The sequence below is a fragment of the Rana temporaria genome, chromosome 2 (assembly GCF_905171775.1).
Source record: "Rana temporaria chromosome 2, aRanTem1.1, whole genome shotgun sequence".
Taxonomy (NCBI): Eukaryota; Metazoa; Chordata; class Amphibia; order Anura; family Ranidae; genus Rana; species Rana temporaria.
In genome coordinates, this window is record NC_053490.1 from 104,080,231 (window position 1) to 104,141,178 (window position 60,948).

Consider the following 60,948-nt stretch of genomic DNA (forward strand, 5'->3'; position numbering starts at 1 on the left):
TCTGGCAACGGAGAGGTCCAGCAGGCGGATGGTCGGACGGAGCCGGGTCGGGATTGGAGAGGTAGAGTAGTCAGACAAGCCGGGTTCAGAGATCAATCAGGATTTCAGGCAGGTAGGAGAACAACAGGTCTCAGGTAGGGATCCAAAGTCAGAACTGCAGATCAGGCAGCGAAGACACTGTGCTGCTGAGGTGTTTAAATAGGGCAGCCTGCTGTCAATCACTGAAATCAGTCTGCACCATTAACCCTTAAGTGGCAGATCCATGACAGTGTGTAAGGCAGTGACCTGGTCGTCAATCCACACCTTCTCAAAATTTTACATGGTGGATGTGAGTGCATCTTCGGATGCCTCCTTCGGCCGCAAGGTGTTACAGGCGGCAGTTTAAGGTTGGAGTTCCTCCATTGAGAAACTTCGGTTTTTGTTTGGGGTGTAGCTTGGTTTGCTGTGTTGTTTTCCCACCCCTCTAATTTTTTTTACACTGCTTGGGGACGTTCCTAAGGTCAAAGGCTGCTGTGTCCGTCCATGAAGGAAGAGAAAATAGGATTTTTGTACTCACCGTAAAATCCATTTCTCTAAGTTCATGGACGGACACAGCACCCACCCCTCCTTTTGTTTGTACTGCTTGTTACGAACTGGAGCTGCTGAGGCAGAGTTTGGGTTGTACTGAGGAAAGTGTTTTAACACTTAAAGTGTTGTTTTCTGCCTAATCTCTCCTGGACGGAAGGATATAATACCCTAAGGTCAAAGGCTGCTGTGTCCGTCCATGAACTCAGAGAAATGGATTTTACGGTGAGACAGTGTAAAAAAAAAAGTAAAAAAAGAAGTAAATTGATCCATCTCTCTGTGCTTGTGTGCAGAAGTGAACGTTGTGCACGCATATGTAAATGGTATTCGCACCACACATGAGGTATCGCCGCGAACGTTAGAGCATTTGAAACTTTGCCTATTTGGGATTTTTAAGTACCATACTTTTTTCGCCATTCCATGAGCGTGTGCAATTTTAAAGCGTGACATGTTAGGTATCTTTACTCGGCGTAACATAATCTTTCACATTTTACAAAGAAATTAGGTATATATTATGTTTTGTTTTTATTCATTAAACACTTTCGGCCTGCCCGCCGTCGGTACTTTGACGTTGAATACCGTTGTTATGTCAACAGAAAGCTGTTATTTAAAAAATGGCGGAAGGTCCGCTTTTAGATAAAAAGGGTCTCTGTGGCGGATTTGCTGTGGCGGATTATCGGTGGCAGGAGAGGTGCCCCTCCTGCCGCGTCTCGGTTATCTCCACCACTTACCGGGGCCATCGGTAGTGTCGGAGGTTATCCAATCCTCTCCCCTCAAAGGCATGAAGTCGAGTGAGGGAATGATGCCCCCCCCCCCCATTCGACTCCATACCATTGGATGACGGACGTGACGTCAAATGTCACGTCCGCCCAATGGCCTTAAAGTGGAAGATATTATTTTTTTCCTATTGCATTTAAGTGTACCGTATTTGCCGGCGTATAAGGCGACTGGGCGTATAAGATGACCCCCTAATTTGCCGACGTCCGTGATAGGCGGATCACTGAGCCTATCACGGAACAGCGCGAGGAGGAAAAAATGGACGCCCGCAGTCTGCATCCAGCATATAAGACGACCCCTGATTTTTGAGCCAAATTTTTAGGTATAAAAGGTTGTCTTATATGCCGGCAAATACGGTAAATATGAGATCTGAGGTCTTTTTGACCCCAGATCTCATATTTAAGAGGTCCTGTCATGCTTTTTTTCTATTACAATGGATGTTTACATTGCTTGTAATAGGCATAAAAGTGATCCAAACTTTTTTTAAAGGGACAGTGTAAAAATAAAAAGTAAAATAAATAAGAAAAATAAATAAAATAATTTAACCACTTAAGCCCCGGACCTTTAGGCAGCTAAATGCCCAGGCCAGGTTTTGCGATTCGGCACTGCGTCGCTTTAACAGACAATTGCGCGGTCGTGCGACATGGCTCCCAAACAAAATTGGCGTCCTTTTTCCCCACAAATAGAGCTTTCTTTTGGTGGTATTTGATCACCTCTGCGGTTTTTATTTTTTGCGCTATAAACAAAAATAGAGCGACAATTTTGAAAAAAATTCAATATTTTTTACTTTTTGCTATAATAAATATCCCCCAAAAACATATATAAAAAAAAATGTTTTCCTCAGTTTAGGCCGATACGTATTCTTCTACCTATTTTTGGTAAAAAAAATCGCAATAGGCCTTTATCGATTGGTTTGCGTAAAATTTATAGCGTTTACAAAATAGGGGATAGTTTCATTGCATTTTTATAAAATTTTTTTTTTTTACTACTAATGGCGGCGATCAGCGATTTTTTTCGTGACTGCGACATTATGGCGGACACTTCGGACAATTTTGACACATTTTTGGGACCATTGTCATTTTCACAGCAAAAAATGCATTTAAATTGCATTGTTTATTGTGAAAATGACAGTTGCAGTTTGGGAGTTAAACACAGGGGGCGCTGTAGGAGTTAGTGTTCACTTAGTGTGTGTTTAGAACTGTAGGGGGGTGTGGCTGTAGGACTGACGTCATCGATCGAGTTTCCCTATATAAGGGATCACTCGATCGATGCAGCGCCACAGTGAAGCACGGGGAAGCCGTGTTTACATACGGCTCTCCCCGTTCTTCAGCTCCGGGGAGCGAACGCGACGGAGCGGCTATAAACGAATAGCCGCGCCGTCGTCCCGGATCGCTCCCGAGGGAATCCGACTGCCGCATGTAGTGGGGGGGGGGTCCCGATCGGACCCCCGACCCGCGGAAAGGCAGGGACGTACATGTACGCCCATCTGCCTGTACGTGCCATTCTGTGGACGTACATATACATGCGGCGGTCGGGAAATGGTTAAAGCACCCGTCCCGCCCTGCTCGCACGCAGAAACGAACGCATACGGGCAGTATAGCCGTGCTGTCCCATTGATTTCAATGGACAGCAGCCGTGGAGAAGCGGTAAACACACTGCTCCAAAGATGCGGCTAGCAGGACTTTTTTTTACCATCCTGCTAGCGCAATGCTCCAGTGTTAAAGCCTTTGGGCTTTCACACTGGAGACAATAGAGCAGCTGTTTAAGGGCGGATTGCAGGCGCCTGCAATACACCCTCAGTGTGAAAGGGGTCTAACTCAAAACTGGTAACCTGTAGACATTTTTAAACTTTACCTGTGGAGATTTATAAGTGTCAAAGTTTGTCGCCATTCCACGAGCAGGCGCAATTTTGAAGCATGACACGTTGGGAATCAATTTACTCAGCGTAAAATTATTTTTCACAATATAGAAAAAAACTAGGCTATCTTTACAGTTTTTTTATCTTTTTTTTTACGGCTGGACGTAATTTACGTTCACGTCGAAAGCAATGATGTTTTGCGGCGGATTTTCGTGCATGCGCACTGGTATGTTTTCACGAATGGCGCATGCGCCGTTAAAAAAAAACGTAAAAAACGCGGGGTCAAGGCAAATTTGAATACAACACGCCCCCAACATCCCCATTTGAATTACGCGGCCTTACGCCGCAACACATACGTTACGCCGCCGTAAATAAGGTGCGCAATTTCTTTCTGAATACAGAACTTGCGCCCAAAGTTACAGCGGCGTAACGTATCGGAGATACGTTACGCCAGCAGAAAGATGCACGCATCTTTCTGAATCTGGCCCCAAGTGTTTTGGGATGTGATTAAACCTCACTCCTTGTGGCCAAACCAGCACCATCCCCCAACATTTATCTTAAAGTGGAGGTTCACCCTAAAACAATTATATACCATTCCAACCAGCATACTGCCGACATGTACAGTATGCTGGGTTTTTCGCTGTACATACCATTTTATACTTCTTTTTCTTTTCAGACTCCCGCGGGGAATAGGCGTTCCCAGAGCTTTTTTTTCAGAAAATAGGTGCAGGAACTCAACCACGACCCCGTTCAGATTTCACAAACAGTAGAAGGTTCTTAAAGGGGCATTAAATACCAGGATTGCATTACATACAGAGTGCAGAGTTCAGGGGGGTTACACACAGAGTGCAGAGCTGTCACTTGTAAACACAGAAACCAGACTTCTGTGTTTACAAGTGATTGTGGTGAGTAGGCACCAAAGGGTCTGAGCCAGAGGTGGTGGAACTGAGTTCCCCCAAGTTCCCCCTGAAAAAAAGCCCTGGGCGTTCCTATGAAGAGGCGTAGATGATTGACGTGCGGCTAAGGCGCGTCACGAAAATAGCCGGACTGGGACTCGGCTCTATACGGCGCCTGCGCACAGACTAGGAGCTGACTGCGCAGGCGCCGTATATAGCCGAGTCCCAGTTCGGATATTTTCGGAACGCGTGACGCGCCTTAGCCGCACGTCAATCATCTACGCCTCTTCATAGCAACGCCTATACCCCGCGGGAGCCTGAAAAGAAAAATAAGTATAAAACGGGATGTACAGCAAAAAAAAAAAAAAAACAGCATACTGTACATGTCGGCAATATGCTGGTTGGAATGGTATATAATTGTTTTAGGCGGTTAAAATGTATTGTTTCCAAAGAAAATTTTTGAAGAACCGCTGCACAAATACCGTGTGACAAAAAAATTGCAACGATCGCCATTTTATTCCCTAGGGTCTCTGCTAAAAAGTAAAATAAAAAGTATAATGTTTGGGGGTTATTTTCTAGCCGGGTTCACACCATGAATTGGATGTGGTATCACCGCATCCAATTCGCAATAGCAGGAGATTTAGACTGGCTCTCTATGGAACCGGTTCACATATCTCCGCAGCAAGTCCGATGCGTCTTTTGGCCCGTTTCAGGTCCGATTTCAGCCCAAAACTGTGAACCAGGACGCATCGGACTGTGAACCACCTGCAGTCCATATGTGAACCGAGCTTCAAACTTCTGAATGAAAAGTGCCAGAAAAAGCCTGCTCCTACTCTGACCCATCTGGTTTTGCCCCCTGACAGTGTTCAGTGATAAGAAGAGAATGCAAGAAAGGGACACAGCACGTGGAATGTTGTCCTCCACACCTGCAGCCTCTCCTCATTATATATAGCACAGGGGGCGGAGCCAAGCATCCTCCGCACCCAGACACTCCCCTCTCGGCTACACCGGACATACAGCCGCGTCATGTGACGTGGCGTGACGTCGCCTCCTCCTTCCTGGTCCTCCACGCGAACTTCTTCCGGGAGGAGGAGAAGGGAGATCGGTGGAGGAGGAAGCGGCGGCGGCTGGAGGATCGGTATGATCGGTGTAGTACGTGAACTGTTTGTATCTTCTTCCTGTAGAGAGTGATGCGATGAATGATAATATGAGGTGTGATCATGTCATGTGTGAAGGCTCCAGGATGTGGCTGCTTGAACTGTGTGAATGATTGAAGCCATGGTGGGCAGATTGCTACAGAGAGTCCCATTCACTGACATCACTTTCATAGGGGGGTGTGTACAAGGTTCTGCGTATAGCGCTCTCCATACGTCACTCTAACACGCCCTCCGCTGAGTCGCCTCTAAGTCGCTGCAACCCACAACGCTCTATGGGATCGTTCACACCAACCTGCACAATAAGGACTAAGGATGAGCTCCGGCATGTTCGCATAGAACACTTGCGGAGCCCGCCAGGAAGTCGGCACCGGCGCTGCGCTAATCACAGCCAGGCAGACATTTCCCGATCTCTACAGCCGAGCATCGGGAAATGTCTGCCTGGCTGTGATTAGCGCAGCGCGGGTGCCGACTTCCTGGCGGGCTCCGCACGTGTTCTACACGCCGGAGCTCATCCTTAATAAGCACTCTTTTACGGGTGTTTGGCATTTTTATTTTTTCCTTTTTAATTCTGCATATTGACCGCTTCAGCCCTGGACCATTTTGCTGGTCAAAGACCAGGTCACTTTTTTGCGATTCGGTACTGCGTCGTTTAACTGATGATTGCGCGGTCGTGCGATGTGGCTCCCAAACAAAATTGACATCCCCCCCCCCACCACAAATAGAGCTTTCTTTTGGTGGTATTTGATCACCTCTGTGTGGTTTTATTTTTTGCACTTTATTTCGTACACTTTTGACACATTTTTGGGACCAGTCATTTTTAAAGCGGTCAGTGCTATAAAAATGCACTGATTACTGTAAAAATGACACTGGCAGTGAAGGGGTTGACCACTAGGTGGCGCTGTAGGGGTTTGGACAGTACTAGGGAGTGATTCTTACTGTTGGGGGGCGTGGCTACACTGCTGACCATTCCTGATCAAGGGGAACAGCCATCAGTGACAGTGTCACTAGGCAGAAGAGGGGAATGCCTTGTTTACAAAGGCGCCCCCCCTCTTCTGCCTTTGCTGACTGCAATTGCGGGCCGCCCGGGAACATCAAGTTCCCGGGACCCGCGAGCACGCTCACGAGGTGCGCGCGCCCGCTAGGCGACAAATTTTAAAGGGATGTACAGGTACGCCAATGTGCCTGTTCGTGTGATTCTGCCGACGTACATCTGCGTGCGTCGGTCGACACACAGGCACGTGTTTAGAGGCAGAAAGAAACAACCCATCACTTGCGCATTCAGGAGAGGAGCAATTGGGCAGAAAAAACACCATACGCAAGTAACTGAGGCTGCGTTCACACGTGGGTGTTTTGAATCGCGGGCAGATTTGCTGCACTTCTGCTTGTGATTTGAAAATGCCCATGCGTGAATGACAAATCGCACATTTAAAAATGCGGTGTGGTTCTTGCCGCGATTGTCCCATGACCACACTGCAATTGCGGCAAACTGCATTGTGTGAAGTGTGCTGTCCAATAGAAGCATCTGAACCCTTTTTTTTTTGGGTGACAAGCTTCACGCAATGCGGTTTGCCACGGTTAAAGCGCAATTTATCTCACAAGAACCACGTCGCGTTTTTTAGGTGCCATTCAAATTTATCACATCTGAAATGTGCGTTGTGTGATTGGTCATTCACACCTGGGCGTCTTGAAATTGCGGGCAAATCTGTCCGCAATAAATGCCCAGGTGTGAATGCAGTCTGAACGCTAGGCGCCTTTAGGGCTTGAACATTTATTTTAGTGCCCAGAATAAATGTAATATTCTGGCCAATGAAATGAATGTCGAAATGCGTTTGCGGCGCATTTTTTACGTTGCTTTTCATGCTTCTCTGTTGATCCCCGCTGAGCCGGCGGATGACAGGGCGGTCCCCGCACACTGTGCAGGGACCGCCCTGTCTTTTCTCCGCTCCCCCCTATGGGGGGATCAGATGAACACGGACCGTATGTCCATGTTCACCCGATCCGCCAGACGGAGGAAAAAGTAGGTTTTTCCTCCGTCACACTTTGGCGGATAGGAGCAGGTCGGATGTCAGCGGGCATGTCACCGCTGACATCCGTGGCTCCATAGAGGAGCACGGAGCGCCCGTTCAGGTCCGCAAAAAAAACTGGCAGACGGACCTGTACGGGCGCTCAGTGTGAAAGAGCCCTTTGTGTCAACTTGTGTGCATGTTATGAGGCCAAAATCACCAGGGTATGTAAACTTTTGATCAGGGTCATTTGGGGAGTTTCTGTTGCCATTATGATTTAAAAAGAGTAAACAGTTGATTGATAATAAATGGCTTCAGCCAAACACTAACCATGAATGAAAGAAAAGTTTTTGTTATTTGTATTCTCTGAAAAATGGCCAAGAAACCATAAATTCTTGATAATCGGAAGTGAATCCAGCAGGCTTGTTGTACCCAAGCTGATTAATCAACTTATTACGTTCTGCCTGCCCATTACCACACATTACCCATTACCACACTGGGTACGATTTGGAATGATTTGAGATGCGATTTGACATGTCAAATCGCATCTCAAATCGGCGGCAATTGTCGGCAATGGCACTGTCCTAATCAGTGCGACGCCGCATCTGCGATTTCAAAAAGTAGTTCCTGTACTACTTTTTGCGATTTCGGGCCGCGATTTACATTAAATTGCGTCCGAAATCGCGGCAAAATCGTGGCCGCGAAATCGCGGTAAAATCGCGCATTTTACCGCGATTTTGAATTCGCAGCAGTGTGAACCTAGGCTGAATCTGAGATTTGAATTGAGTAAGGCCGGCCTCGGGCATTCCATACATAATAATAAAAATAATTTGTTTGACCAGTAGGTAGGGGGGGGGGGAGAATAAGCTGATATTTCTCTCATTCAATGTGAATAGGGGAATCCTCCCTGCTGAGCTTTTGTATTCTGCCAGTGGGGAGCCTTTCCATGCCAGTGTTGGCTATAGCCGGTGGCACCGATCATTCATGCAGGTTGCACACAGGTCGATTGACTTGTGTACAAACAGATAGCCCATACATGGATTGAATTTCGATCCATATATGGCTGGCTTTAGTGACTTTGTGTGCACCGTTGCAGTTAATCTTCAGCCCAGTGTTTACTGGTTACAGCACTACAGGGCAGGTAAGAGATGACGTCATTGTGAGAGCACGCCAAGGGCTGACCGCGAAGACTGTAGCTAACTACCGTATTACTATGTTTTATAGTAATAAGCCAAGCTAGAAGTTGTGTCCTCAGAGTCTGACTGTGTGTTGTGGTTTATCTGTCACTTCCTCATTCAACATCATAATCGTGTATAACTCCAGCAAGTTATTTATTACCTTTGGGTAAGGAAGTGAAGAAGGGTAAAAATCCCTGTACTCTTTCCTTGTTCCTTGTCTATATTTACTTTATTGGAGATTTACTAAAGACTGTTCATTTTGCAAGGGAATTTTTCCTTCGCTTCACGAATGTGGTGAAAATGCACTTTGCAGAGAAGAATCCCCAATTGCATACAAAAGGCATGCACATGATTAGATGATGCACATCAGCAGAGCTTCTCCACACTAAGGCCCCTTTCACACTGGGGCGTTATTCAAGCGATTTTTGAGCGTTATTCGAGCGAAGCCTCATCTGCAATCCCAATGTGCTGGTAAAGCACCGCTAAGACCCTAACGTTTTAGGGCGTTTTTGCAGTGCCTCAGTGTGAAAGGGTAAGGCGTTTTTACAGCGCTTTCAATTCATTTGGGGCGTTTTTGGAGCGTTTTTTTTTTTCAGCGCCCAAAAGCTGTTCCAAAGATGCTGCTTGCAGGACTCCGTGTGAAAGGGTCCATTGAGATGCATGGAGAGCGTTTTATTAGCGCTATTTTTAATGCTAAAACGCTGTAAAAACGATTCAGTGTGAAAGGGGTCTTAAGCAGGGTAAACCTACTACTTCTTTTTTTTTTTTCTTTGTGCAACCGAAAAAAAAATGACAGCTTCAGTCGGGAGCCGCTGTACTAACCCTGCAGGGTTAGTTCAGTGATCCTCCCTGCTGAGATGTTGTGTTCTGACGGGGGGGGGGGGTGCCCCCTCTCTTGGCCGAAACACTCCGATATCTGCACTCTCTGCCTTTGGCTGAGCGTGCCGATCGGGAGTCGGTCAGCTGCTGGTTTTCCAGTTTGCATGTCTGACAGACCGACATACACACGGGCCGAATGTCGCATTTTTTTTATTTATTTTTTACTGGCTGTCTCCCAACAATCTGCCCATGTGTGCGGGGCTTAAGCTAAAGGAAAGTTCCCTTGCAAAGTGACCAGGCTAATTGCCTTTACTAAATCAAACCCATTGACTATATAGTAAGAAGGGTTGATGGCAGCCCTGATGACCACAGTTCCAATTAAAAGCAACTTTTTAAAACAAAGGAAACACTTTTGGGTATAAAGTGCAGTATCTAGTCATGTCAAGATTGCCCACTCTCTCCCATCCTGCGGATATTTCTGTTGGCACGTCATTGGCCAATAGGAATGTGAGGCAGCATAGTGGCTAGCACTTCCGCCTAGCAGCACTGGGGTAGTCTGTTCAAATCATAAAGCGTGACACTACTTGCCTGGAGTTTGGTTGTTGTGCCTGTGTGGGTTTCCTCCAGGCACTCTGTTTTTTCCCACACACCAAAGATCTTCTGGTAGGTTAAATGGCTCCTGTCTAAATTTGCCCTAGAACAGTATCTCACAAAAGTGAGTGCACCCCTCACATTTTTGTAAATGTTTTATTATATATTTTCGTGTGTGGGGAGGGGGGTGGCTGATGGCTCTGATGGGGACACAAACGTGTAAGAGGTGGGAGGGGGGGATATGTTATGGCTCTGATTGGGACACAAACATATGGGGGGGGGGAAGATGGCTTTGATGGGGACACAAATACGTGGAGGAGAAGGCGATGGCTCTGATGGGGACATAAATTCAATATTCAAGCGGGGGTGGGCTGTGATACGACGCAAATGTGAAGGGAGACTGATAAGTGGGGGGCTCTAATGTGGACACCAATTTGTGGGGATACGCTGATGAGTGATGGGGAGGCTGATAGGGACACAGATGTAAAGCCTCATGCCCGCTGGAAGTTTAGTGCCGCTGCATGATGCTCCAGCATTTAGGTGCCAGCAAAGGATACACTTTTGTTGCCAGCGGTTTAAACATTGAAGGCTGTGTGTTGAGTTATTTTTAGGGCACAGCAAATGTACACTGTTATACAAGCTGTACACTCACTAATTTATATTGTAGCAAAGTGTCATTTCTTCAGTGTTGTCACATGAAAAGATATAATAAAATATTTACAAAAATGTGAGGGGTGTACTTACTTTTGTGAGATATTGTATGTATGAATGTGAGTTAGGAGCTTATATTGTAAGCTCCTTGAGGGCAGGGATTGATGTAAATGTACAATATAGATGTGTAAAGTGCTAAGTACTGTACCTGTTATAAATATTAAATGTGCACCACTGGAACATGGCAGAGCTTTGCCCGGCAGAGCTTTGCCCGTCAGAGCAGTCCAAAATGTAGGCATAACCGCAGGAACCTGGAGACTGATGTATGTGCACTTTCTTTGTTTTAAAGTAGAACTTTACCTAAAGAACAAAAATAAAATTGCGAACAGGCAGGACTTTTAAAGGGGAGTTCCACCCACAATTTCACTTTTTAAATATAAATACCCCTGTAATACACAAGCTTAATGTATTCTAGTAAAGTTAGTCTGTAAACTAAGGTCTGTTTTGTTAGGTTGTTACAGCATTTAGATCGTTTATAATCTAGAAATAGACCGTGGCCATCTTAAGTGTGGGCATCATGAAGCCAGACTGTATGACTTCCTGGATTTCAGCTTTGCATGTCTCGCACATGCTCAGTGCACAAGCAATGTAATAGGTTTCAGTCAGGTTTGCAAGGACTACTGGGAAACATGATGCCTATCCCAGAAACCCTTGCAAATAGCCTAGGCTAATGAGGAGGAGGAAGTAATGAAGGACTACAAAATAAAGGTATTTACAAGCAACAAATTAAATAAAAATTGTCCATTCTGAACACTATGAGATTAGAGCATGCAGCCCAGACAAACATAAAAAAATGGGTGGAACTCCACTTTAATACAGAAGAGACATGCTATGTCTCTTCTGTATTAAAGTTGTCTACCTGCCTGTCTGCACCGTGCACTGAACTCTGCGCGGCAGCTCAGTGTAAAGCCCCATACATACTATCAGTTTTTCTGCAGGTTTTTGTCTTCAAGTTTACCAAAACCATCTAATATGAGGTCAACCCCTAAGGCGTCGTACACACGACCGAACATGTCTGCTGAAACTGGTCCGCGGACCAGTTTCAGCAGACATGTTCGGCCGTCTGTACGGCCGACCGGACAATTTTCCGGCGGATCAGACAGGTTTCCAGCGGACGAATGTTTCTTAGCATGCTAAGAAACATGTCCGCTGGAAGCCTGTCCGTCGGACATGTTCGGTCGTCTGTACGACTTACCGGACATGTCCGCTCGGCTGAAAGCCCTCGCATGCGTCAAAGTGATTTGATGCATGCGTGGAAGCATTGACCTTCCAGGGTCGTGCACGTCGCCGCGTATCCTGTCCGCGCGGATTTCGGTTTGATGGTGTGTACAACCATCAAACAGAAATCTCAGAGCGGACATGTCCGATGAAAACGGTCCGTGGACCGTTTTCATCGGACATGTCCCCTCGTGTGTACGAGGCCTGAGGCCCCATACACACCATAGAATCTATCCGCAGATAAATCCCATCAAATGGGTTTCTGCGGATAGATCCTATGGTGTGTACACTCCGTCGGATATCTATCCGCAGATAAATCTCCCCTGGAATGGATTTCCAGCAGATAAATATTTGTCGACATGCACAGAATATCTATCTGCTGGAATCCATTCCAACGGATGGATCCGCTCGTCTGTACAGACTTACCGGATCCATCCGTCCAAAGGGATTCCCCGCACGCGCCGTAATGAATAGACGCATGCGTGGAATTCCTTATATGACAGTGTCGCGCCCGTCGCCGCGTCATAATAGCGGCGACGGCGCGACACGTCATCGGCAGAGGATTTCAGCGCGGATTTCAATGCGATGGTGTGTACACGCCATCGCATTGAAATCCTCTGAAATCTTAGAGAGGATTTATCCGCGGATACGGTCCGCTGAACCGTATCTGCGGATAAATTCTATCGTGTGTATGGGGCCTAAGAGTTTCAATTCGTATGCAATCAGGCAGGCCCTTGTACTACATGGTTTTGGTAAACCTGCAGGAAAACTGATCGTGTGTATAGGGCGTAAGAGTTTCAGCAATGCCAAGATGACTGAACTGCGCAGGAGTGACAGCATCTCGGCCTGGCCTATAGAAACAACCATGGATCAATGCCTGGAAGCTGCCGGGCTAACAATGTCAGCAGCCAGCGGATAGCGTCGGGAATCACAGCGCTGAAGAACCAGTGAGTATCGTTCTGTTTTTATATAGTGACAGTTGCTGTAAAAGCCTAGTCATTTCATCCTCATCAATATGATTTGCTGTCCAAAAACCAACTTTTTTTGTTTGTTTTTGTTTTGGATAGAGTTGGGGCCAATTCACACTATATGCGGTGACGTGGTAAAACGTCTGTGACCGCTGGGACACACAGGAAACAATTATTTCCTGTGTGTCCCATTCACACTGCTCTAGCGCTAAAAATACAGAAGTGCTGCATTTTAACACAGCGCAGCGGCCCAAATGGCCCTGTCATGTCGGGTGTTGTTCTGCCTGACATTGCAGTGAATGAAGCGTACACTACACGTTTTGTACACTTCAAATAAAGATTGTATTAGAAGGGGGGACACTGCCCCCTAGCCAGCAGACAACACAATGCGGCTGAAGCGCTGAATTGCTTCGGCTGCTCTGCAATTTAGCTGGGGGCCAGTGTGAATTGGCCCTTAACCACTTGCTTACTGGGCACATAAACCCCCTTCGTGCCCAGGCGAAATTTTAGCTTCCGGCACTGCGTCGCTTTAACTGACATTTGCGCGGTCGTGCGACGTGGCTCCCAAACAAAATTGACGTCCTTTTTTCCCCACAAATAGAGCTTTATTTTGGTGGTATTTGATCACCTCTGCGGTTTTTATTTTTTGCGCTATAAACAAAAAAAGAGCTACAATTTAAAAAAATATATATATTTTTTTTACTTTGTTGCTATAATAAATCTCCCATTTGAAAAAAAAAAAAAAAAAATAGCAATAAGCGACTGGTTTGCGCAAAAGTTATAGCGCCTACAAAATGGGGAACAGAATTATGATTTTTTTTCATTATTTTTTTTTTACTAGTAATGTCGGCGATCTGCGATTTTTATTGGGACTGCAATATTGCGGCGGACGTATCGGACACTTTCGACACAAATTTGGGACCATTCACATTTATACAGCGATCAGTGCTATAAAAATGCACTAATTCCTGTATAAATGTGACTGGCAGGGAAGGGGTTAACACTAGGGGGTGAGAAAGGGGTTAACTGTGTAGCCTGGGTGTGTTCTAACTGTGTGGGGGGAGGGGGGTGACTGGGGGAGGTGACCGATGCTGTGTCTCTATGTACAAGAGACACAGATCGGTCTCCTCTCCTCTAACAGCACGTGGAGCTCTGTGTTTACACACAGAGCTCCACGTCCCTGCTGTTACTGGCTGTGTTCCCGGTGATCGCGTGTACCCGGCGGACATCGCGGCCGCCAGGTACACGCATCGGGTCCCCAGCGATGCGGCGGCACAGTGGTTACCCGCCGCGCGCCCCCCAGTGGCGCGCGCGGGTAATGCATTTCAAATGACGTCCAAAGACGTCCACTTGGCACCTGAGAACCGCGCTGTTGACGTCTTTTGTCAATAGCGCGGGTCTCAAGTGGTTAACAAACATTTAGAACTTTTTTTATCTTCCTACTTTTGTTTTAATTGCTGTCTCTGCTGACCCTTGTAACATGGAAAGAACGTGATGGGAAATCCATAATATTACAGTAGTCACCAGAACAGGAGGTGTGAAGAAATGTTCTAATGGGGACATCAAGAGATTTCACTTCCTGTTGTGTCTCTGGGATAGGAATTTTCTCCCTTGGTGATCAGTGGTTTCAACCATTCCTTGCTCTATCTATAACAGAAAAGTGGCTTATGAGATAATAATAAAATGATTATTTTCTATTTATTCATTTAAAGTATTGACCCTGATTTTTATATATTTTTTTTTATTTCCAGCTTTCTTCTTTCAGAATGCCATTTCACTGAGACATGTTGGTGTTTGCTTACTTGGTTCTCCTGGGGCTCCTGGCTCTCTGGGTTGTGTTGGAGTTTTCTGCTTGCCATTCGAAGACATCTACTACAAGCAGCGCATTAGGAAACCCGGCCTTCAAAAAGTTTCAACATGGTTTTTTCAGAGCTTATTTTCCAGCTTTGGCAGCGGACTGGTTACAAGGTCCTTATTTATATAAATTATACCAGCATTACAATTTCCTGGAAGGACAGATTGCCATAATTTATGTGTGTGGATTTGGTGCTACTGTGTTGTCAGGTTTGGTGAGTGGCCCCCTGACAGGACGACTGGGGCGTAGGAAATCGGTCATACTTTTCTGCCTTTTGCTGTCGGCATGCTACTTATGCAAGTTGTCCCAGGATTACTTTGTGCTTCTGACTAGCCGAGTCCTTGGTGGATTTTCCAGTGGCTTGCTGTTTTCTTCCTTTGAATCCTGGTATGCTCATGAACACGCTGAACGTCATGACTTCCCTGCAGAGTGGCTCTCTCACACCTTCTCACAAGTGGCTACCTGGAATGGAGGAATCTCTATTTTAGCAGGAATTGCAGCAAATGTATGTGCAGAATGGCTTGGTCTGGGGCCGGCCTCTCCCTCTGTGCTTGCAGTGCCTCTATTAGGCCTGGCCATCGTTCTGGTGTTCCGAGAGTGGGATGAGAACCAGGGACAGAGTGTCGGCATTGCCAGAGGCTGTGGTGATGGGCTGAGATGCCTTTTGAGGGACCGCAGAGTTGTCCTCTTAGGTGCCATTCAGGCATTATTTGAGAGCGTGGTTTATATCTTCATTTTCCTGTGGACTCCAGTGCTGGATCCCCATAACACACCACTTGGAATCGCCTTCTCTGGCTTCATGGCAGCCAGCGCAACTGGATCATCACTTTATCGTCTGGCTACATCAAAGAAATATCACTTGCAGCCCATGCATATACTTTGTTTGTCTGTACTCATGGTTTTCTTCTCGCTTTTCATGCTTACCTTCTCCACAGGCCCAGGACAGGAGAGGCCAACGGAGTCCTTTCTTGCTTTCCTTCTCATTGAACTTGCTTGTGGCCTCTATTTCCCAGCTATGAGCTTTCTGAGGCGTCGATTAATCCCAGAAAAAGAACAGACTGGAGTGTTGAATTGGTTTAGAGTGCCTTTGAACCTGCTTGCTGGACTGGGGCTTCTTGTACTCCATGACAGTGACTACCAGAGCGGAACTAGAAACATGTTCAGCTTGTGTGCTGTCACAATGCTGCTTGCACTTCTCAGCGTGGTTGGCCTGTTTTCAATGGTAAGAAATGACCCTGACCTACGTATGCCAAGTTCAGAAACTGAGCCCAGTGGACCTGAAATGTGAATATGCTGTGAACGCCAGCAAAACCAAAGCCAAGAAGGGTCTAGAATTGTGGGTCAGTGCATGGAAGGACACGTAAACAGAGGGAAATGTCATTAGAATATTACTTTGCAAACAAAGCAGTGAATTTGTTCTGAACAGTTTTTATCATTCTAAATGGAAAATGTTGCTTTCTGTCATGTGCATTAATGATTACACCACAGGGGTATGGGGGAACATTTCTGGGCATCTGCAAACAGGAGATTGGGGATCAAATGGGTACTGCTTCTGAGACATAGACATTTGTTACATATTAAAAATCTGTGCTGAGAGCACTTCTTATAAAGTGTCAGATGCGGATGTATTATGTGTGCACATGCGTGTGTGTAAGAGTATATGTGTGTGTGTGTGTGTGTTGCCGCCATCATAATGTGTATGTTTTAATACCATTAAAATAGAGGAGAAAAAGTTAGGATCTGACGTAGAAATTAAAGTGGAGGTTCACCCAAAAACCTTCTTTTTTTTATTTATTTATTTTTTTAACATTAGATTGAGGCTCGTTTTGTCAAGGGGAATCGGGTGGGTTTTTTTTTACAATCGAAGCAGTACTTACTGTTTTAGAGATGCATCTTCTCCGCCGCTTCCGGGTATGGTCTTCGGGACTGGGCGTTCCTACTTGATTGACAGGCTTCCGACGGTCGCATACATCGCGTCACGGTTTTCCGAAAGTAGCCGAACGTCGGTGCGCAGGCGCCGTATAGAGCCGCACCGATGTTCGGCTTCTTTCGGCTACTCGTGACGCGATGTATGCGACCGTCGGAAGCCTGTCAGTCAAATAGGAACGCCCAGTCCTGAAGACCATACCCGGGATCAGGCGGAGAAGATCGCCCTCTAAAACGGTAAGTACGGCTTCGATTTTAAAAAAACGACCCGATTCCCCTTGACAAAATGAGCATCAATCTATTTTTTTCGGGTGAACTCCCGCTTTAAGCAGCCGTTATGATGGTGGCTTGTGTGATTTTTTTTTTTTTTTTTTTTTTTTTTTTTTTTGTTCCTGTGAGTGAGTTTTTTTTTTTTCTTTTCTTACTTGGGCAAATAAATCTGAAGGAAAAATGTTTTAATACGTTTTAGACAAAATTTGTTTTTATTTAATGAAGAATATAATTTTTTTAAAGCAGTAGTAAACTCTTATTCGCAATTGTACCTACAGGTAAGCTTATTGAAAAACGTACCTGTAGGTACAGTGAATATCCCCTAAGTGTGTTACATTGGGGGATACTCGCATTGACTCCAGCTGATGATGTCACTGTGCATGTGCAGTGATGTTCTGCATCGTGCTGCTATGCTGACTTTCGGGTGCATACGCAGGAATCAAATCATCAAATGGCAGAAGAGCATGGCCCTGGAAGGAAGACGGGAGTGCCGGCAGGGATGACGGCATACCACTGGAGGGCTCTGTTTTAAAGTGGAGTTTCCATCCCAAAAAAGTGTTTTTGTTATTGTGCTCATTAGACCTATGCTGTCCCATGAAATCTGCCTTTGAAAGCACCTAGGATTCTGACATCATCTCCCTCTAATGCTCCTGGGAAATGTGTGTCATCATTTCCCAGGATGCAGTGCGCTGTCCAATTATCACTCCCCATCCAAGACTTCCAGGAAGTAAGTGCTTGTAGGCTTCACAATGCCCACAAGCAAAATGACAACGGTGTAGACATCGTTTTATAAACTATCTTTTTTGAAAATCTATGCGGATCGGGGGCGGATTGTAAAATAGTAAGTGACCGGATTTATATTATAAAAACTCAGGATGAAAGGACATACATTTAAAAAATGCTAATTGTGGTTGGAACTCCTGCCAAGGCTGCCATAATGTATTAGTATGTGGTGCATACTAGGCCTGAAACAACTAATCGATTATGAAATTAATCGAGTACAATTTTCATAATCAATTAATCGCCCAGTAACATAATAGGGTTAAAATAAACAAAAATTTGCCCTTTATAGTACAAAAAAGCAAATCGCTACTGTAAATATTACTTTCACTGTCCCACAGTAAAAAAATTGACCCCCTTACAGTAGTGATTATTTGCTCTTTTTGTACTTATTTTTGTTTTTTCAACCCTATTATGTTACTAAACATCTCAGGCCGAGGTCACACCTCTGTTTTTTGGTGCTTTTTGCAGAAACACACTACAGTTCATTTACATGTTTTCCTATGGGACACGTTCACATCCATGATTTTTTTTCAGCTGCTGCATATTTGGAAAGGGCAAGGACTTTTTAACGCAAATTGGTGCTGTTTTGTTTTTTTTTGGTTCATTATACTTCAATGGAGAAGCTGCAGAAAAGTATGCAATGTGTTTTTGCTGCAATTTTTTTAAGGCTATTATCCAATTAATCAAAACAATAATCGGCCAACTAATCGATTATGAAAATAATCGTTAGTTGCAGCCTTAGTGCATACTAGCATATTATGGTATAATAGTGCAGAGGCCATTCAGAAAATGTGTATAGCACATTTCCCATGTTTTTTTTTTCTTTTAACATTCACTATATTAACAAAAGTCTTGGGATGCCTGCCTTTTTTTTTAACAGAAAGGTGGGATGCCTGCCTTTACACGCAAATGAACATGTGCGTAAAATGGCATCCCAGTCTTAGTCCATAGGGTTCAATATTGAGTTGGCCGACCCTTTGCAGCTATAACAGCTTCAACTTCTCTGGGAAGGTTGTCGACAAGGTTAATTCATCCCAAAGGTGTTCAATCCGGTTGACGTCTCTGTGCAGGCCAGTCAAGTTTCTCCACCCCAAACTCACTCATTGATGTCTTTATGGACCTTGATTTGTGCACTGGTCCAAATCATTTGACGGTAAGGGGATTATGTGGGTTTTGTGTTTTTTCAGGGGTTGGGCTTGGCCCCTTTGTTCCAGTAAAAGGAACTCTTAAGGTGTCGGCATACCAAGGCATTTTAGACAATTTCATGCTCCCAAATGTGTGGGAACAGTTTGGGGATGGTCCCTTCCTGTTCCAACATGACTGCGCACCAGTACACAAACAAGGTCCATAAAGACGAAGAGTGAGTTTGGGGTGGAGGAACTTGACTAGCCTGCACAGAATCCGGACCTCAACCTGATGGAACACCTTTGGGAATCTTAGCGGAGACTGCTATCCAGGCCTTCTCATCAGTGCCTGACCTCACAAATGACCTGGAAGAATGGTCAAACATTCTCATAGACACACTCCTAAACCTTGTGGACAGTCTTCCCAGAAGAGTTGAAGCTGTTATTGCTGCAAAGGGTGGGTCAACTCAATATTGAACCCTACGGGCTAAGACTGGGATGCCATTAAAGGTCATGTGCGTGTAAAGCAGGTGTCCCAATACTTTTGGTAATATAGTGTATATTTCACTTTTTTGCTTAACCCACAACCCGACATTCTGCCTAAAACTTCACCAGAAACTATCCACCACACTGTATTATTGTAAGGGCTTAGTAAACTAATGGGCATAGTTTACTGAAGAATTCACTTATAGCGGTGCCAGAGAGAAAAGCGAGGGAAAGAACCAATATACAGATATTGCCAAAGACTTGCTGGGACTCGAATCACTGTGGCAATGTTCAGCAATAGTGTTAAAAAACTGTTAAGGTTGAAGATTTTAGAAAGCATGAAGATGAAAGACCCACTTTAGGGCAGAGCTAGAAATTTCTGAGATTTTACCACCAGTCAGTGATTACAGAAGAAGCCTCAGAAATTTCTAGCTCTGCCCTAAAGTGGGTCTTTCATCTTCACGCTTTCTAAAATCTTCAACCTTAACAGTTTTTTTTTAACACTATTGCTGAACATTGCCACAGTGATTCGAGTCCCAGCAAGTTTTTGGCAATATCTGAAATGCCATATATTGTTTTGATTAGCAGCACGCTTTATTTTAGGATTTTTCTTTTACCAACCCAGATTCAGCAGTCTCTGGGAATATTGCTGCCTCCTTTTGCAAATAGGAAGCCCAATGATCAACATGTATAAACACATAAGTGGTCCATACGGTGAACTTGGTGTAAAGTTAAAGGATCGCTAAAGGAAAAAAAATGTTTTGCTGAAATGACTGTTTACAGGGTATAGCGACATAATAGTTACCGTATTTATCAGGGTATAGCGCGCTCCCGCGTATACCCCTAAAGTTGCCCCGAATCCTGTGGAAAAAAAGTTGTTTTGTACTTACAGTTTTGGTGTCTTGCGCGGCGGCCTCGTCGGGTCCGGCATCCGTCTACGGCTTCGGGTGTCCTCTTCGTCGGGTCCGGCGTCCTTCTGCAGGGTCCTCGCGTCCTCCCCGCGCCGACATATACAGAGCGCAGTACACTCGTGTATTGTCGACAATGCTCAGCTACTCTCGCCCTGACGTCCAGGACGTCAGCGCGGGAGGAGCCAAGACTGCCCGAAAGCGGATATCGGCGTATACCGCGCACCCACGATTTTGCCCTGATTTTCAGGGCAAAAAAGTGCGCAGTATACGCCAATAAATACGGTAACTGATTCCTTTTAAAAACGATTAAAAATAAATAAAAATCAATCATTTAATGTGCCTCTTAGATGCAAAAACGAAACTGAAACTAGTTTAGTCTTTGCATGTTATTTCAAGCCTCTGTGCTGGACAGTGCCATAGAGAGTCATGGCTAGGAAAACGAAACTAAACTCTCCCATGACTTTTTTCATACGGAGCCAGACAACCAGGAAGTGTCCAGAACAGAGTAGTATTGCAGCAACATCAGAGCAAAAACTAGCAATGAGGACATGAAACCAGGACTGCAGTAAGGTAAAGGAAGCTATTTAGCTAAAAAAAAAAGTTCCTTTAGTGACCCTTTAAGCCTAGTACCCACGGGCCAAGGCAGCATCTATAGAAACCGTCTGGCATTTGGGAGTTACTACTTTGCTGATCTCACTTTCATCTAAAATCTTATTGGTTGACTGCCCCTTTTGCATTGTTGCGCTATTTCCTGGGGAAAGTGACTAGTTGGTCACAATTGAGTGGTTGTAAAGATTTTTTTTTTTTTTTACCTGTGCGCTCTCCTGGGCGAATCTCGGTCTGTGATGAGCAGCCTACTTATAATGACTTATAACCTGTGAAAATACATTTCCAGCTCCCCTGTACCACTATCCCTTGCACATTAATATATGCAGACAGCTGCTGGTATGCTGCCTTTTACATATGAAAATAAAAAAAAACACAATTTAAAAAAATTTAAATAAATTATGTGTGTTAAAAAAAAAGATCCACCCACCACACAAAATCAAAAGAGTTTAAATGTTTAGGGGAGGTCAAAAGTGAGAGGTTTCTATTAAACGTTCAATAAACGGATGTGAGTTTTATAGCTCTGATTATTGTGATTTTTTACTCCAGAAACACTGCCTCTTCTTTTATTAAAGAGTGAAGTCTACCATTTACAAAACTTTCTAATATGTTTGTAACAAGAGCGGGGCCAGATCCTCCATGGAATGCACATACCACTCTATTGGCTGCCCATCAAGAACAGTAGTCTCACCACTAGGAAATGATTTAATAGTAGTAATAACTTTTTCCACTGTAATAGGATTACCCAGAATAACACGCTGATCATTCTCAAGACCTGAGAAAGTAGTCGTATCATATGCCTGCTAATGTATATACTTTACAACAGAAATCCACAAAAGCTGGAAGGGGACATATATAACCTAGAATTAGGCCAGGGAATAAATTAAAATAGCAATCTAATTTGGCTAAGAATTTGCTATTTTTTTTTTTTATATCCTGAAGGAAAATTAACCTCAGATGGCATTTTTCTGTGGTATAAATAAAAAGTTTAATGAGATTTCTGATGTACATTTTTAAATATACATCAGCAAAATAATAATGAAACCACAGAAATAGAGCAGACTGTTCTCCAGTAACAGGGAAACATGAGACAACAATTATGGTTTAAATCAGCCATTCTCAACCAGGATTTCATGGAAACCTTAGGGTTCTTTCAGCGGTTGGCATAGGCTAACTGATCTACCATCTGATGGGGCCAATGCCACTTGTCAGAGCCAGCAGCATGACACCAAGGGGGGGGGGGGGTCTTTTTACCTGTCTGTAAAGGTGGCTGTAATGGAAGTATGGGTGGAACAGAACACACGCGTAGATCAGTACTTAGTCCAGAGTAACAGGGCAACAATCCATGCTTAGTGAGTAGCAGGCTACATTCCCGTACAGCAAAGGTTAAGTCCAGGGCATGGGCCAGCAATTCAGAGCCTCAGCGGAGGAAGTCCAGGCAGAGGGCAGAGGTCCTTCACAATGCCACGCAGAACTACAAGTTCCAGGTATTTCCTAGTCTCCTTCACAGCAGACCTGCAGGCACAAGCTCCTCTGTCCATCACTGAAGAAAGCTCTCAACAGTCTGACACACTTCTTTGTTATCTGGATACTTTGAATTCAGCCAGAGATCTCACCTCGAATTCAGGCGGTGTCCATATCTATCCAGTTACAGTATACAAAAATATATGCGCTATCTACTGAATGCAGCCTAATGTCCTATCCCCTGTGGGGACTCAGGAACTTACAAACCAAGTTATGCAGAAAAAATATTCCAATATTTCTGACCTCCATTAGCGTGGCAATATTCCCATTGACCTCCAATAAAATGGTCCACTCTTTCAACTGACCTACAGTTTAACACTTAAAAAGAAAGTAAGCCCTCTCTTAAAAAAAAAAAAAAAAACCTGCAATTCAAAGACATTATCAGCTAGTATGCATAGCATACTAGCTCATAAATTACTTACCTGAGAACGAAGCCCCTGCAGCGGTCCTCGGACACCACCTCCGTTGCGGGCATGATACCTGGAGTGACTTCCGGGTATCGCTGCTCCGGCTATGTGACTGGCCGGAGCAGCGATGACGTCACTCCCGCGCGTGCACGTGGGAGCCGTTAGTAGCGGCACGCTATGCGCCGTAGACATCGATGATGTCTTTCTTGGGAATATCTCCTTAACCGTGTAGGTTAAGGAGATATTCCTTGGACCTACAGGTAAGCCTTAATCTAGGCTTACCTGTAGGTCAAAGTGGTCTGTAAGGGTTTACAACCACTTTAAGGACTGGAAGGATTTGCCCCCTTAATGACCAGGCCATTTTTTTGCGATACAGCACTGCGTTGTTTTAACTGACAAACAAAATTGATGTCTTCCCCCCCCCCACAAATAGAGCTTTGGTGGTGGTATTTTGTGCTATATACAAAAAAGACTGGCAATTAAAATATATATTGTTTACTTTTTGCTATAATATTCCCCCCCAAAAAATTAAATAAATTAATTTCTTCATCAGTTTAGGCCAATATGTATTCTACCACATATTTTTGTTAAACAAAAATTTCAATAAGCGTATATTGATTGGTTTGTACAAAAGTTATAGCATATACAAAATAGGGAATAGATGTATGGTATTTTTATTATTTAATTTTGTTTTACTAGTAATGGCAGTGATTTTTGGTGGGACTGCGACATTGCGGCGGACAATTCAGACACTTTTGACACTTATAGGACCAAGGAGGTCTTTCTAACATTGTGGGGGAGTGGACTGATGGGGAGTAGCGAGAGATCTCTGTTCCTAATCACTAGAAATAGACAATCTCTCTCTATTCCCTGACAGGGATCTGTTTGTTTACACTGGCAGATCCCCGTTCTGCCTCTCTGTGGAGCAATCGCAGGTGGCAGGCAGACATTGGGTCCGTCGGACCTGCTGATTGGATCCCCCGCTAGCGAATCTGTGGGCGAGCGCCCACAGATCACCATGTACGTGCCCGACGTACAAGGACGGCAATTCGCGCAGCTGAGCCAACCTGCCGCTGTACAACTGCAGTGGTTAAGGAACAGTCTTACTCTCACTGAACAAAAATGTAAGGATGCACCTCTTTCAATGAACATAAGTGTAAGGAGACACTTTTTCAATAACCAGCAATTAAGGGGCCCCTTCACTGAACACCAATATAAGGAGCCATTTTCCACTGATCACCAATGTAAGGGAGTCTGTCTATAACAATTAAAAAAAAGTCAAAAAGGGTTGGGATTTTAAAGGCAACAAATAATAAGCTCAAAAAATTTACAAAGAATATACAAATTTATTACAAAATATAAATATTCCAAAATTGACAGTACAAAATAAATGAAGAATATATATAATATAAGATTGAATAAGAAATGTGACATAGATACTGTCCGTCATGGAATACCATCACCAGAAGACTGATGGCAAATTTGGGCGGATAAACCGACGCGTTTCGAATGAAAACATTCTTCTTCAAGGTATTTAACAGTATCACATTTCTCCTTTAAAAACCTGTGCCAAGGAATGCAGGGGTATGTGTCTCCGGATGTCTCAAAGAATGCAGGTGCCTCCCCTTTGTATAAAGCGCTCAAAAGAACTCCTCGTCCCTACAACCCATAGGAGGACGGAATCGATAGATTCAAGGAATGGCGTTAAAAGTCCTCGCCAAATCACATGAAAGGGATAGAGAAAAAGCTCCCATACATCTGAAACCCTCGGGTTTATAATTGAAAAGAGCCCATTTAACCACAGGTGCATTCGCTGTAGCACCCAGGGATGCCTCCTCTGTCTCCAGGGAATGGAGAAGGAATGTCTGTCTATATTTATTTTTTGATCGTTTCTTTTTTTTTTAATCTTGTACATTTTAATTCAGATCATTTTATCATATACAGCAGGGAGGTGTTAAAAAATGATCCACCTTGGGTGTCAAATATTATAGGTATGACACAATCTTTATTTTTTTTATATACCTATTAAATTGGAGACCTGCCGTATATATCGAACTCCTGCACCAGGTTGGGCAGGGAGTCAGCTGGTTTCGACAGGGAGAACATCAGGTCCTCCGCATAGGCCGATACCTTGTATTGTACGCCTTTAACTTCTATCCCAGTGATGCCGGAGTTTAATCTAATGTGGCACAGGAAGGGTTCCAGAGACAGTGCAAACAGCAGGGATGATAGTGGGCATCCCTGCCTCATGCCATTAGTTATTCGGAAGGTTTCGAAGAGAACACCGTTTGCCCTGACCCTGGCCGTCGGTCCCGAATACGTCGCTGCTATCCAATTCATAATTTTGGTCCCCAACCCTATTTGATTCAGCGTCGCGAAAATAAATTCCCACTTAACCCTGTCGAACGCTTTCTCTGCGTCTGTACCCAAGAATATGCATAGTGACTTGGTGGCGTTCGCTATGTGTAGGAGATTTAAGACCTTGGTTGTGTTGTCTCTAGCTTCCCTAGTTGGTACAAAGCTTACCTGATCTAAGTGGATCGGGTGCGGTAGATGTCGTTGTAGTCTATTGGCGATGAGCTTAGTGAAAAGTTTGAGGTCTGTGTTCAGAAGGGAAATTGGGCGGTAGCTCCCACATTGCGCCGGGTCCTTTCCTTCCTTGTGTATGACTGATATCTGTGCTTTTAACGTGTCCCTGTGTAGTGTTTTCCCCGAACTGAGGTCATTGTATAGTTTCACCATGTGTTGGCCTAGGGAAGGGAGGAGGGTCTTATAGTAAGTGGCCGTGAGGCCGTCCGGACCTGGGGCCTTACCAGATTTGGTGGCTTTAGGAGCCATCTGCAGATCTGGCAGTGTGATGGGGTCTTCCAATAAATCCCTGGTTTCCGTTGACAGCGATGGCATGTGGGAATCGGCTATGTATTTAGCTGTCGCATTCTGGGTGTGGGGTGCCGTGTTTAGGTTATAGAGGGAGTTGTAATGAGCTCTAAACTCTTCCGTAATGTGTTGGGGCAGGGAAGCTCTCTGGGCACCGGCGGATGTAATGTGCGGGATGTAGGACATTAGCTTTTGTGATTGTAATGTTTGGGCTAGGAGTCTACCGCATTTGTCCCCGGATTCGTAAATTTTCTTTCTGCAAATCTGTAGCGCCGCTTTGGCTTTAAAGGTCAACAGGTCCGTTATTTTTGTGCGGATGCTGTCAAGCTCAGCTCCCAATCGTCTGGTGGGTGCTAGTTTGTGGTTTGTTTCTAGGCTTTGCAGTTCCTGCAGTAGTTGGTTCAGTTGGGTCGTCCGTTGCCGCTTTAGGCAGGCGCCGTGCTTAATAAGGATGCCCCTAATCACCGCCTTGTGCGCCTCCCACACCACCCCCGAGTCACTGCCGGGCGTGTTGTTGGAGTCAAAATAATGTCCGATCTTTCTCACCACGTCTGCCAGAACCTCGGGGTCCTGTAGGAGACCTTCGTTCAGTCTCCATGGCCGCCTCTGTGTCGCGTAAATGTCTGAAATGGCGTATCGCAAGCCGATCGGGGCGTGATCCGACCATGTTATTGACCCTATAGTAACGTCTCTGAGCGCATGCAGGTGTTCATGAGGGATCAGGAAGTAGTCAATACAAGTGTACACCTGGTGTGGCCTTGAGTGAAAAGTGTAATCCCTCTCCCCCGGATGGAGTAGGCGCCATGCATCAATCAGTTGAGCGGAGTGCAGGGCCGCACCAATGCGCTTGCGCGTGTCTCGTGGGGTGGATGAGGTACCGGAGAAGATATCCTCCGACAGTGCCAACAGTATGTTGAGATCACCGCCCACAATCAACTGTCCCTCCCTGTACTTTGTAAGTCGCTCCCTATGTGGCGTTTAATGAATACGTCTTGGTGGTCGTTCGGAGCGTAAAGATTCCCAAGGGTTACCTCCAACCCGACCCCTCAGGAACAGAAATCTTCCCTGCGTGTCTGTCTTTGTGTCTGTGCATGTCCACGGTACTCTTGCCGAAATGAGGATCGATACCCCCCTAGACTTGGCCTCTGCATACGTAGAGTAATAGACATGGGGGTAGAAACGATTCCTAAGCACCGGAAGGGAGCCGTCTCTAAAGTGTGTTTCCTGCAATAGGACGACATCCGCTCTCAAGCGGCGCATGTCATGAAGGAGCACCCGGCGTTTTTCGGCCGTGTTTAGGCTCCAGGGGAGATCTTCTGTAGTAGGTGAAAATAACACTGGTTTTCCCCCGATTTTTTTGAATCATGTTTTTATAAAATATAGTATTACAATATACTGTAATACATGTGTACTGGAGCACAGCTCAACCTTTCCATTACATATGCAGTTTCTGCTTCCTGCTTTGCTACAAAATGGTTGTGCTTTATTGGTGCTTCTTACAATGCAAGTCTATGAGCCCGCTGTGTCTTTGACTACAAAACACTTCTTATGGGTCTTTTTTTTTTGTCACACTGCTTTGGTAGCACCACTAGTTTGTGCATGTTAAAAAAAAACGCACAGGATTTCTTCCTTTCTTTTTACAAGCTGTTAAACTTAGCATGTTAAACATCTTTAATATAAGTGGAACTGAAACAATAATAATATATACCATAAACCCCATATACTGTACTTTCTCTTCCCGATACTTACACAATTAACCACTTGCTTACTGGGCACATATACCCCCTTCCTGCCCAGTGAAATTTCCGCTTCCGGCACTGCAGAAATCGGCGGTTACAGAGACAAGGACATGAATCTGTGTGTGTAAACACACAGATCCATGTCCTGTCAGCGAGAGAGGAGACCGATCTGTGTCCCTATGCATCGGTTTGTGTTTACACACACAGATCCACGGTCCTGCTCAGTTACTGAGCAATCGCGGGTGCCCAGCGGCCATCACGCATTGTGTTCCCAGTAACGCGATGGGTGCACGTGCGCGCCCCCTAGCGGCTTTAAAAGACGAGGACGTCATATGACGTCCTGTCAGAACAACTGAGCTACCTTGCCGCCATAAATTGACGGCAGCTGGTAGTATAGAGGTTAAGGACCGAGCCTCTTTCTGAGATTTGGTGTTTACAAGTGAAATCGGTTGTAAATCGCATAAACTTATTTTTTTTTTTTTCAAACCTGCAAGGCAAAAGGCATAATCAGCTAGTATGCACCGCATACTGGCTGATTATGAAATACTTACCTCGGAACAAGGTGAAGAACACTTACCTGGTCCACGCCGAGCGAGATGTCATCTTACTCCGGCGTGTCTTCCGGGTATCGCCGCTCCAGCTATGATTGGCTGGAGCGGCGATGACGTCACTCCCACGCGTGCGCGCGGGAGATTTAAATTCGGCAAGGTCCGGCGGCTGCCGGTCCTTTCGCCGTGGATCCCCCCTGCACATGCGCCGCTGCAATAAGCGGCGCATTGCGAGGGGAATATCTCCTAAACTGTACAGGTTTAGGAGATATTCTTTATACCTACAGGTAAGCCTTATTATAGACTTACCTGTAGGTAAAAGTGAAAAAAGTGGGTTTACAACCACTTTAATAAAAAAAAATTTTTTTGCTAAAACATTACTTAGAACCCCCAAACATTATATATTTTTTTCTAACACCCTAGAGAATAAAATGGCGATCATTGCAATACTTTTTGTCACACGATATTTGCGCAGCGGTCTTACAAGCGCACTTTTTTTTAAAACATAAGACAATAAAGTTACAGTAAACGGACAGTAAAGTTAGCCCATTTTTTTTTATATTGTGAAAGATAATGTTACACTGAGTAAATTGATACCCAACATGTCACGCTTCAAAGTTGCGCCTGCTCGTGGTATGGCGACAAACTTTTACCTGTAAAAAATCTCCATAGGTAATGTTTAAAAAAAAGTTTGCTCTCGCTCTAACGATCGCAGCAATACCTCACATGTGGTTTAAACTCCGTTTTTCTATGCGAGCGCTGCTCACGTATGCATTCGCTTCCGTGCGCGAGCTCGACGGGACGGGTCGCTTTAAAAAAACATTTTTTTTTCTCTTATTTATTTTAGTTTTATTTTGACACTTTAAAAAATAAAAAATAAATTGGGTAATTTTTTTTTTCCTATTACAAGGAATGTAAAGCATGACAGGTCCTCTTAAATATGAGATCTGGAGTCAAAAAGACTGGGCATGCTCCAGATCTTGCCTGAAGAAGCCAACTATTCAACTTGCCTGCCAAGACTCCAGGCTGTAGGTTTCCTCAGGCTCTGCCACTATTAGTTCTTCTCCTGTTTGTGTACCTCTATCACTCTTCCCCCGTCATGCCACATTCCTGCCATTTGTTTACCTTCTGACGTTCTTTAGTCACCCACACGTCCTGTAACATTTCTATCACTCCCTCTGTCTCCTACATTCCTCTGACACCACACCTGGCTGACAGTGTTCTCTTTTTCACTCTCTTTTGTCACCATCGCATTCAAATATTGTAGCTGCTAACTTTTTAATATAAGGACACTTACCTGTCCAAAGATCCTGTGATGTAGTCATCCCAAGCTGATTTGTCCATCGGCTTTGTGTGCAGTCATGTTGGAACAGGAAGCTGTTTCCACAAAGTTGGGCGCATAAATTTGTCCAAAATGTCTTGGTATGCTGACGCCTTAGGAGGTCCCTTCACTGGAACTAGGGGACCAAGCCCAATCCATGAAAAACAAACCCACACCATAATCCAGTGCACAAAGCAAGGTCCATAAAGACATGGATGAGCGAGTTTGAGGTGGAGAAACTTGACTGGCCTGCACAGATTCCTGACCTCAACCCTATAGAACACCTTTTGGATAAATTAGAGTGGAGACTGCGAGTCAGGCCTTCTCGTCCAACTTCAGTGCCTGACCTCACAAATGCACTTCTGGAAGAATGGTCAAATATTCCCATAGACACACTTTTAAGACCCCTTTAACACTGGGGCGGTTTTCAGGCACTTTAGCGCTGGAAATAGCCTCTGCTAAGCGCCTGAAAACCGTCTCCCATTCATTCCAGTGTGTCTTTTCACAATGGGGCGGTGCATTCAGAAAAGTCCTGCAAGCAGCATCTTTGAGGTGGGTTGGGAGCGCTGTATTTAGCTCTCCCAAAATGCCCTGCCCATTGGAATGAATGGTCAGCGATTTCAAAGCGCAGCAAAATGACAGTTTTTAACACATTTTTGGTGGGTTAAAAGCGCTACTAAAACAAGCGCTAATGGCCAGCGCTTTCAGTGTGAAAGCTTATAGCTGCAAACAGTGGGCTAACTCAATATTGAACCCTACGGACTAAGATTGGGATGCTATTAAAGTTAATGTGCATGTTTGGGGATGGCCCCTTCCTGTTCCAAAATGACTGCACCAGTGTACAAAGCAAGGTCCATAAAGACATGGATGAGTGAGTTTGGGGTGGAGTCCTGACCCCAACCCAATAGAACACTGCGAGCAAGGCCTTCTCGTCCAACATCAGTGCCTGACCTCAGAAATGCACTTCTGGAAGAATGGTCAAACATTCCCATAGACACACTCCTAAACCTTGTGGACAGCCTTCCCAATAGAGTTGAAACGTGTGTTTGTGTGTGTACTGAAAGTTAGTCTATGTACAGTAGGGATGGGCCGAACACCCCCCGGTTCGGTTTTCGCACCAGAACATGCGAACAGGCAAAACACGAACATGAAAAGTCAAAAGTGCTCATTTTAAGGCCGGGTTCACACCTATGCGAATTGGTTGCGACTTAAACCGCATCCAATTCGCATAACATTATAAAATACATTGATTTCAATGAGGCTGGTTCACATATGTGCGATGCATTCGCACTGCGCATTGCCGAAAAAACGTGTGCGTTTTCTAGGCATTGCGGTGCGGCTCAGGTGCGAATTCAGGCCTATTATCTTCTATGGGTACGCATCTGATTCGCACATGTGTTCATTTCTCTTCAGGATTTCTCTCATTCAGCTCAATACACAAAAAAATGGCGTGGGGTTCCCCCCCAAAAATCCATACCAGACCCTGGCAGGCCGCACACAACCTGGCAGGCCGCAAGAAAAGAGGGGGGCCACATGCCCTCAACACAGGGAGGATGTCCACAACCCTTGCCCGGTGGTTGTGGGGGTCTGCGGTCGGGGGGGCTCCACGTCCTGTCAGGGAGAGGAGACCGATGGTGTGTCCCTTGTACATAGGGACAACCATCGGTCACCTCCTCCAGTCAGTCCCCCCCCCCACAGTAAGAATCACCTAGCAGGGCACACATTAACCCCTTCCCTGCCAGTCACATTTATACAATAATCAGTGCATATTTATAGCACTGTTCGCTGTATAAATGTGAATGGTCCCAAAAATGTGTCAAAAGTGTCCGATGTGTCCGCCTTAATATTGCAGTCCTGACAAAAATCACAGATCGCCACCATTACTAGTAAAAAAAAAAAAAAAATCATAATTCTATCCTCTATTTTGTAGGCGCTATAACATTTGCGCAAACCAATCACTATACGCTTATTGCGACTTTTATTTTTACTAAAAATATGTAGAAGAATATGTATTGGCCTAAACTGAGAAAAAAATAAATATATATTTTTTTAATTGGATATTTATTATAGCAAAAAGTAAAAAATTGTGTTTTGTTTTCAAAATTGTCGCTCTATTTATGTTTATATCGCAAAAAATAAAAACCGCAGAGATGATCAAATACCACCAAAAGAAAGCTACATTTGTGGGAAAAAAAGGACGTCAATTTTGTTTGGGAGCCACGTCGCACGACCACGCAATTATCATTCAAAGCGTGACAGTGCTGAAAGCTGAAATTTTGCCTGGGCAGGAAGGGGGTATATGTGCCCAGTAAGCAAGTGGTTAATAAAAAAAAAATTCCAGCTCTGTAAATCCTTCTACGACCTGTCACGGGTGGCCCCGCCCTCGGTTATATAAATGTCAAATGGGCAGTGCGTCATTCGTCCGGGAGCCTCGGAGGAGGCTGTATCATTCGTAGTGGCGGGTCCAAGTCGTAGAAGGGTTTTTTGTCCCAAGCTGTGTGTGTCTTTTTTTTTTTTACCTTTTTTGTCACTTTTGTCACCGTTACCAATTCACATGGGGGGGCCAGCATCTGGGAGTTTCCTGATTTTGATAAGCCCCTCCGCCCGCAGAAACCCACAACCACCGGGCAAGGGTTGTGGGGATGAGGCCCTTGTCCCCATCAACATGGGGACGTCCTCCATGTTGAGGGCATGTGGCCTGCTACGGTTCAGGAGGGGGGGCGCTCTCTCGTCCCCCCCCTCTTTTCCTGCGGCCTGCCAGGTTGCATGCTCGGATAAGGGTCTGGTATGGATTTTTGGGGGGAACCCCTACGCCATTTTTTTTTTTAATTCATACCAAAGGGCCTGTTAATGGACTGGGGGGGGGGGACCCCTGCCATTTTTTTTCAATGACTTTGATCTGTATTGCCGGGACCCGACGATTCATGAATAGCCGTGAGTAATTTTAAATGACTTTTTTTCCTTTAGAAATTACACTTTGTGCAGGGACAGTTCTAAACACGGGAAACGTGCTACTTTACAGGCATACTATAGGTATGTTTCCCAGGTACGAAATTTAAAGGAATTTTTCACTTTTATAGTTTCACTTTAGGCATTATTAAAATCACTGCTCCCGAAAAAAACCAGCCGTTTTTAAAACGTATTTTTGCATTGATACATGTCCCCTGTGGCAGGACCCAGGTCCCCAAACACTTTTTATGACAATAACTTGCATATTAACCTTTAAAATGAGCACTTTTGAGTTCTCCCATAGATTTTTAAAGGGTGTTCCGCGGCTTTTGAATTTGCCACGAACACCCCAAATTGTTTGCTATTTGGTGAACACCCGAGTCGACTTGAATATCGGGCTCATCCCTAATGTACAGTATAGTATGCACTAAATACTTGGTCGGTGCTCCTTTTTCACAAATTACTACATCAATGTGGCATGGCATGGAGACGATCAGCCTGTGGCACTGCTGAGGTGTTATGGAAGCCCAGGTTACTTTGATAGCGGCCTTCAGCTTTTCTGCATTGTTAGGTCTGGTGTCTCTCATCTTCCTCTTGACAATACCCAATAGATTCTCTATGGGGTTTAGGTCAGACGAGTTTGCTGGCCAATCAAGCACAGTGATACCATGATCATTAAACCAGGTATTGGTACATTTGGCAGTGTGGACAGGTGCCAAGTCCTCCGGTAAAATGAAATTGGCATCTCCAAAAAAAATGGTCAGTTGGGGGAAGCATGAAGTGCTCTAGAATTTCCTGGTAGAGCGATGCGCTGACTTTGGACTTGATAAAACACAGGGGACCAACACCAGTAGATGACCTGGTTCAGCAAATCATCACAAACTGTGTACAAATTTCCATTTAATTTGGAAATTAAGGTCCCAGAGTTTGAAAGAAGAGTGGAGAAGCACAGAATGCAAGCTGCATGAGGTCCATTGTGAAGTCTCCACAGTCAGCGATGATACAGTATATAATAGTACATACCGAAGATTGAAAGTCATATGAAAATGCTTAGAGCTAAATTAGCACTTTACTATGAAATGCCACTATAACACTTCCATATGCAAAGAAAAACATTTTGTATTCGAGATGAAGAATGGTGATGTACCTGAAGTTGGGGGCTTATGACTGGTTGATACATGCAATCTCCACTTCCTAAACATAAGCGAGTTTAATTTGGGACCAGCTGTTTATATCACATCTGTTTTACAGATTGTAATCCCCCAGATCTGCCCCCCTTTAACCACTTCAATACCAGGCACTTTCGCCCCTTTCTGCCCAGGCCGATTTTCAGCTTTCAGTGTTGTCATACTTTGAATGACAATTACGCGGTCATGCCACACTGAACCCAAAAAACATTTTTAGCATTTTGTTCCCACAAATAGAGATTTCTTTTGGTGGTATTAAGGTGAAAAAACACAAAGGTGTGCAACCCCTTTAAAGTATATCTAAATTCAAAAACAAAATTGAATTTATTGCAGTTTACCAACCTTAAAGTGTTACTAAACCCTTAACAGTAAAATCACTCATTACAGCGGAACCTCAGATTGCGAGTAACGCAGGTAACAAGCATTTCACAATACGAGCATAGTATTTAAAACAAATCCTGATTCGGTTTGCGAGTGTTGTCTCGCAAAACAAGCAGGATTCAAGCCAAAGCGGTGTGCAATACCGCGTTTGGCCTGAGGTGGGGGGGGGGGGGGCGTCGGAGCAGAGCCGAACAGCACCGTTCAGAAAATCTCGAAATAGTTCGTTCCCGAGCCTTTCCGAGTTCAGCCGATGTGTCCTCAGGTGTTTCTGAGGCTCTCCGGTGCCCCCCCCCCCCGGCCACATGTGGTATTGCATGCCATTGCAGTCAATGCGGAACAAATTCTTTTCGTTTCCATTGACTTTAATGGGGGAAACTCGCTTTGATATGCGAGTACTTGATTACAAGCATTCTCCTGGAACGGATTATGCTCGTAATCCAAGGTTCCACTGTATATGCAGTAAAGCATGCTCGTTATACTCGATGTGAAACCTACGGTGTTAATTCTCTGCATTGTGTAAAAATGCGGTTTGATCCTGTCCATCTTTCACAGTTCCCAATACAACTGCTGATAGAACAGAGCTTTTGGGGGCACTCTGCGCATGCTCATTTTAGTGTGTATTGCTGGAACATTCTCCCCCCCCCCCTTCTTTCTTGGGAGGGTGCATGTGATCAGCACTGGCCAGACAGAGGGTCTTGCAGCCTCACAGGACAATCAGAGTAGAATGAAAACTCCTTGTACAAGCTTTAACCAGACACTCACAGAAGTCATAAGACTGCTATAATACAGCTGATGAGAAAGGATATTAGGCAGTCTATATCTACAAAAAAAAAAAATGCATTTAAATGTTCTGTGAGAGACCAGATAAATGTGGCCGCATCACTTTGATTTTACAGATTTTCTTCCCTTTATTTTCATCTGGTGATCTGGCCACAGCTGCTTTTTTTTTTCTGACGGGCTTAGTGATCAGCCTTACTCAACCTATTCACCCCAGATTAATCAAATTGTTTTCAGGTCTGGGGGTAATTGCGAAAATTCAGTTACATCAATGGAAAGTAGGAAGAATACCACCATTAAAAGATCACTGGTGTCTTGCTGCTGGCGTGGGCCCTGGAACTTTGCAGCCACAGTTTAAGATACACCTAAAAACCTTTGAAGGAACTCTGGATGAGAATGGCTGATCTGAGTTTAATATGACTTTCCTGATTACTTTTTCCAGGACAGGGTCTCCATTTATTGTGGCCAGGCAACTAGTATTGTCAGATGGCTATGACAAGCAAGGCGAAAAAAAAAAAAAAATGAACTTTGCAGGCATAAATAAAAACATTGAAATGTACAAACGTTATTATTATAGTAAAAAGGTATAGATCTATGTCAAACAGGTGAGATTTATTTGTGTAAATATATATTTATATTACACACACCTTTTGCTATAATAAAGTTTGTACATTTAAACATTTTAATTATGCCTACTACAAATTTAGGACGTGGCATAGTATACTTCTTGCCGATTGTCCACAGTACCACCCTGTGTTTACACCGCCTCTTTATTTACGAAGGCCCAGATTCTCGTAGGGCGGCGTAAATGTAAGCGGTCGAGCGCATCGTAGTTACGCTACGCCGCCGCAACTTAGAGAGGCAAGTGCTGTATTCACAAAGCACTTGCGTCCAAAGTTACGTCGGCGTAGCGTAAATGTGCCGGCGTAAGCGCGCCTAAATCAAATGAGGAACAGGGGGGCGTGTGTTATGTAAACTAAACTAATCATGACCCCACGTACATGACGCTATTTTCGAACGGCGCATGCTCAGTATCACGTCAAATTTTCTAATTAAATTACGCCCGCTCAACGTGAACGTAACTTACGTCCAGCCCCATTCACGGACGCCTTACGCAAACAACGTAAAATACGATGCTGTTCGTACGTTTCCGACGTCCATACCTAACATGACTTACCCCTGCTTTATGAGGAGTAACTTTACACCGGCGTATGTCTTACGTAAACTACGTATCTTGATACGCCGGGCGCACGTACGTTCGTGAATCGGCGTATCTAGCTAATTAGCATATTCGACGCGTAAATATACGGAAGTGCCACCTAACGGCCAGCGTAAATATGCACCCTAAGATACGACGGCGTAGGAGACTTACGCCGCTCATATCTAGGCAACTGTGAGGCGTATCTGATTCTATGAATCAGGCGCCGAGCCGCACTCAGAGTTACGACGGCGTAACTCCTTTGAGAATCCGGACCTAAGTATTTTCAAATGGCCGCCAAAAGGTAGCCTCCTCTCAATGCATGGAAAGAGTGTTGGTCAGTGAAGGATTAGGCCAACATCCCACTAGGCAAAAAACATAAAATCAACAAAACCCCACTATGGGACTTTTTGGGCCAATAACTATCCAAATACTTATAAAGTAACAGTAAAGTTTAAAATCTAAATAAACATTTTGTCTAATAAATGTTAGAACAATTTATGGCAGATATCGTAATGAAACAGAAAACAGTTGTATACGTGAACAGTGTTCTACAACATCTGTTGATATCAAAACATGGTCCAGCAATGACCAGTGAACAGAAGCACCTGACATGTTTCAGAATCATATTCTTTCTTCAGGGCTGTGAAACAGGTAGAACAAAGACGCTTATCGATTGTGTCATAACAGCCAAAGGGTTAAAAACATGTAGTAGTATCCATCGAGTTATCAGAGGGGCAGCACAGCACCATACCCATAAAGTGGGAGAGCATAGCAGGAATAGTTCGGTCACACAGCCAGCTCAACTCAAAAATCTCGGCGATATGTGGATGGTGTCATTATTTCTATATGCAAAATGGAAAGACGAAAACTGGACAGCCGCACTCCAAAATCACTTAAAAAAGAGATGTCTTATTTTTCAACTGTACATACAGTCACTGCAAACCAACAAGATACAGTATGGTATGGATTATTTCTATATGGGTGGCAGGGAGGTCACTGGACAGTCTCCAGGTAGGAGATTGCATCCACTCGGAATCTCACAACCGGAGACTGTCCAGTGACTTGAGCTGGCTGTGTGACCGAGCTATACCTGCCATGTTCTCCCACTTTATGGGCATGGTGCTGTCCCTCTGGTAACTAGATGGATACTACTACATGTTTTTAACCCTTTGGCTGTTATCGATTGTGCTACAAGTTTCATTGTTCTACCTGCTTCACACCCCTGAAGAAAGAATAGTTCTGAAACATGTCAGGTGCTTCTGGTTGACTGGCCATTGCTGGGCCATGTTTTGATGTCAACAGATGTTGTAGAACACTGTTCACATATACAACTTTCTTCTGTTTCATTACAATATCAGCCATAAAATGTTTTTAAATATTTTGTCTAATAAAATTTGGATTGAGATTTTAAGCTTTACCGTTACCAGTATTTGTATAGTCCCATAGTGAAGTTTTGTTTGCTCAGTGCAGGTTCCATTTAAAAGAAATCTTCAACAGAGAAATATGGACGTGACGACATTGCTAACTTGTTTGTGAAGGTGCATGCTCAAGGCCTGTCATCCTTATTCACTAATTGGCAAGTCAGCAGCCTGCAACAAGCATATGTAGATCAGATGCAAGGACAGCTGATATGCACATTCTTATTTGAGGTTAAAGGGGTTGTAAAGGTAAAAAAAAAAATCCCTAAATAGCTTCCTTGACCTTAAATAGCTTCCTTCACTTACCTCATCCTTCGATTTTGCTTTTAAATGTCCTTAGGCTAGGTTCACATCACGATTTTTACATCCGATAATCGGACCGTAAAATCGGATGGAATCGTATATGACAAAATCAGATGTAATCGGATCAGTCATCCGATTACATACGATTTAGATTGACCACAATATAAAAAAAAATTGGACACGCTTTTAACATGAAAATCGGACACGATTTTAATACGATTTCAAATCAGGACCAAAAATCGTGGTCAAACACGATTTTTGATGCGATTTTAAATCGTATCAAAACAGATGCGGATCAAATCGGATGCACTTGGGGACCTACATTAATGAATGGAAGTGAATGGATACGTTTTGCAATACAGATTTGTACGATTTTAAACCTAAAATCGTGAGAACAAGTAGGATGATAAAATCGTGGTGTGAATGCACCCTTATTTCTTCTGAGAAATCCTCACTTCCTGTTCTTCTGTCTGTAACGCCACACAGTAATGCAAGGTTTTCTCCCTGGTGTGGAGTGTCGTGCTCGCTCCCTCCCTTGAGGGGGCAAGCAGGAGAGTCAGGACACCCACTAACACACAGCTCCTTTCTCTATCTGCGACGTAGAGTGTCCTGACTCTCCTGCTCGCCCCCTTAAGGTCACTCCACACCAGGGAGAAAGCCTTGCATTACTGTGTGGAGTTACAGACAGAAGAACAGGAAGTGAGCATTTCTCAGAAGAAATAAGGACATTAAAAAACAAATTCGAAGGATGAGGTAAGTGAAGGAGGACTGCACCAAGGCAAAGGAAGCCATTTAGGGGAGAATTTTTTTTTTTTTACCTCTACAACCCCTTTAAGGACTCGCTGGGTAGTGAAGAATACAAATTCCAGGCCTTTTGAGTACAAGTCAGCAATAGCACAACTATTTTTATTTAGCACAGAGAACACAAATAAACAGGACACATTATTAAAAGAAAATTCACCATTTCAATAAATGTGAATGTATTTATATTTCCCAGACACAAATAAAAAAACAAAAAACAAAAATAAATTAATCCCTTGGCTGAGGATGCAGGAGAGTTGTCACGCAGTCTGAGAGTTGATATTCGGCTGGTATTTGCGGTAGTGACGGGTTTACTGCACTGGTAGGCAAGGCCAGGGATACCAAGACACGACCTTCACTGCAGGAAGATGGTGCAGCTTCTGCTGTGAGGGGAATTGTTAGGGCACTCTCTGGATACGGAGCTAAGCCTTGGAAGTCCCTGCCTGGGCTGCATTCAGCTGCTGGATTTTTATGCTCATCATTTCTATGACAGCTGCAAAGATATCAGAGTAAAAAAAGATCAATGAAGACACCGATGCATTTAAAAAAAAACAAAAAAACACAGAACATTGACAACACATCTGGATTTATGTTTGTGTGTCCCACACAGCAAGACTTTGAGGCTGGGTTCACACTATTGCAAATTGGATGTGGGTTTATCCGCAGCCCATATCCTCTTCTTGAGTCCCACGCTGGCACTCCTGGCTCCTCTCTCTCTCCTGACTGGCTCACTGGCTGTGACTGACAGCAGCGAAAGCCAATGGCTCCCACAGACAGTGAATCAGGAGTGCGAGTCACTGGAAAGACAAAGCTCTTGTGGACATCGCTGGATCAAGAGGGGGGTGAGTGGATAGATGGAGCCACTTTAAAGAATATAAGTTTCTGTTGGAAGATTTCCCCTCACCCCTGATACATTGTCAGCAGCACATTTTGGATTTGTCATCGTTTCCTATTCCAGTGACCACACTCATTTGTACAACCTGAACAGACAATCTTCCCAGTGGGACAAAAGACCGGAATAAAAAAAACTTAAATTTGTTTTATAAGGCAAGACTTTCTTTACCTTTATTCAAAAAAATAAACATTCTTACTAGTTGCTCCTTTCTAAATACTTAACTGACCCTTCACTCCATCTAGCGATGTGCCCAGCTACAGCAACACTGCTCCCCCTTCTCACAGGACACAGAGGCAACAGGAGCCATCAGCTCCTGCTGCTGCTGTCAATAAAAATCCTATGGGATGGGTTGCCTCCTGAGCCATGCTTTGTGTACATCTATGGATGCACACAGCCCGGCTCAGGTGCGCACCTGCATGAGTGCCACCATAGCACACAGCTTTCTATAGAGGCACTTAGAGAAAAGGAGGAGTGGAGAGCACTGGCGGGAGGCCCCAGAAGAGGAGGTAAGCGGCCGCTCTGTGCGATATCATTGTCTAACTAAGAGAGAGAGAAAAAAAAAAAAAGTTTTGAATGGACAGGCTTTGAAAGCATTTAGGGAAAATAAAATAACCGACAACATACAGCAAGGGTTTGCTCACAGCACATTCATTGCAATGCAGCCCCAACACATGGACAAGGCAAAAAGCCTTGTTTTGTATTTTCACACCAAAGTTCTGTGTTGGTGTGCACTGTAAATGGGCAGGAAGCGTTGTCTATTTTTATAACACGTTAGAAAAAAAGAAAGCAATGTTGCCAGCATATGTGCCGACACATGCGCTGTGGTGTGTACCTACACTAAAATGGGACAATACATTTAATTCCTTTCTCATGCAAGGATTAAACAGCAGAAAACTAGGTTACAACTCTATGTTCTAAATATCTCTGCCAATAGACAATATTGGGCCTTACCTTGTTTCATGCCGTGCTTTTCCTGTAGAGCTGGCTGAATCTTCTCGATTTGCTTTGTAAGGAAGTCGATCTTCCTTTTAAAGAAAGCTTTGGCATCTTCAGCAGTCTGAAGAGAGTTGTGAAATCACAGAGATGAAAAAAAATATTTAAACATACTGCAAAGTAACAACCACAAAGAAACTAAAAATAGAAAACTAATGTGTGAACCTTCTCTACGTGTTCAATCATAAGTCAGCTTTATTGGACAGCTGCAAGCCAGGGTGTTGCAAAATGTTTTCTTTAGCAATGATAAAATAACTGTCAGAAATTAAATATAGATAGTAAAATTTTGAGCAGGCGTCATTGGTGGAGAAATGGTTAGCCAATCTGTGGCAACATTTACAAGGTGCCATGGTTGACAAAGACTTCTACAAATAATCTAGGAATGTATTTGTGACTTAAAATGATCTCGAGATCGAGAGAGATTTTCTGATATGTACATGCAGATATATAATAAATCCTTTGTTATATATCTGATTGCTATAATAACCCTTTGCGCTATTGGAAAATTGACTGAACCCCGTGTGAAAAGGGGTGAGAGTGTTAGCATGGTGATGTTGGCCATAGAGCGGAAATGGTATGAGTGATTGCGTAGGCTAGAGCCAACGCAATCAAAGGAGAGGTTGAAAGGCGGTTAGAGTTCCCCCATATGTATTAATAGGCTATAGTTCCCCTGTACTATTAATGCATTATAAGGCTTGTTAGAGTTCCCCCTTAGTGATAAATGCGTGTATGTACCCTTTTACCCAGAGCTTTTAGGACAAGTTACATAGACAAACAACCTTGCCATTTTGTTATTATGTTCTAGATGAAGAATGAAAAACATTAAGATTAACTGCAGTAGAAATGAGATAAGCAGGGCACAAAGATGGGAATGCTGTATTCTATGCACGTAGTATAATTGTGACGAATATTACTTGTATAACCTAATAACTTACATATGATTGGCTGGGACTAGGGCGTCCCTTCTTGTATGATTTTCTTATGTACAAGTACGCAGGAAAAATAAACTCTAGTCTTGGACATACCATGAGTGCGTGTTTTTTTGACTGGCAATGCATTGCGGACTATCCATACATTCAAATTGTCCTTAAGACCCAGGTCTAGTTGAACCAGCACTATTACTATACCATTTTGGCATTTCACCGGCAGTTATAATGTTAGCTCATAGTTGAAAATAAACATACCTTTTCTACATAGTATCCAGTTCCCACATCTACTAGCACATTAGAGACATTGCTCAGTGTTCCAGGCACATACATCTGTTGAATGACGTAGGTAAGGAAAGTAATATATTCATACTTATTTCTACTAATATAACCCTCTGTGGCAGTGATAAAGCCTTAAATAATTGTCAATTCCCATTAATGCATTTTTTTTCCTGTTTTCTGGGTATTCCAAAATGACAGGGCCTTAAAGGGGTTGTAATGGTAAAAGGTTTTTCACCTTAATGCATTCTATGCATTAAGGTGAAAAACATCTGCGGATTAGAGGCCCCCCGAACCCCCCTTTACTTACCTGTCCCCTTGAAAGTCCCGCGCCGTGAACGTGCAGGCTTCTCGGCCATCTTCCTGGCTCATTCATTGGTTGATTGAAAGCAGTGCAGCCATTGGCTCATCCAATGACGTGGCATGCCGGGGGGCGGGGCCGAGCGATACAGTTGGCGGCTATGGCCGGCCGGCTGTATCACGGGAGCGTGCCCGCAAGAACTCAACACCATGCAAGCTCGCATGAAGGTGTTGAGTCCTTGTGAGGGGAGCCAAGACAGCCGTCCGAGGGACCCCAGAAGACCAGGTTTAGGGCCACTCTGTGCAACGAGCTGCACAGTCGAGATAAATATAACATGTTTGCTATTTAAAAATTGCCATTGCTGACCTCCCTAGAAAATAGCTAGAGGACTGGCTCCCATGCTAACCTGTTAGTTTTACTTTCACTCACTGACCTGGAATAATGCAGACCAGTAAAAGCAGAGACAAGTCTGGATCACAGACCTGAGACAAGCATGCAGAGGGATTCTAACCACTGAGAAAGAAGGGTCAGTCAAGCAGCTTGTCATTACAAAAAGTAAAAGTCTGCAATAGCAGTCTACAAGCTTCTTTCAAAACAGATGACTAAAATACTATAAATTCAGCCTACAATAAAAGATTAAATTATTCTTATATAAAATAGTTATCTCCTGCTTTATAAAAACTTACCTAGGACAGGGGCTGTCTAATTAATTTTAACAAAATTTGGGTATACACAACAGTACAGCCCTTTAATTTAAAACCAAAAAAACCTACGTTAGATTTACCGGTAACGGTATTTCTACGAGCCTTCCAGGACGGCACACCAGAGAGATGAGGGCTCCTCCCACAGGAAACACAATCAATTGACAAGTTTGTTATAAGTTCCCACCCACCCCCTTGCTCCTCAGTATTTAATAAAGTAATCTTGAACTGGTTCACAAGGGGCACCCCATCGGTACTTACCATTTAGCATATAGCTTACCTTTCTTCACATAGGGTGGGTAGTAGGCCTGCTGTCCTGGAAGGCTCGTAGAAATACCGGTAAATCTAACGTAGGTTTTCTCCTACGCCTTCCAGGACGGCACACCAGAGAGGATATCAAAGGACCTCAGGGTGGGACCACAGCTTGGAGGACCTTCCGACCGAAAGCCAGGTCTTGCTGTGACAACAATTCTACACGGTAGTGTTTCAGGAAGGTGTGATGACTTGACCAGGTAGCCGCACTACGGATCTGGTCCCAGGAGGCACCTGCTCTCTCAGCCCAGGATGTCGCCAGAGATCTGGTTGAATGAGCCTTGATATTAAGTGGAGCTGGTTCTCCTGCACACTGATAAGCCTCTGAAATAGCTTCTCTAATCCATTTTGAGACCGATGGCCTTGAGGCCTGCAATCCCTTCCTGACTCCACCATAGAGGATTAGGAGATGGTTAGATTTCCTAAAACTTTTGGTTCTCTCTAAATATATAAGAAGACATCTTCTTACGTCCAAACAGTGAAACTTAAATTCCTTCTCGTTCTTTGGTTCTGAACAAAAGGACGGCAATATCATCTCTTGCGTCCTGTTGAGTAAGGATGCTACTTTAGGTAGGTATAAGGGATCTGCCCTAAGAGTGACCCTGTCTGGTTGCACCCTACGAAAAGGCTCTTTCATGGACAGAGCTTGCAGATCTCCCACCCTCCTGGCTGTAGTAATAGCTAACAAAAAAGCTAATTTTAACGTAAGGAACCTAAGGGAAACTTTCTCTAAAGGTTCAAAAGGGGGCATAGATAATGACTCTAATACCCTAGTAAGGTCCCATGGTGGACAGAAGCTTTTAAGGACGGGGGACATTCTTTCCCTAGCTAGTAAGAACCTCTTAACTAGGTCGTCCTTCGCTAATCTTTTATCCAGGTACACGGAGAGGGCTGCTACCTGTACTCGCAGGGTGCTAACCTTAAGCCCGGCGTCTGCTCCATCCTGGAGAAAATCCAGGATAACCGGAACCGACTGGGAAGACTCTAGCCTTTTTCTACTCCAGGTCTGGAAAGTTTTCCATATTTTTAAGTAGATCTTTCTGGTGACCGGCTTTCTTTCATGAGGTTCTTTCTTACTGAGTAAATACTCTCCATGGAAAACTTCTTTTGTTCTAAAAATTAGTTTAGTTTTCTCAGGTTTACTATCAGGCGGAATTTTCCTGATGGTTTCTGAACCACAAACACGTGGGAATAAAACCCCCGGTATTGCTGTTCCACTGGCACTGGTATTATTACTAGTTGCTCTGCCAATTCCTGAATCCCTTCCAAGAGGGCCTCTCTCTTTAGGGTATCCTTGGGGAGCTGCGTGAGGGTGATCATAGGGGGGGGGGGGGAAGGTAACAAATTCCAGGCGGAACCCATCCCTTATAATCTTGTGTATGTAGGGACTGTCTGAAATACTTTCCCACTGTTGTACAAACTGGGACAGCCTCCCCCCTACTTTGACCTTGGCGTCACTTGGTCTGTTTAGCATCAGCCTTGGCAGGGGGAAAGAGCAAGTTATTCTTTTTGTTCCCTTTGCCATAAAACCAGCGCCTATTGGGTTCTCTTTTGTACTTCTGTTTGTTTTGCCCCTGGGGGCCTCGAAAAGTTTTCTTAAAACTATCTTTCTTAGGTTTCACAGGGAATTTCTTTCCCTTTTCTGAAGACCTAACTAGGACATCATCTAATCCTTGGCCAAACAGAAGTGAACCCTGGAAAGGGAGTCCACACAGTTTTCCCTTTGATGTGACATCCCCTTCCCAAGCCTTAACCCAGATAGCTCGCCTGGACGAGTTGATCAAGGCCGCTGTCTTGGCTGAAGCTTTAGCAGTTTCCAAAGCGGCATCTGCCAAGTATGCGACAGCTTTCCCTATCAAAGATAGAGACCCCAAGATTTCCTCTGACTCCGTAAACTGGGCGAGGTGTTCTGCCAGTTTCTCTACCCATAGGTCTGCATTCCTGGCTACACAGGTCGCAGCTAAGGCTGGGGCCATAGAAGCTGTGTTAGCCTCCCAGGCTTTCCTTAGGAGTGATTCGGCCCTACGATCCATTAGGTCTTTAATACTGCCAGTATCTTCAAATGAGAGGTCTGACTGTTTCGTGACTTGGGACAGGGCCGCATCCAGTTTTGGGAGTTTAAAGAAAACTTTCCCAACTGACTGGGGGAACGGGTACTTCCGTTTCCAGGTTTTCTGAGTGGTCAGTCTCTTTTCTGGATATTTCCACTCTTGTAGGATTATTTCTTTTAGAGATTGGTGAAGAGGGAAGACTCTATCCTGTGTTTCACTGAGCCCCCTATACACCTTATCCTGTGCAGAGGTCGTTCTTGGAACCTCTGGAATCTCTTCAGTGGCATAGATTGCCTGAAGGAGACTGTCCACATCCTCTGCTGAGAAGAGGAACCTTTTCAATTTTCCTTCCTCCTGAGACATGACTGAGTCTCTATCCTCCTCACCCTCTGAGCTGTGTCTAGTGACCTGGCTCATGACCTCACTTTCCTCTTCTTCCTGATCATGAGAAAAGATCTGGGAGGGTAGGAAAGGGGTACTGGGTCCTGCAAGAAGCCTTCCCTGAGAGATCAAACTCTCTCTAGGGACCGGTTCCTCTGTGCTAGGGCCTGTGGCTGCTTGTGTAGCCGTCTCCCTGAAAGCTCTAACCGTGGCCAACATTTCAGACTGCATTGACAAGAGAAAATCTTTCATCATGGCAGCCGCCTCCTTCCCAGCCAGCTGGTTAATACACTTGTGGCAGAAGGGTTTGGTGTAGGATTTTGGGAGCTTATCTTTACAGTTTACGCATTTTTTAGAGGAACTGCCACTAGCTGATGCTGAGGGTTGAGCAGAGGTCCCCTGGGTTTCACCGGGAGATTCTGTTAGAGAGGGAACATAACAAACAACTGTGTTATTCCTTCCCACTATGGGCAGCAGGCTGTACTGGGGAGAAAAGAGAGAGAGAACGAGGAAGGCAGCCGATACCAGCTGCATCCTGAAGTTCAGGAACTCTCACTCTCCTCTTTCCTCCCTTTCCAGGAGGGACAGTACTCACCGACCCCCGATCTGGATTTGGTTGCCGCAGCGCTAGTCTTCCCTTCCTCTTCCATCATGAGGAGGTTGACTGGGTCCTTGGCTTGCCGGTACCTGTTGTAGGGTTTATCCGCCGCCGACCCCACCGCTCCACGCTGCCCTCCACGCCGAAGCGTCACTTCCGGGTTGCCGTGTAGGGAACGCCCTGTGATACATTTGCCTATATGCTTCAGTCTAATGCTCTCCCTGCTTGCCATTGTGATTACCATCCGGTTATTGAAGTGCTAATGTCCCCTCACTATTTCTAAAGGTTAATTGATCTATTGTGTTGTGTGAAGGAGATCTGTGTTTATGTGGCTTGTGTTAATTATTCTGATTGCTTCATTGTGGTAATTATCTCTCTATATGCTGGGTCGAGTTGTCTAGTTAATGTATTTAGTACAACTAGTACTCAACTCCACTGATGTCATTATCTAAAGAAAATGTGTTTTCAGACTCGGCTCCGTCGTGTCTGCCTACTCATCTGTATGGAAGCCCCAGTGTGAGGGGGGGGGCGGAGATTTGTCATTGTAACAGTTTTGGAAATGACATATAAGCTGTGTGTTATAACATTAAACTCAGTCTTGGTTCCAGCATCCAGTCTTGACTCATGTGTGGGGGATCCTGTGATGTTCTTGTATGGAGAGGAGGGAATGCTTGACGGGGATATCATACCGATACCGTTACAATTGGATGGCAGCAGCGGGATCTTCCCTTCTACTCTCCCTTACACCAGGACTCCAAGCAGACACTGGGAACAGTGAATGGAAGGCTGCTACACCCTGCTTAAAAGAAATACACTGAAAGAACTACTGGAAGTTCGTGGAAGGATTGCTAGCAACAAAACCAAGCGGGTCATCATAGCAGAATTAATGGAGCGAGACCAGGAGAACGTGATTGCAGCAACGCCAGCAGTACAAGAGATGGAGACACCAGTGATTCAGGAAGAGGAATCGCCAGCCAACAAGCTAATGAGAGAGAAGCTAGCGTGGTTCGGCCCGAGCCCAACGCCGGATGTGGTGCTGAAAGTGATGGACCTGTTAGTAAACGCAGAACTACAGTTAAAACTGGCAGCAGTCCAACAAGCAGCCGCACATTCTCCGAACAGTGAGTACAGCACAGCAGACACAAGGAAGATTCCGTTTAGCGCTTTTAAAGCTTTTGATGAAAAGGACTGTGAAATTGATAACTACCTGGCGGATTTTGAGCGACAATGTAACCTGCACCGAATAGCTAGAAGAGAGTGGGTTGCAATATTGTCAGGCAAAGCTTCTGATGCTTTCCGGACCGTGCCAGATCAGGATATCCATAGCTACGCCCGGGTTAAAGAAGTGCTCCTGGCTCGTTATGCAGTAACCCCAGAGTCCCACCGACAGAAGTTCAGGGACTCACGCAAAACCACGAAAGACTCTTACGCGGAATGAGCATGCCAGTTGTCCCTGTCGGCCTCTAACTGGGTTAACAGCAGCCAGGCCACCACCGCAGAGGACATTTTGCAACTAATGCTCCTGGAGCAATTTTACAATCACATCCAGACGGACGTCAAAGATTGGGTGAGAGATCGCAGGCCCATGACTCTACCAGAGGCCGCGAAGTTGGCGGATGAATATGCGGATACTCGCAAGACAAACCAGGTCACACCACGGGTACAACCTCCACGACCAACGGCGCCCTCACACCCACCAGCCGCTAGATACCAACCGCCTAACAGACCGATGACATCTAGCCCTCGCTACCCACGCCAGGAGGACAACGAACAACGCTGCTTCCGGTGCAAACAGTTGGGTCACTTCAAGCAGAATTGCCCCATGAATGACAACACCAGGTCAAATTGGTCTCAACCTGGGTACCGCCCACCAGCAGCAGCCCATTGTGTAGACTCGGCTTGGGATCCCCAGGAGCTGGGTCAGGAAGAACCATTGGGCACCCCTTACGAAGCCCTCATGGTACAATCTGTTATTACGGACAACAGGGAACACCATTGTCAGCTGGTCATGGGCGACAGCCATGAGCCGGAGGGGCCTTGGAGGGAGCTGGGCAGAAAGAGGCACCGCCAGCTACCCTCCAAGAAGAAGAGGTCCTGGAAGTCATATAACCAGCGGACCTGGGAGGAGAAGAAGCGACTGGAGGAGATGGAATCGCAGCGGGCGCCCCAGATGCGGGCCGAGATGTTCGCCAAGGGCCCACCGGTGGCCCCTTACACCACCACCCAGTTCCTGATGATGAAGGACCACGTGGAGAGCCTGCAGGACATGAGCAAGCAGGATCTGATCCGTGAGTACATAGAGCTGGAGGAGTGCATAAGCCGCATGGAGGAGGAGAACAACCACCTGAGGTCACAGCGGGCTGACCCCCCCAGGCTCCATGAACTGGAGATGGAGCTGGAGAAGCTCAAAGAGGAGAACCGGCGGCTGCGGAGGGAGCAGGGGGTGGCTGACCTTATGGGGCTCTGAGTCCCCCCCCCCCCCCCCCCGGACTCTGAGCACCAGTGCTACAGCATTTCAACAAATATAACTTTTTCTTTTTATGAATCTCCTGTGACTGTCACTTCAGAGCCATAACCTGCCCCCTCCCATAGCGGGACACCTAGATGGCGGCGCACAGACCCATTCGCCGTCTTCACACTGACTTCTGGTGACTTTGCAGATCGCACAAAGACTTGGGGACTGACCGGCGTGTGATCTGACGACCCGGTGGCATACCTGAGTCTGAAGCAGTTGCCAAGGGAGGTCAGTCATGCCAAACGGAGTTAACCTCGGACTAAAAGCTCTGAACCCGTCAACCCTACTGGACCAGGGAAGGTCCAACCGGGTTTTCCGGAGCAGGGAGAAAAAGGGGGGCCATTGTGATACATTTGCCTATATGCTTCAGTCTAATGCTCTCCCTGCTTGCCATTGTGATTACCATCCGGTTATTGAAGTGCTAATGTCCCCTCACTATTTCTAAAGGTTAATTGATCTATGTTTATGTGGCTTGTGTTAATTATTCTGATTGCTTCATTGTGGTAATTATCTCTCTATATGCGGGGTCGAGTTGTCTAGTTAATGTATTTAGTACAACTAGTACTCAACTCCACTGATGTCATTATCTAAAGAAAATGTGTTTTCAGACTCGGCTCCGTCGTGTCTGCCTACTCATCTGTATGGAAGCCCCAGTGTGAGGGGGGGCGGAGATTTGTCATTGTAACAGTTTTGGAAATGACATATAAGCTGTGTGTTATAACATTAAACTCAGTCTTGGTTCCAGCATCCAGTCTTGACTCATGTGTGGGGGATCCTGTGATGTTCTTGTATGGAGAGGAGGGAATGCTTGACGGGGATATCATACCGATACCGTTACACGCCCACTCTCCGGTGACGCGCTTCCTGTACCTCAGAACGAGGCCTGGAGCGCAATGCTCCTTTGCAAACCCCCCCAGGAAGGAGAGATCAGCAGCGTGGCGGATTTTTTGCAGAGGGACGATGGCTTTTTCACCACAGCTCAGAGCGTCCATGCATGTCTTTGTGGCGACCTGTGAGCGACCGAAGCCAACAGGTTAGTTCAGCTCTCCCCGGCCTCCCTGAACCTGCCTCAACAGGGGTACCCTTCGACCTCACCGTCTCCAGGTAATATAAAACAACAAACGTGCCGCTGTGTTCGGGAGAAACACAATCAAAATACGGAGGAGCAAGGGGGTGGGTGGGAACTTATAACAAACTTGTCAATTGATTGTGTTTCCTGTGGGAGGAGCCCTCATCTCTCTGGTGTGCCGTCCTGGAAGGCGTAGGAGAAACAGAATTAGCCGTCATCTCCACAGAATATATGGGGGTTTCACTGGTGCCTGGCTACTGAACAGATTTAGGCATGCCAAAGTTTATGTAATTTTCCCCATCCATGGGTTGCAGGAAAGAAAAATCACTTAATCCCCCCCACAACACAGTTAGTGTTGATGAGGGAAATCCCTCCCATGCCCATGGAGCAAATATGTGTTCTTCCAAAAGCAAGCCATCCCTGCTGGGAGAGCACAATGCATATTGCTAGCGGCTTTAGCTGCTGGCAATGATCGAATGCTAGTTGTACCCAAGTTGATCGATGGATCGACTTGGGTACAATCAGCCTGCCCATAGATGGTTTGAATCTCAACCGCTACCTGCTGAACCAGCCAAGATTCAAACCATCTATATAGCCAGCCAGCTGTGTCTCAGTTGAACTTTTTGCCAAAAGTGACTATGCAAGACTCTTCAGGCGATCTACCCAACAGGCACACACCATTTATAACCCAACAGAGATTCTATACTGTATCCATTGAATCAAACAAAGTTCGAGCTGCATTTTATGATCGGTTATTTTATCTACCTGTCAGCTGAATGTGAAACACAATCACATAATAAAGATGGAAAGTTCTGGACATCTGCACCAGGTTTCAAGTGAAATGTTAAGTTAGGTTTATATATACAAAAGTTAACCTAACTGAAGTCTCCGTTTCTAACTGCCTTTCACACTAATCCGTTCCCTCCAAGCGGACCCGCCTGCTCAGTGGGGGATCTGTCCGCTGAGCAGGCAGATGACAGGTATGTGTTCACTCCACTATGCAGAGTGGACATGGACACAGCCCGCTGTTATCTACGGGGCAGTATGGAAACGGACCGCCTGTCAGTTTCCACCTGCCTGTCATCTGATCCGATCGACGGATGGGGAACGGATCCCCATTCAGCGTTCAAAAGAGCATGCATGGGGCCCAAGGCTCCATTCTCACCTGGGCGTTTTGGGATCGTAGGCAGAATTGCTGCGATTCTGCCAGTGACCTCAAAACACACTACAATTGCAAAACACAGGTTTAGGTGCCATTATTTTTCAATGGCACCTAAGATGTGGTGTGGTTTTGCTGTGATTGTTGCATTTATTATTCGGCAAATCACCTTGTGTGAAGCTTGTCACCCAAAAAGGAGCTTATTTTGGGCGACAAGCTTCATGCGATTTGCGGTTATAAATCGCATGACAACCTCAGCAAAACCACACCGAGTTTTAGATACCATTGAAAATAATGGCACCGTAACGTGCGTTTTGCGATTGTAGTGAGTTTTGGGATTGTGAGGAGAATTGCAGCGAATCTGCCACAATCCCAAAACGCCCAGGTGTGAATGGAGCCTAAAGATTCTGCACCTGAACCAGGTTTCAAGCGAAATGTTCAGTTATGTTTAAAGATACAAGGGTTAAGTTTAAGTCTAACTTTGTTCCCAACTTTCTTAGAATTAAAGGCAAAGAGTTTGCTTTCATTTTGGATAGAGTAAGGCCCCTTTCACACCGAGATAATCTCCTCCTGAATGAAGCCAAGAGGGACAGATGTCACAGTTTATGCAGAGCGGACACAGACAGACCCTGCTGAGCTCTACGGACAGTCAGATGTAAACAGACTGAGCTATATGTTTATATCCGGCTAACTCTGATCTGTTCCACCAAAACGGAAAAGGATGCAGTTTTTTTTGCAGGTGGGTGTAAAGGAAAATTTCACCTCTATTACGGTTTTGGGGACCACCCAAAATTTGTGATTTTCTTTTTACTTTTGGTAAGAACAGTAAACATGGCAAATAGAGACGGTGAACCTGCCCAATGGGGCCAACAGACGGCAATATAAACCTGACAGGGTTTATACAGGGGTTGATGGGTCCCACTCCAATGTCCATTTTAGGTTTGTGCTTTAATAAAATTGCGAACCAAAAAAAGGATACAGAGCTTGTCAGAGGAACAAGAATTTGTTTACCTGTAAAATAAAAGAACGAATATAGTTAGTACTGGCTGCATCATACTCCAGAATACCAAGAGAATTAGCAGCTAAATACAATAAACAGTCCAAGAATATAAAGCAATAACTACTGACCAAATTGCACATTAACAAAGGTCAGCGCACCATATTATAGTTGTTATAGGTATTGGACTGGAAAATTCACATTTTTACATTGGACCTTTTAATAAACAAACCTGAAACTATAGTAGCCACCTACCTTCATTACTTTTATGGAGAATATTCAGACATTCCTTGGCCTCTACAAACTTGGTCTGTACCACTTTTAACTGAGCAATCGATGAAGACAGGAACTCTACTTCCTAAAATTAAAAGTAAAAAGGAGGAAGAAAATTAACTGTAGGACCAATCTAGTGACTTGCAATTGTGTAGCACTGCAGGAAATGTACCATATATCTTCTGGATTGTACGCTACAAGGAGCAGGGCCCTCTGATCTCTCCTGTATTAAATTGTATTGTAACTGCACTGTCTGCCCCCGTGCTGTAAAGCGCTGTGCAAACTGTTGCCGCTATATAAATCCTGTATAATATTATAATATCTCAGCAGTGCTGTTAAATAATTTCTCTAGTTTGAACTAATAGGAATTGCTTTGCCTAGAGCATTGGGGTCCCTGGTTTAATTTAATGCCCATCAGGATCACCATTCATATTTCAGTGGAATTCCTCCTACAACCTAAAACATTAAAAGCATTTGGCAGGGGTCACGATCTTTTGCCAAACACACCTACTTTTCAATACCAGTGTGAAAGGGGCTTTTTTTTTTTAACATTAGATTGATGCTCAATTTGTCAAGGGGAATCGGGTAGTTTTTTTAAAATCGAAGCAGTACTTACCGTTTTAGAGAGCGATCTTCTCCGCCGCTTCCGGGTATGGTCTTCGGGACTGGACGTTCCTATTTGATTGACAGGCTTCCGACGGTCGCATACATCGCGTCACGAGTAGCCGAAAGAAGCCGAACGTCGGTGCGGCCCTATACGGCGCCTGCGCACCGACGTCCGGGCTACTTTCGGGAAATCGTGACGCAATGTATGCGACCGTCCGAAGCCTGTCAATCAAGTAGGAACGCCCAGTCCCGCAGCCCATACCCGGAAGCGGCGGAGAAGATCTCTCTCTAAAATGGTAAGTACAGCTTCGATTGTAAAAAAAACACCCGATTCCCCTTGACAAAATGAGCATCAATCTAATGTTAAAAAAAAAGGTTTTTGGGTGAACCTCCACTTTAATGTGCTGGTTATGGAGACACTGACTTTGCCCATTCAGGTAAAAGTAACAATGTCTTTGCATAAAGTTGTCAACGTTGCCAACGGGTCAGGGAAAAGGTTCTTTGGAAAAATATGGCCACGTGTTATTTAAAAACCCAGGACCCTGAATTTACTATATCTGGTCTCCCACAGTACAGGGAAATTCAATTATTTTAGTATATATAAACTGCTAAATTCCTTTTCTCATCACCAGTATATAGCAGTCTTGGCCTCTATGAGTGTCTTGGTAAAGCTTGTAGGAGGAGTTTTTTTATTCTACTCCGACTGTCCTATGAGGCTGCATGCCCCCTGACCCTCTGTCTGGACAGTGGTGATTGGTACAGGGTCAATCACATGCACTCTCCCAAGAAAAACACTGAACTGAGCATGTGCAGAGTGCCCCCAATGCTCTGTTCAGCAGATGGATTGGGCACTGTGAAAGAAAGGGAGGGGAGGGTAAATCAAAGAAGACAGGGTCAAACAGCCTTTTTACACAATGCACAGGATTACCCTGTTAGGTTCCACGGTGATTATAACAAGCATGCTTTACTGATTATACAGTACAGACTGATTTTACTGTTGTGGGTTTAGTAATACTTTAAAGCGGGGGTTCACCCGAAAAAATGTTTTTAACATTAGATTGGGCCTAATTACGGGAAGCAGAATTGGGTGTTTTGTTTAAAATCAATGCAGTACTTACCGTTTTAGAGATAGATGTTCTCCGTGGCTTCCGGGTATGGTCTTCGGGACTGGGCATCCTATTTGATTGACAGCCTTCCGACGGTCGCATACAGCGCGTCACGAGTTGCCGAACGTCGGTGCGGCTCTGTACGCGCCTGCGCACCGACGTTGGGCTACTTTCGGAAACTGGTGACGCGCTGTATGCGACGGTCGGAAGGCTGTCAATCAAATAGGAACGCCCAGTCCCGCAGCCCATACCCGGAAGCCGCGGAGAACTTCTATCTCTGAAACGGTAAGTACTGCATTGATTTTAAACAAAACACCCGATTCTGCTTCACGTAATTAGGCCCAATCTAATGTTAAAAATAGATTTTTTGGGTGAACCTCCACTTTAAACTTAAATGGGAATAGGCAAAGTAACAATGCTCCTTAAAAGCCCAATGTCACATTTTAAAACTATTATAAAAAAGTGTATTGCCCAAAAGGCTCAGAAAGGCAAAAAAAAAAAAAAAAAAAAAAAACTTACTAGAATACTCCACTCCTCTGCAGTGTTGTTGCCCATAGACTTACTGCTCTGAAATCCTCCACTAGACAGAATGCCACCCAGAGTCATACTGGGGTTTGATTTTTGTGTTTAAAAATAAAGTCCCCCACTGACAATATTCTTCTGGGTAAATGACACCCAGCAGCATTTTAAATTACTTACGGAACTAAAGGCTCTTGTATGACAGTCTGAACAAGTACACCATCCAGTTAAGGTGGGATGCAAAAGCCTCAATTTAAAAAAAAAAAAAAAACTTTTACTCCCACCCGCTGCACCAAATCTTCCTTCATTTGTGTCTCACATGTCTCCCAGACACTGCAGATCACAGTGGGAGGTTTTAGCAACATTAATTGTGCAGCTCTAGCACTCTAGGTACAGTGTATACACCGCTCCTAAAGCACCCCTGCCCATTGAAATCAATGGGCAGTGCCACCAAAGCACCGCTGTAGCGGCACTTTTACGACCACTAGTAGGGCCAAAAAGTGCTGCTAAAACAGTAAAGCACCGATAAAAATAGCAGCGCTTTACCGCCGACGCCCCAGTGTGAAAGTGTCCTTACATTCCCAGATTTTTTAACTTAAAAATCGATGGGTTTACTTGCGCTTTAGTCCTCGCTCACAGCATGGTGCAGAGACGTTAGTTGTTCACAAAAAAGGGCACAAAACACAAACACAGCAATTGTTCTCTATGTGTCCCGTTCACACCACAACACTGGTATCATGTACAGATGTGTTCTGCATGGGGAAAACACTGACATGACATCTATATTGGTGTGAATAGGGCACATAACGGACGCTGATGGAAACTGATGACGGTTTTTCCCGTCAGTTTCCATGCATATATGGTGTGGACAAACCCTTAAAGTTCAACTAAATCCACCAATTTCCCAAAACAGTTCCATTCAAGGAATGACGTAAATTATAACTGTTGCAGCTCCCAGTGTGCTTATGTCAGTCATCAAATGACTGGTGTCATAGCTGATCACATGCGCAGCACCATGGCAACTGCAGATCAAAGGCCAAGATGGCAGCTTTCTATGCTGCAAAAAAAATGAGGGTTTAGTTCCACATTAAACATGTAGAATGGAAGATGTACACTCGGTGTCATGCACTGCTGCAGCTGCTCCAGTGTTGATCCATTCCACAGCACGTGCAGTACACAGCAATGGATCAGATCCATGTCAGTAAAAGCTGGATTGTGGTCACTATGGATTACTGACAGAGACCTTACATGGTGCGGTGATCATCACACATGGGAAGAGGGGCGTGCATTGCTGGAACACACTCAGCCCCCTGCAGACAAGGAGGACATAATACAGGCTGGGACCTGTAGTGCCACGCCCCCTCCCCGTACTGTAGCCGGGCATGGGGTGGACGCCACTCACCTGGTCCAGCTGACTTTTCAGGCCCTCTAGCTGAGGCAGAGACAGCTCGGTGATGTTCACAGTCTGCGCCATCTTGGAGGAGGAGAACCCCTCCCTGCGGGTCACTAACGAATACTTCCCATCTCACACAGGGAATAGGAAGTGACATAGAGGCTGGGGGCGGGGCGAGTGAGAGTAGTACAGCGCCAATCATAACCCTCATGTGCCACTGCTATTCCTTTCTGCTTGTTGTGGGCGGGCGGGAGGCTGTGCATCGTCTATTGGCGATTGGGAATCGGTCTGTGTAATGGAGAGCAGTGTGGGGTGTAATGGTGTACTGGAGTGCAGTGTGGGGTGTAATGGCATGAAGTGTGGGGTGTAACGGAGTGCAGTTTGGGGTGTAATGGAGTGCAGTTTGTGGTGTAATGGAGTGCAGTGTGTAGGGTTGCCACCTGTCCGATATTAACCCGGACAGTTTGGGTTTTGAATCATGTGTCCAGGTTTCAGTCCACCCGAAACCCAGACACAATATTTAAACAGGAATGTATCTTAGAACAGTGCCTGATAGGAGGGTAAGGGGGCACAATGCACGCCATATTACCATTCTCTTTGGAGTGCCAAAATGTTTCCCAGGTCTTTTACAATCCTATACAGTATGCTAATAAAAAATGTGTTTGCTGTAAACCGCTTAAGTGTTCGGGTTTGGCTTAGAAAAAAAAGTGGCAACCTTAGCAGTGTGGGGTGTAATGGAGTTCAGCGTGGGGTGTAGAGGTGTAATGGAGTGCAGCGTGGGGTGTAGAGGTGTAATGGAGTGCAGTTTGGGGTGTAGAGGTGTAATGGAATGGGGTGTAATGGAGTGCAGTGTGAGGTGTAATGGAGTGCAGTGTGAGGTGTAATGGAGTGCAGTGTGGGGTGCAGAGGTGTGACGTTGTGCCGTTTGGGGTGTAGAGGTGTAATGGAGTGCAGCGTGGGGTGTAGAGGTGTAATGGAGTGCAGTTTGGGGTGTAGAGGTGTAATGGAATGGGGTGTAATGTAGTGCAGTGTGAGGTGTAATGGAGTGGGGTGCAGAGGTGTGACGGTGTGCCGTTTGGGGTGTAGAGGTGTAATGGAGTGCAGTTTGGGGTGTAGAGGTGTAATGGAATGGGGTGTAATGGAGTGCAGTGTGGGGTGTAATGGAGTGCAGTGTGGGGTGCAGAGGTGTGACGGTGTGCCGTTTGGGGTGTAGAGGTGTAATGGAGTGCAGTTTGGGGTGTAGAGGTGTAATGGAGTGCAGTGTGTGATTGAGTTCTGTGTTGGGTGTATTGGGGTGCAGTGTGGGGTGTAATGGAGTGCAGTGTGGGGTGCAGAGGTGTGACGGTGTGCAGTTTGGGGTGTAGAGGTGTAATGTAGTGCAGTGTGGGGTGTAGAGGTGTAATGGAGTGCAGTGTGTGATTGAGTTCTGTGTTGGGTGTATTGGGGTGCAGTGTGGGGTGTAATGGAGTGCAGTTTGGGGTGCAGAGGTGTGATGAAGTGCAGTAAAATCTGGTCTCACTAAATTTTTGGAGATTCTCTCAGACTGTAAAGCTCCGTTTTTTCCGACGGGAATTGTGCGATGACAGGCTGTTGTCGGAAAATCCAACCGTTTGTACGCTTCATCAGACAATTGTTGTTGGATTCTCCGCGGACAAATGTTGGATAACATGCTTTAAAATTTTCCGCTAACAAATGTGTGTTGTTGGATTATCCGATTGTGCACAAGTCCTTTCATCTTCTATTTTGCCGCCCGACCCCCCAAAAAAAAGCAGCAACATCTCCACCCCCATGGGAGGCTCCCGCCGCCGACTGATGATTCTCTCGCTTTGACAGCTGTTATATAGCTGAGGGCAGGGCCACCCGGTGATGTAAACAGTGACCCCGCCCCCCTGACCATCAGAGGGGGTTGGGGTCACCCTACGCCATTTTTTTTTTATTTGGCACATGGTTCCCCTTAATATCCATACCAGACTTGAAGGGCATGGTATGAATTTTGGAGGGACCCCCCACACAATTTTTTTTCATTTGAGTTCGGGGTTCCCCTTAATATTCATACCAGACCCAAAGGGCCTGGTAATGGGCGGGGAACCCATGCCGTTCTTTTCAATTACTTTTACCTATATTGCCCGGACCCGACAATTCATTATAGCCGCGAGTATTTTTAAATGACTTTTTTCCTTTAGAAATGTAATTTTGCTGCAGGGACTTTTCTAAACACAGGGAAAATGTGCCACTTTACAGGCACACTATAGACACCCCCCCCCCAGATCTACGAAATTTAAAGGAATATTTCATTTTTATTGTTTCACTTTGAGCATTATTAAAATCGCTGCTCCCGAAAACGCTGCTGTTTGCATGTATCTGAACATCCAGTGGTTAGGGATGAATGAGCCACTCTGGAAGTAGTTAGATTGCATCAAGAGTCATACATCTGTTTCCAACCACAGATATGTGAACAAGTTGCACCTCCTGTCATTGCATTGCACAGGCTAAGCAGCCTGGCAAGAATCCACCTCTAATCGCTGGAGTGAATGACCCCTAAAAAAAAGTTTATACACTTTGCCCGCTGTGGTCTGGTCACACGATCTCACCCCACAGCAGCTTCAGGGGAAAGGAAGGAGCACTGACAACGAATGTGACGTTGAAGCCTATGGGTGGCGCCACCGCTTGCAGGCAATACCAGCCATTGTCCGAGCATTCTCTCCTCTCCCCTGCAGCTGCTGCTGGCTGATGCAGGGAATCACACAATGGGACCAGAGCAGGCTAAAAATAGGTAAGTATTTATATATATATAACAGTGGCGTAGCTTGGGGGGCAGCTGTGGAAGGCGCACCTTGACACAACATTTAGGGGGGGCGCAGAGATTAGTCCTGCGCCCTCCCTAGTCCCACATTGTGACCATACGCATCCGATCATGGCATCGGGTGCCCTGCTCTGTACTGCTGCCACCCTCTCCACACTGGGTCAGACCTGCACACACTGCATCGCTTTCAGTTCCAATCCCAGTCCTGGCTCCTCTGCAGCTACCCGCTCCATCAGGCCCACATGTGTGATTGAGAACCAGCTACGTCTAACACAGGGAGGAGGAGGAGGAACACAGCTCACACTGGACACACCACCAATCCAATTCCACTCCGGTCCATGGAGAATATTTAGTGGTGTGCGGGGCATGTGATCGGAGCACTGCCACTGTCCCAAAGGGATTATTGGGCAGTATGTGGAAGCATGGATCCAGTAGTGTAGTAGAGCTGCGAGCACCGGACACCCCTAACACAGAGGTGAGTCCCCATTACCAACCCGCACAGCTTAACTCCCTGAGTGATGTGCCTTATCTGTGTATAGAGAGGAGGAGCCTGGACAGCTAGTGTATCACCTCAGTGCACCACCCCCCCACCAGATCCCTCTGTGTGCTCTCTCTTGCTCCCTCTCTCTCTCTCTTGCTTGCTCACACTCCTCTCTCGCACACTCGTTCTCACATTCATTCTCTCTCTCCCCCTTTTAGGCTCGATTCACATCTAGGCATGTTGCTTTTGAGCGTTGTTGCAGTGCTTTCTGTGTTTTTAATGCGATTTCCTTTTTTTACATTCACTGTAAGTGGGCCAGGAAGCCAGCTGCCGTGTCCTTAACAACCACTGAGCGCTGAATATAACAAGAAAAGAAAAAAAGATTTGCCAACAAAAAAATTGTGAAGAAAAGCGGCGTGGGGTCCCCCTTCGGGCCTAATATGGATTTGAAGGTCACACCCCCACGCCAAAATTTAAAAAAGAATGGTGTGGGTTCCACCCCCCAAAGTCCATACCAGACCCTTATGCAGGGGTCAAGTCCTGGGAAAAAAAAAAAAAATGATACGCTCATTGTTTTTTTTTTCGATCCACTGTATCTTAGTAATCCTTTATGTTACTGGCCGCTTCCTGTACTTCCTCGATGCCGCAATGTCTCCTGGGAGCTTTTGTCATTGTTCCCAGGAGACATTGGGGAGGTCTGCCACAAGTTATCGCGGGATTTAGAAAGAACTTGCTTAAAGACCTCCGCATTGTCTCCTGGGAACAATGACAAAAGCTCCCAGTAGACATTGCGGCATTGAGGAAGTGACGGAATACCCACACACTACCTGGTGAATCCATATACAGGAAGTGGCCAGTAACATTAAGGATTACTAAGATTCGCCTGCCCCTGACAGTGACTCGAGCTGGGCATCGCCGCTTAGTGAAGGATTGGCTCGGCTGCTCTAGTCCTGCAAAGGGAACTGCGTTCCTGCTGTGAAAAAAGTGCAGATACTCCGTTCCCACAGGACTTGAGCCCTGCCCTTATATAAGCATGCAATCTGGCAGGTCAGGAAAGGGAGGGGACGAGCGAGCGCCCCTTGCCCTTCTGGAGGTGCTTTGGGGCAGGGGGTGCACCTTGTACCCATGTTGATGGGGACAAGGGCCTCTTTCCGACAACCCTGGCTTATCAGAATCCGGAAGCCCCTTGTAACAAAGGGCCCCCCAGATCCCGCTCCCCCCATGTGAATGAGTATGAGGTACCCATTCACCTAAATAAAGTAGTATAGTGTAAAATAAGACAGCTTTTGACAAGTCTTTTATTAAAAATTTCTGCTTCCCCCGATTCTTATTCCAGTCATCTTCTTCTTCCTCCCCCACTTCTTCCACCGCTTCTTCCTCTGGTCCTTTTCTTCTGTTTCTGGTCGTCTTTTTCCTCTACCGCCACTGCCGACCCGCTAAAAATAAAAAAAGATCCCCCTGCGATGCTGGGTCCGGCTGATCTGTCCACTCCGATGTCAGATATTTCTTATATAACTATGGCGCAGATGACCTCATTCAGAGACCCCACCCCCTTGTGACATCACTGCCCGGGGCATGATCGGCCCATGACATCATAAGGGGGAAGGGTCTCCTGATGACGCCATCTGATGGACATGCCCTGTAGTTATATAAGAAATGTGTGACATCGGAGCGGACAGATCGGCAGGACACAGGAGGTATGCTTTTTTTATTTTCAGCAGGTCGGCGGCAGAGGAAGAAGAAGACCAGAAAAAGAAGACAAAGCAGGGGAATAAGAAGACCGGAGGAAGAAGACATTTTTAATAAAGGACTTGTCAAACACTGTCTCGTCTTACTTCACTACTTTTTTTTGGTGAATGGGTAGGGGTACATAATCATTCACATAGGGGGAGGGGCTGGGATTTGGGGCCCCCTTATTAAAAGGGGGCTTCCAGGTTCTTTTAAGCCCCCGCCCACAGATCCTCACAACCACTGGCCAGGGTTGTGGGGAAGAGACCCTTGTTTCCATTAATATGGGGGACAAGGTGATGTAGGGGGGCAGAACCCCTGCCCCAAAGCACCTCCCCATGCGGCCTGGTATGGTTCAGGAGGAGAGGGGACGATCGCTCGTCCTCTGCCAGGCTGCGTAATCGGATAAGGGTCTGGTATGGATTCTGAGGGGGGGGGGGCACGTTCTGGTATGGTTTTAGGCCCCCTGTTTTTTTTAGCCCTATCCTTAACAACCAGCCATATCCTTAACAACTAGCTATATACAGTAAATGTAACACAAAATGCCAATCGTGGCAAAACGCACGTTTTGAATGCGGATCTATTGAAGTCTATTACATGTAAAACGCTGCATACTGCGGGGGGGGGGGAAAACGTCCCTGGTCTTTTCCGAAAATGCATTGATGTGAATGCGTTCCATAGGAACTCATGTTAAAAAAATGTCCTGCGTCTACAAAAAGCATGAAAAA

The 60,948-nt window shown here is 45.3% G+C and overlaps 2 protein-coding genes across 3 annotated transcripts; one reads left to right on the forward strand and one right to left on the reverse strand.

The window, feature by feature from the left end:
• Positions 1-5,125: 5,125 nt before the first annotated feature.
• Positions 5,126-16,208, forward strand: MFSD5 (major facilitator superfamily domain containing 5). Of its 2 annotated transcripts, none has more exons than XM_040340684.1 (2): positions 5,126-5,247; positions 14,492-16,208. In XM_040340684.1, exon 2 carries the CDS (start codon positions 14,525-14,527, stop codon positions 15,881-15,883), a length of 1,359 nt encoding a protein of 452 aa, XP_040196618.1. In that variant the 5' UTR covers positions 5,126-5,247; positions 14,492-14,524; the 3' UTR covers positions 15,884-16,208. The 2 variants fall into 2 exon arrangements, with proteins under 2 accessions (XP_040196618.1, XP_040196619.1); XM_040340685.1 differs by having other exon boundaries at positions 5,127-5,233.
• Positions 16,209-38,218: 22,010 nt separating this feature from the next.
• PFDN5 (prefoldin subunit 5) lies at positions 38,219-55,342 on the reverse strand. Its single transcript, XM_040340686.1, has 6 exons — positions 55,218-55,342; positions 51,567-51,669; positions 51,294-51,325; positions 41,207-41,281; positions 39,981-40,086; positions 38,219-38,627 (listed from the first exon to the last, which is right to left on the reverse strand). Exons 1-6 carry the CDS (start codon positions 55,287-55,289, stop codon positions 38,557-38,559), a joined length of 459 nt encoding a protein of 152 aa, XP_040196620.1. The 5' UTR covers positions 55,290-55,342; the 3' UTR covers positions 38,219-38,556.
• Positions 55,343-60,948: the final 5,606 nt, after the last annotated feature.

Bases quoted from the DNA above. Each gene is read 5' to 3' on its own strand.
- MFSD5 (XM_040340684.1), top strand. From the start codon at position 14,525: ATGTTGGTGTTTGCTTACTTGGTTCTCCTGGGGCTCCTGGCTCTCTGG.
- PFDN5 (XM_040340686.1), bottom strand. From the start codon at position 55,289: ATGGCGCAGACTGTGAACATCACCGAGCTGTCTCTGCCTCAGCTAGAG. The intron at 51,670-55,217 runs GTGAGTGGCGTC...TTTTAATTTTAG, and splicing joins TGAAAAGTCAGCTGGACCAG to GAAGTAGAGTTCCTGTCTTC. The intron at 38,628-39,980 runs GTAAGGCCCAAT...ATATCTTTGCAG, and splicing joins AAAGCACGGCATGAAACAAG to CTGTCATAGAAATGATGAGC.